The sequence below is a fragment of the Gossypium arboreum genome, chromosome 4 (assembly GCF_025698485.1).
Source record: "Gossypium arboreum isolate Shixiya-1 chromosome 4, ASM2569848v2, whole genome shotgun sequence".
Lineage (NCBI taxonomy): Eukaryota > Viridiplantae > Streptophyta > Magnoliopsida > Malvales > Malvaceae > Gossypium > Gossypium arboreum.
In genome coordinates this window covers 2,377,562-2,449,650 of record NC_069073.1, presented here as the reverse complement: position 1 = coordinate 2,449,650, position 72,089 = coordinate 2,377,562, and the positions used below count along the sequence as shown (strand labels likewise).

General features: G+C 30.8%; 3 protein-coding genes across 3 annotated transcripts; 1 reads left to right on the top strand and 2 right to left on the bottom strand.

Moving 5' to 3' along the window:
* Positions 1–21,020: 21,020 nt before the first annotated feature.
* Positions 21,021–24,091, bottom strand: LOC108457723 (trihelix transcription factor ASIL1). Its single transcript, XM_017756812.2, has 2 exons — positions 22,991–24,091; positions 21,021–21,736 (listed from the first exon to the last, which is right to left on the bottom strand). Exons 1-2 carry the CDS (start codon positions 23,636–23,638, stop codon positions 21,323–21,325), a joined length of 1,062 nt encoding a protein of 353 aa, XP_017612301.1. The 5' UTR covers positions 23,639–24,091; the 3' UTR covers positions 21,021–21,322.
* A 19,243-nt stretch (positions 24,092–43,334) lies between these two features.
* On the bottom strand, positions 43,335–45,548 carry LOC108458090 (aspartyl protease AED3-like). The gene is made up of 3 exons (XM_017757338.2): positions 44,992–45,548; positions 43,957–44,431; positions 43,335–43,874 (listed from the first exon to the last, which is right to left on the bottom strand). Exons 1-3 carry the CDS (start codon positions 45,448–45,450, stop codon positions 43,519–43,521), a joined length of 1,290 nt encoding a protein of 429 aa, XP_017612827.1. The 5' UTR covers positions 45,451–45,548; the 3' UTR covers positions 43,335–43,518.
* A 23,002-nt stretch (positions 45,549–68,550) lies between these two features.
* LOC108459381 (NADPH:quinone oxidoreductase) lies at positions 68,551–69,944 on the top strand. Its single transcript, XM_017758741.2, has 3 exons — positions 68,551–68,812; positions 68,897–69,088; positions 69,453–69,944. Exons 1-3 carry the CDS (start codon positions 68,716–68,718, stop codon positions 69,755–69,757), a joined length of 594 nt encoding a protein of 197 aa, XP_017614230.1. The 5' UTR covers positions 68,551–68,715; the 3' UTR covers positions 69,758–69,944.
* Positions 69,945–72,089: the final 2,145 nt, after the last annotated feature.

The window sequence follows — 72,089 nt, the reverse complement described above, 5'->3', positions numbered from 1 at the left end:
GATCGATGTCCGAAGCGGCACTCTTACGATGGAATTTGATGGGGAGATCGTGAAATTCAATGTTTACGATGCCATTAGCCATCCAAGCGAAATCTTGAGCGTAAACCGCGTCGACCTGATTGACTCATTAGTGGACGAGACTTTTGAGTCAACTTATGAAGATGAATCTAAATATAGATATGATGATTATGAATTTGTAAAGACATTATTGTCCCCATCAGAAACTAAACTTCTACCTTCTGTTGTGCAGGCTCCAGATTTGGAATTGGAACCGCTTCCCGCATATCTCAAGTATGCATTTTTAGGAAAAGGTAATACCTTACCCATTATAATTTCAAATAATCTCTCTAAACCCGATGAGGAAAGTTTGATCTCGGTACTAAAGAGTCATAAGGAGGCGATTGGCTGGACCATTGCTGACTTGAAGGGGATAAGCCCTTTGACATACACCCACAAGATTTACTTGAAGGAGAACACGAAACCAAAGAGAGAGGCACAAAGACGCTTAAACCCGAATATGATGGATGTGGTGAAAAAAGAAATAATTAAGTTACTGGATGCTGACATCATCTTCCCCATTTCTGACAGCAGATGGGTAAGTCCGGTACAAGGCGTGCCCAAGAAAACGGGCGTGACAGTAAAGAAAAATGCTGAGGGCGACTTAGTACCGATCCGAGTGCAGAATGGGTGGCATGTCTGCATCGATTACAGGAAGTTGAACGCTTTTACTAGAAAAGATCATTTCTCTCTTCCTTTTATAGATCAAATGCTTGAACGTTTAGCCGGTAAAACTCACTTTTGTTGTCTTGATGGATATTCAGGTTTCTTCCAGATCCCTGTTGTGTCAGAAGACCAGGAAAAGACCACTTTTACATGTCCGTTCGGCACATTTGCGTACAGGAGGATACCATTTGGACTTTGCAATACACCAGCTACCTTCTAGAGATGCATGATGAGTATATTTTCTGAATATGTAGAAAAAATTATTGAAATTTTTATAGATGATTTTACCGTGTATGGAAACTGTTTTACTGAATGCCTTGAAAACCTTATGATAATTTTGAACAGGTGCATAGAATTTAATCTCGTCTTAAACTATGAAAAGTCTCATTTTATGGTAGACAAATGTTTGATTCTAGGTCATATAGTCTCATCTAAGGGAATTGAGGTTGATAAGGCAAAAATTGACATTATAAATTCTTTGCCATATCCCTCTACTGTTAGAGAGATACGTTCTTTTCTTGGCCATGCAGGATTTTACAGGCGTTTTATAAAAAACTTCTCAAAAATAGCTGAACCATTGTGCGAGCTGTTGCAGAAAGACAAGAAATTTGAGTTTAACCCAAAATGCAAGGAGGCTTTTGATACACTTAAGCAAAAGTTGGTAACCGCGCCTATAGTACAAGCACCAGACTGGAACTATCCCTTTGAAATTATGTGCAATGCAAGCGAACGCAGCGTGGGAGCCGTATTGGGACAAAAGATAGCGAAAGAGCCTTATGTCATCTGTTACGCCTCAAAGACCCTAGATACTGCACAAAGAAACTACACAACCACAGAAAAAGAACTTTTAGCTATTGTGTTTGCTTTAGATAAATTTCGATCATATTTACTGGGATCTAAGGTGATTATTTTTTCTGACCATGCAGCTCTTAGGTACTTGATCGCAAAGAATGAAGCAAAGCCAAGGCTCATTAGGTGGATTTTGCTGCTCCAAGAATTTGACATCGAGATTCGTGACAAAAAAGGGTGTGAAAACCTGGTGGCCGACCACTTGAGTAGGTTAAAAGCTCCGTTTGATGATGATCCCATAAAGGATGAGTTTTCTAACGAAAGCTTATTCTCAACCGAGGCTTACTATCCATGGTATGCAGACATAGTTAATCTCTTAACCACGGGATCATTTCCCACTGAGTTAGCTCCATCCGTAAAAAACAAGCTTAGACGCGAAGCTTGGAATTACATATGAGATGATCCATACTTGTGGAAACATTGCTCAGATAAGATAATACGACGATGTGTTCCAGAAACTGAGGTAACATCTATCCTTACTTTTTGTCACACAGAAGCTTGTGGAGGTCACTTTGGCCCTAAGCGGATAGCTCATAAGGTATTGGAGTGTGGGCTATATTGGCCTACAATCTTTCGCGATGCGTTTAACTTCTGTAAGTCTTACGATAAATGCCAGCATACAGGTAATATCACTAAACGAAATCAAATTCCCCTATCCCCGATTCATGTATGTGAGATTTTTGATGTATGGGGCATTGATTTCATGGGCCCCTTTATTTCTTCGTTTGGAAATGTATATATACTTCTTGCAGTAGACTATATTTCTAAGTGGATAGAAGCAAAGCCTACTCGTAATGATAACACTAAAACTGTTGTGGAGTTTCTAAAACGAACTATTTTTTCTAGGTTTAAAACACCTCGAGCTTTGATCAGTGATCGTGGTACCCACTTTTGCAATAAGGTCATGGAGGCACTATTATCAAAATATCGGGTTCATCATCGTATAGCAACAGCCTACCATCCCCAAACGAACGGCCTAGCAGAGGTTTCAAACAGGGAGATCAAGTCAATTTTGGAAAAAACGGTTCGACCCAACCGTAAGGATTGGAGTCTTCGGCTCAATGACGCGCTTTGGGCCTATCGGACGGCATATAAGGGACCAATTGGCTTGACCCCGTATCGACTTGTTTTTGGAAAAGCATGTCATCTACCAGTAGAATTGGAGCATAAAGCTTATTGGGCTATTCGACAATGTAACATGGAGTTAGAGCCCGCAGGGAAGGCAAGGAAATTAGACATTCAAGAATTGGAGGAAATTCGCAATGATGCCTACGAGAATGCTCGAATTTATAAAGACAAAGCAAAGTTGTTTCATGACAAAAATATAGTTTAGAAGCATTTCTCGGTAGGACAAAGAGTTTTGCTTTATAACTCCGTATTAAAGCTATTCCCAGGTAAGCTTCATCTCGGTGGCAAGGACCTTTTATTGTGACTGAAGTATTTACGCATGGAGCAGTTGAAATAGAGAGTGAAGAATCAGGAAAGCGGTTCACAGTCAATAGTCAACGGTTGAAGCCATTTTACGAGAATTTTCAGGCCCACACGGTCGAGAAAATTCAGTTAGAACCACCATAAAACCGTTCAAGGCGTCAAGCTAGCGACGTTAAACAAGCGCTTGTTGGGAGGCAACCCAATCTTTCTTTTTCTTTTTCTTTTTATTTATTATTTTCCTTTCTTTTTTATTTATTATTTATTATTTATTATTTTATTTTTATTTTTAGTTAAATATTAATAAATTTCTCTTCTTCCATCTAGGTGAAATGGAGCGAAATACGAAGAAAAAAAAGACAGAAAGTGTGCACCAAAACAACCCTATCCATGGTACCAAACAGTTCTATTCCAGCCCTAGAATCCCCAAAATCTGCAGCCAAACACCCTTTTTCAGCAAATAAAACCCCCAAACCTTACATTATTATTATTTTTTTTCCTAAATTTCTCCATAACCGTCGACTCCTCTCTCCTCCACCACCCACCGCGGATTTCTCAGCCACCATGGTGAGAACCCGAAGCCGAACCACCGTTGCACACGTCACCCACCCCGTCTCCACCTTTTGCTGCTTCGCCATCTTCTTCTCCACCGTGTGCGCCAACCGACGGTAACTACATCGAGGATTTGTGTTTTTAAGTAGGGGGAGGAAGTTATTCATTTTGTTTTAACTGCTGAATTTTTGTTATTGCTGCTGGTTTGGTTGTTGCTATTGCTGCTGGCTCTCTATTTTTTTTGGAATATCTTGCCTCTTTTCATGCCCAAGATTTTACCAGGAATTGCCTACTGTTTGACCTACAAGCATGATTCTTACCTTCTAAGGAAGTTATGATTTTTCGCATAATTGATGCCATCTCTACTGTTTTGTTTTTATTAGGCTAAAAATAATTGTGATTAATAAGGTTAATTCTATCTTGCTTTTCGTAAAATTGATCAAGTTTAATATAAAGTGAACACTTAAAATGGTTGCATGCTTAATTAATGTTCATGGCTATTAGGTGATTATTGAAACTTATTTTTGATACTTAAATTTTTTTTTTCCTGAGTTCTCAAGAATTTTAAATATCGTTTAATTTTTAATAAAAGTTTTCCATAGTTATGAGTACAGCTTAGATTGTGACTGACTGAGTAACCGGGGTAGGGTGCTTGGGTTGCCATTCTACTTCGCGTCAAAAGGTTGTGTGACGTGACAAGTAAAACTCCGCTAGCCGAGGTTATGAGTATGGCTCAAATCGTGGATCGATCGAGTAACCGGTAGGGTGCTTGGGTTGTCATTCTACTTCGCGTCAAAAGGTTGTGTGACGTGTTGGGTAAAACTCCGCTAACCGGAAATAAATAATTTTAGGAGTATGTTGGGCTGAGTAACCGGGGTGGGGTGCTTGGGTTGTCATCTCTCTTCGCGTCAAAAGGTTTAATATATTCCTAAGTAAATAAATAATAATAAAATTTTAAAAAAAATCAAAAAAATCAAAAAAAGAAAGAAAAAAAATTACTAATAAAGTTGCACTTCGGGGACTAAAGGAGGAAATAATTAAGGTGTCTTAGTAGGTTTGGTAATTTACCTAAATAGCATAACTCAAGTCGATCTTAATTTTTGTGTGAATTAATTGGAATACTTTTTCTGTTTTACTTAAAGCAAGCTTAGAGGTATCTTTATTTTTCATATGCATTTTTAACTATTTTTTATGAAACTTTGGAGTGGTATTTCTTTTATGGCAGAATCTAACTTTCACAGTGGATAGGAACCATACTTGAGGGCAAGCATGGGCTAAGTAGGGGGAATTTGATAATACTCTAAAATGACGTGTTTTTATATATTAATCATGTGTTTATTTTGAGCTTGAGCCTACTAATTTGAGCTATTTATGTCTTTTTATCTTTTAGGGACTAAATTGGAGGCGAAAAGTAAATTCAAGGGAAAAAGCGTCAATTTGGAGATCAAATGGGCCAACATGCAACGTGGGACAAATATGGTGCCAAAAGTGCGAACATGGAAGGCATAAGGACTAAAAAGCAAATAGAAGAGATTTTATTTTGGAACACTCTATTTTATTTTATTTTATTAGGATAATTAATATTAAGATAATTATTAGGATTATTCAAATTTAGGATTTTATTTTAATTATCTTTAATTATCTTTAATTAAATGTATTTATCTTTTTAGAATTTAAGTTCAATTAGACTATCTCCCTAGCACTATAAATAGGGGGTGAAGTGACTCTATTTGGGGGCATCTTTTTCTGTAAACACTCACCCCCTAAAAGTCTAGGCTTTTGTTTCTTCATATTTTCTTTCAATAAAATTCCCTTTTCCATTTTTATATTTATCTTCTCCACCATTATCATGAGCCACAAAAACCCTTCTAGCCAAAAGTTGTCAATATTTCCCCAAAAGGGTTCTTGAGGCCTATAATCAGATTTAGCCTTCTCGCCAAGTATTCATCGTTTCTCACTTTACTGATTTGGACGCCCGTCCATGGCCCTTAAAGTAAGTTTTTCAGCATATGCAAAGGCGGTCGCTTTGTATGTTTTGGAAGGATTGCATAGTCGGTTCGTTAACTTACTGCGTCAGAGGTTGGCGAGCCAAAGAGACAAAATGGCATGGGATTCACCATTAAGAAGCGTTGATCTAGCATAATTACTGGCTAGAGTCAGGTTCCCTAAAAATCGTAAGTCTAATCTTTGGAGCTAGTGGTCGTAGGCATCCTCTTCCACTATAACTGGCTTACTTGAGTCGAGAAGGATCATCCAAAAGCCAATGATTGAGCCCAAGGTGGAATGAGACAACCGGAGGCTGGAACTTTCCCATAAGAATTTCTTTTCTCTTAAAACTCTCTTTATTATTTTCATTATTTTCGTAATCATAATTTCAGTAAACTTTAAATTCTGTTTTTATTTTGTTTTCGCTTCCAAAATCAATTCTTAAAATTCTATTTTTTTTATTTTTTCCAGGAACACAGGTTTTCTTGGGCACGATTCTGCCCAGGATTTCGAGAAACAAGCATCCGTATAATCTGGTCCTTGAGGATTCGACCCTACTTCCCATTTACTATTTCTTTTTCGTTATTTTACAGGGAATAGGATATTTTTGGTGCTCTCAATGACGCATCATTCTTATTAAACAATGTTGAAAATGGTTGGAATATAGTTGACATGTCATATGATTTGTTTTCTGAAGGAGAAAGATATGATACTTGTGTGCATTTTATTGGCGCTTGTGTGCATTTATATTTAGCATTTGTGTGCATTCTTGAAGTGTTAAGGGAAGCCATGTTTTTGTTCACATTGGTGCATTATGCCCAATTGGAACTTGTGTACATTTTTGAAGTGTTAGGGGGTTAATTCGTGTACCCATTCTTGATCTATAATTGATTAATAGAAGCTAACATTTTTATATGAACCGGTAACACAATGATGAGATTGAATATGAAATGATAATGAGTATGGTATATGGAAAGCATATTGATACCAAGTCAATACTTACATGGTTTCTGTAACACTCGACTCAGACAACAAGATCAAATGTTGAATGCTATATTCGTTGCTGAAACAACTCAATCTAGTAATTGATTTGTCGTAACTTGATATGTCAAATTAGGCTCTCCAAAACACTCAAGGAGGTTATTCTCAAGCAATTTAAGTGTCTTTTCTATATTTTTGTTAATCTTTAGTTTTCACTATTAATAGATGTTTTTGCTTAGTTTTATACCTTTTGAGACCCAAATTGGAAAAATTATGCCATAGAGGACATAACAAGGTGTTTGAGTTGGTGTAGGGAAACAAAACGACTCGACCTTGAGGAAAACAACATTTAACATGGGTGTTTTGACATTGATGCTTTGAAAGTTGTGACACTGAGTCCCTTTGCCTCGAGGATACAAAACTTTAACGAGAAATCAACCTGGAGCCTACTATCGAAAGAGTCGTGACACCAAGCCTCCAAAGTCGTGATATCCCTGAAAATGTTGAAGTGAAGAAATTGTGGCCACCACTAGTGATATTATGACACCGACTAGTGGATGTTGTGTCATTGAGAATCGTCACAACCACTAGTGTATCATTGTCGAGGGTGTCGTGACATCAATGCCCGACGAAGTGAAAAATGCTACAGGGGTAGTCTTTTGTCCAAAATCAGCCTAAGCCAAAACACAACTTTTAAGGGCATTTTTGTCTTAAATATGAAATTGCATCTCAGTTGATAAAAGCACTTTTATTGAAAACTTTAAAAGAACTAACTTTTCTTTCATCTTTTAAGCTTAGTAGCAATTTTATTTATCTTTTAGGGTTTAGTTCATTAACTTTTCGAAGTCTAGTTCGTAGTTTAGTTAGTTTTTATAATACATTTTCTATTATTTGCTTTGGTACTTAAACTTTGCTTTGAATTTTGATTTTCATCCAAATCCCTTAATATATCTCAATTTCATTTGCTTTCCAAAGTATAAAAATAAAAAATTTACTTGTATTTCGCCTCCGTTGTTGTTATCATCATCTTCTCCAAGCAACCACCAAAGAAAATTCTAAGGTTTCTCTCACCTTACTCTTGTGCTTATTTTAATGAATGATTTGAGTATGTGTTGGGATGTTATTTGCATGAAAATCATGTTGGATAACTAAATCTATGATGGTTGGTTGATGGAAATGTTGTTTGGTTAGTTTTGGTACAGGGACTAAATTGTAAAAATTGGACTAAATCAAATAGAATTCAAAATTTAGAATTGATGCCTCTAGGGGAACATTTAGGTAGGTGAAACCAAGAGGAGATCTTATCAAGTATCAATTTGATTGTCTCAAGTTAGTTTAGTGAGGTCTAGAGATAACTCGATCTAAATCGTCTAATTTAGTAAAATAGTGATTGAGCGGTAAAGGTGAGCCAATTGGAAGTTTAAGCCTTTTAGACCCCTAATCCAAATACTAATCAACAACACGAAAGTCAAGCCACAGCATGTGTTTCTTGAATTGTTGATTGCTTAATTTTGATTGTTTTACATTTTGGTCCTCCTTAATGTTATATAGTTAATTTAGTGTAATTACCCCCTCGATTGTGATTTGTCGTAATATGATGCTTAACAAGTAGTTAGTTAGACTTTCTCTTTCTATGCTTTGACTATTAATCACCTTGCCCCCAAACTCTCTTGGGTTTGATCCTTGCAATACTCCAAAGTGTTTCATTATAAGATTAGAAATATTACAACTCGATCTATCACACTTGCGGCATACTGCTAGATTTCTAATTGAAATTGTGTTGATTCATAGCCCCGATGCACGTATATTGGGGCACATTCAGTAGTACATAACGATTGTGAAGTGAAATCTCAAAGATAACAAAGTAATTTCTAGCAATTAAAGGTGAATATGATCAATGAGGCCCACTTACGGATGTCCGAGGTCAAAGGTACTCAAAAATGGGGTCAAGGTATGAGCATTGAGCCAAGCCATCAAGTTGTGCAACCATGTCTTGAGACAATGGAGTCATATTTCGATACATGCCACCTAAAACATGTAATTTAGCTTCGATGTTTGGTTGTGCCAAGATAATTAGTCGATTGTCTGGAGACTATGGTCCTTGTGTCTCAAGATATGGTCACTTGTGTTAAGACCCTAAACCTATTTTTCTTAATTTAGATTTGATGTTTGTATGTCTAGAGACAATGCTTGATGTCTCAAGACATGTAAACCATGTCTTAAGACCACTGCCCAAAAGTGCACCAAATGTTTAAAAGTGTTATTGGTGTCTCGAGACACAAGTGCAGAAATGCATAATTTAACATTTTAAACACATGCAAAAGGTTTCCAAAAAATCCCTAAAAGATTCTAACATGCAAGCAAGCCTCTACACGCAAGTTTCATGTGCTAAAACCATCCCAAAACATGAATTTCCACACCAATTAACTCAAGATATCAAAATATCATATTGCATGTAAATTATTTGCTAAAACCAAATATGCCATCGAGCAATTTATAAACCAGAACTCATCAACGAATAAACATATGACTAATTGAATTCCAAACAAAGCTAAAATGCCTTTAAAAACACATAATTGACCAAAGCATTAGGTTTATGAATGAAGAGCATGCTAGACACCTAGGTACAAGTTATTTATTACATTAACTTAAAGAAATATAATAAAAATCAACAAGCTAAGTTCTGAGATATTCTTGGATGCCATGAACACTCGAATCAACTACAAGTCTACTGAAAGCCTATACACGGTAACAAACAAACTGCACATTGAGTAATGAAACTCAGTGGTACAAACCAAGTTGCATAAAAATATAAATATAACATACACAAACAAACTTAGTAAAATAACAAGTTAAAGATCAAAATAATGTATCATCAGTAATTCAGTTTTATTACATAATAAAATTCAATTAGAGATTAACCCTTATTAATCATGTATGGATACAAGAACGGATACACAAGCGCCATGAGCTTGGAAGCTTGATGCATGTAATCACACATGTCCCCTAACACTCCAGTATAACACACACAATTGTCAATTTAATATGTTTACAAGTGCCCAATAGATGCAAACAAGTGCCAAGCTTCCACGAAATCACACAACACATCTAATGACAAGTCAACTATACCCAAACCTTAATCAAATCAATTTAATAGGGCATTTAAAGGTTGTACATACATCATAAATCAAGATTAACATTTATTATCCAACTTAAACCATTCAATACGTCATGATCTTATTTAATCAAAAGTCTCACCCAATGGGGACTTACCTCAGAACGTTAGCTTATACGAAGTATTCGAAAGCTTTGCAACATAAAGATTCCATGGTTATTAATAATCCAGCCAAAGAATTAAACAACACCAACGAAAGAAGTGGATCTAATTTGCAAAAACCATAAATCGTCAATCACTTAACGATCTTCTCCATCCCTTTCTCCTTCGACGGTTCAACGACTTCTTTGGCTACATTGAATATCCAAACAACGAATTAAATCAAAACACGCATTTGCACAGCAAAAACACCAAGTTTAAATAAAAATATGATATGTGCCTATAAGAACGGAAATTTGCATAACTAGAATTCTACTTGATCAAAATCAAACTTCATATTAGAAATAGTGTCTTCAGACTCTAAATTATTTAACATTCACTAAAACATGAAGCCTAAGTCATCTTCCTCCCCAAGTTCCCAAACACCCAACAATGGCAATATTCTTGATCAAGCCGAATCTCTATCCTAACCCGTTCTTTGATTAACCTGGACTATACCAACCTCAATTCCATTAATATTTAAGTCAAGAAATGATTAAATACGTACAAATCAGAGCCCTAAACCCCTAGAACGAAAATCATGCAAAAATTCAAAGAAATGGAAAATAGTTTCGAAAATCATATTTTGATGATTGGAAATCAAGGTTTGATGTTAGAAGCCACTTACCGTTGTTGAAATATGATATAGTAAATCAAGAGTTTCTTGAAAAATATTTGGGAGAGAGGGGGTTTCCTTGATGTTTTCGTGAAAATAGTCGTTCCCTCCCTTTAGTTTTGTAAAAAAGATTTTTTACTAAGTCGTCATTGGTGGAATTACCACATAAGGACCTTCTTGATAAAAAAAATCATTATTTTTAGAAATCCCACATTAACCACATAACTTTTTCAAGTTTTACAAGTTAGTCATAAAGTCCTAATTACTAATCCTATGAAATTAAACCTTAATTAAAAGAGATATAAATCGTTAATCTAAAGTGCTTTGTGATGGTGCTTTATGAAATTAAACCTTAATGCCTAATAATCTGATAGGGAAGATGTACACTGAATTTTCACGTAACACCTTAAACCCGACCTAGAAGTTTAGACCGAATCCCGGATGTCACATTAATCACCGAAGTGATCGTAGGTAAATTTTTACAAAGCAAGTTGTCACATTGAATCGAAACATTTAATCATTTAAAATTCAAACAGTAAAATTACAGTTAAGTTTAACATATATAACCGGAATGAAAACGAATAAAACTTAAAACAGAACTTGTACCACAGCTTTATAAAACTTTACAGTTCAAAAATCGAACCATAAAATAAAAACTGAAAATAGGGACTAATAACTTTATTTTCACCGAAACTGTCTGAGACCTCCGCGTTCCTAGTCCAGCGTCAGAAACCAGAAAAATACCTGAAAGGGGAAACACTAAGGGGGTGAGCTACACGAGCACAATGTGAGTTCAAACGAAAACCAACGCACTTGCAGAAGAGAACTCCAAACAACAAAACAGTAGCAGAATAAACTTACAGATATATGCAGAAATAGATACAGTATAGAACCAACACCTCAACACACGTAACAGTCAGAGCACACCTAGAATACACAACAAAAGTGTTGTTTAGACAAATAGAGTACAGACAAACAGATGCACATGAATGCAGTCAAATACCGAATCCCACCCATCCAGCCAACACACCCCATAGTCCCCCGATCATACCCCAAGAGCTGTTTAAGCTCATCCAACAAAAACACACCACATAGGACCTCGAAGGTCCATCCAACCCTATACATTATATATGTGGACTAAGCCATTCAGATATTAATATGCAGCAGAGCTAGCTTATATGCAGTGCAGTGCAATACGGTAATCTGTTATACAAAAATATTGCAATTTAAACTGCCAGATCAGATAATAGTACGCAGCAAAGCTGACGCACATGCAGTACAGTGAGATAAATTACTGTACGAATGAGTTGCAGTAGAACTACCAGATCAGATCAGAATCAGTCTTCCTTCTCTTCGCAATCCAACCCAAAACTTTACTTTATGCAAGTGTATGTATGCACACAATCTCATAGGACAGTGACACATTAACAAACAGTCAAATAGAATAGATATGCACACACACACCAAGTTACCCGGGTTCAGAATCAGACATCCGTCACAAACAACACATAAGCAGAGTTCATGGTCACAGATGTCGAGACTTGAACACCCTCACTAAAGCTTAGTCGGAATACACAGACACATTTTCAGATCGAAAACACACATACAAAAACTAGAATTTGGTGTCTTAGGACCACACAGCCGAGTGCTCTGGTCGTGTGGAGATGCCTAGGCCGTGTGGGAGGTCAAACACCCATGTGAAGAGGGGCACATGGCCGTGTAGTTGAAGCACACGCCCGTGTGAAGAAAGGCACACGGCCGTGTGACTGAGGCATACGCCCATGTGGACCAGGGACATAGTCGTGGGAATAGGCCGTGTAACTCTCTGTCCAATTCTACCAAAGTAGGGTAGAAGGCAGACAGGGCCACGTGAGGGTCTCACACGCCTGTGTGCCCACCAGACACGATCGCGTGTCTAAAACACACACCCATGTGGATCCCTAAATCTCTAAATTAGCCACACGACCGTGTGGCCAGGCCGTGTGGCACCAAATCACTCAAACCCTAATTTCCAAACATACACGCCCATGTACCTAGAGGACACGGTCGTGTGGAAATCGACTAATTTCTCCAAAACGGCCATACGACTATGTGGCACCAAATTATGCTCAGAATGACTAATTCCTAATTCCATACGACCGTGTGAACCGACACACGCCCATGTGTCCACGAAAACTCCTGCAACCAACCCTAAAATCGAGCTTTTTCGTTCAATAAATTTACCCCCAATCATAACACACTAAATTTCTAGAGATTACAGACAAAATGAGCCTTATCTGCCCATTTAGCGAAACACACAAAACAATTGTCGAACACCATAGTAAAAACAATAAAACACAAGTATATTGAAAGAGGTTTGAATCCCACACCTAATTTGCGATCTAAGACGTTCAGACTCTGACTTGTCGACGAGGAAACAATTCTCCAAAATCCACGAGCAATCTTGTTTTGAAAAAAAAATAAAGAAAAACTTCCAAAAAAAATCAGAAAAAAAGAAAAGAGAAACGTCTAGCACCAAAATAGAAAATAGAAGTCAAAATAAAAATAAATAATTATTTATATTAACTAAAACAAAACAAAATAAAAAGCTCTCCAAAAATGCGTATCCCAATACTCAAACCCCGAACCTTGAGGTATACTAACACGCGCACAACCACCAAACCAGTAGACCCATTCTGCCATGTAAACGCGCTACTAAACACAATAACATGACCTTCTATCTGACCCTAACCATAGAACCCAAATCTTCTAGCCCCAAAATTCAAGATGTTACAACTCACCCCTCCTTAAAGAAATTTCGTCCCCAAAATTTCTATCTAACAGAACAATGCTATAACACAAGCTACACCATCACGCTCCCACTGCGCACTCTAGCCTGAGCATAACCAATCAAACTTAAGACCTCCTACACACACCCAGAACACTTAATAAGTAAAGCAAATACACAACTGTCCTAACACACACAATTACAATACTCCAATCTAAACGTCGAATCATTCACAATCATACCTATTTCAAAATCATCGAGGACACTCCCGGATCCAACGATTTGTGGACCTGCATCGAAAACATGCTCCGCCTTTTTCCAACAATTTTTTGGATGACACTTCTTGTAGTACTCATAAAATGGAATGCTCGCATCAATACTAACACCTTCCACCAAACCTTTATTGTCGTTCAAACACGTTCTAACACGCTTCGTAGCCTAAGGCTCTAACCTCGACAGACTGCAATCCCTCTTCTTCCCACAGTCTACACATCTAGCTTGAAGCGTTTCACTAGTCCCCCTTATCCTAGCCTCGAACATTTTCTCTAATACTTCCCTTACTACTCGAGTCAATGCCTCGGTACCAAGCTCTGGGTTATCGTTACCCAAAGTTAGTGGAATTACATTGACCCCTGACTTTTGAACAGACTCACGCCCCGAAGAAGTAGACGACTCCTCGCGATCTTGCTTACCTCCAGAATCTATATCAGTCTTGTCACTAACTTAGAATATCTACATTTTTAGAGAACGAACACAATTTAAATACAAAAATCTATATTTCTAATCTTACAGTTTCAAATTTCTACCTAGAATAGCATTGGAGTCTCAAACCATTCATTTCCGTAAAACATTCACAAAACACAATTATTCAACTTACTGTGGTAAAGTTTTTCAAAACTTTCTTTTTAAAACCACCACATGCGCACATGGATACGTAAAAACACAGGTCGAGTTTTTGCAAACCTGGTTTTGATACCACTAAATTTAACACCCTAAACCCGGTCTAGAAGTTTAGACCGAGTCCCAGATATCATATTGATCATTGAAGTGATCGTAGGTAAATTTTTACAAAGCAAGTTGTCACGTCGAATCAAAAAAATTAATCATTTAAAATTCAAACAATAAAATTACAGTTAAGTTTAACATATATAACTAGAATGAAAATGAATAAAACTTAAAACGAAACTTGTACCATAGCTTCATAAAACCTTACAGTTCAAAAACTGAACCAAAAACTAGAAATTGAAAATAGGGACTAATAACTTTACTTTTCACCAAAACTGTCTGAGACCTCCGTGTTGCTATTCCAGCGTCAGAAACCAGAAAAATACCTGAAAGAGGAAGCACTAGGGGGTGAGCTACATGAGTATAGTGCGAATTCAAATGAAAAACAATGTACTTGCAGAAAAGAACTCCAGACGACAAAACAGTAGCAAAATATACTTACAGATATACGCAAAAACAAATACAATATAGAACCAACCTCAACACACGTAACAGACACCCAGAATACAAAACATAAGTGTTGTTTAGACAAATAGAGTATAGACAAACAGATGCACATGAATGCAGTAAAATACTGAATCCCACCCATCCAGCCAAAACACCCCTCCGTCCCCCAATCACACCCCATAAGAGTTGTTTAAGCTCATCTAACCAAAACACACCACATAGGACCTCGAAGGCCCATCCAAAACCCTACACACCATATATTTGGACTAAGTCACTTAGATATTAATACGCAGTAGAGCTAGCATATATGCAGTACAGTGCAATGCGGTTATCTGTTGTACAGACATATTACAATTTAAACTGCCAAATAAGATAATAGTACGCAAAGAAAGTGGCCTTTTACTGATCTGATCGATAATAAATCATTTGCGAATGAGTTCTGATAGAACTACCAGATCAGATCAGAATCAGTCTTCCTTCTCTTCATAATCCAACCCAAAACTTTACTTTATACAAGTGTATGTATGCACACAATCTCATAGAACAGTGACACATTAATAGATAGTCAAACAGAACAGATATACTCACAAACACACACCTAGTTACCCTTGCTCAGAATCAGACATCAGTCACAAACAACACATAAGCAGAATAAATGGTCACAGATATCGAGACTTGAACACCCTCACTAAAGCTTAGCCAAGGGTCGGAATACACAAACACATTTTCAGATAAAAAACACAAACACAAAAATTAGAATTTGGTGTCTTAAGACTACACGACCGAGTGCTCTGGTCGTGTGGAGATGCCTAAGCCGTGTGGGAGGTCAAACACTCGTGTAAAGAGCGGCACACTACCGTGTGGACTAGGGACATGGCCGTGGGAATGGGCCGTGTAACTCTCTGTCCAATTGTACCAAAGTAGGGTACAGGGCAGAATAGCCGTGTGAGGGTCTCATACGCCCGTATGCCCACTAGACATGGTCGTGTGTCCAAAACACACGCCCATGTGGGATCCCTAAATCCCTATATTAGCCACACGACCGTGTGGTACCAAATCACTCAAACCCTAATTTCCAAACACACACGCCTGTATGCCTAGGAGACACGGTCGTGTGGAAATCGACTAAATTTCCCAAATTGGCCATACGACCGTGTGGCACCAAATTATGCCCAGAATGCTTAATTCTTAATTCTACACAGCTGAGTGAACCGGCACACGCTCGTGTGTCCATGAAAACTCTCGCCACCAGCTTAAAAATAAAGCATTTTCGGTCAATAAATTGACCCCCAATTATAACACACTGAATTTTTAGAGATTATAGACAAAGCAAGCCTTATCTTCCCATTTATCGAAATACACAAAATGATTGTCAAACACCATATTAAAAACAACAAAATGCAAGTATATTGAAAGAGGTTTGAATCTCACACCTGATTCGTGATCTAAGACGTTTAGAATCTGACTCGTTGATGAGGAAACAATTCTCTAAAATCCATAAGCAATTTTGTTTTGAAAAAAAAAATAAAGAAGAACTTCCAAAAAAATGAAAAAGAAACCCAGAGAAAAAGAAAAGAGAAACTCCAACCCAAAATAGAAAATCAAAATCAAAATCAAAATAAATAATTATAAATATTAACTAAAACAAAACAAAATAAAACAAAAGGCTTTCCAAAAATACACAACCCAAGACTCGAACCCAGAACCTTGATGTATACTAATACTCACACAACCACCAGACCAGCAAGCCCATTCTATCACTTAAACGCACTAATAAACACAATAGCACACCCTTCTCTCTGACCCTAACCACAGAACCCAAATCTTCTAGCCCCAAAATTCAGGATGTTACATTTCAACTTTTTCGAGATATCTTTTCCTTGCATATTATTCATTCTGTTTACTCGTGATAGACAAAGGCAATGCCACTATTTATTTATCACTGCATCCATGCTCATCTTATTGTTGTATCTTGGGAGATAGCCGATTGACATTTCTCCAGCACCAGAGGAGCGGCCGAATCTATCTTAAGGAAACTGTCTAAACAAGCCTCAACTACCAGTATGATATTTCAATTTCATTTTGTTTTTTGTTTTCTAGTTATATATGTATTAATATTGTTCTTGTTCGATCTTTAAATTAATATAAAAGTTTTATATTACTATTATTTTACTAACACTTATGCAATAGATTTCATATGGTATTTTCATGTGTTATGTTTTGCCATTTACTTGCCTAATGAAATCATGATTTATTGTGTTAGTTTTCTTGAAATTATATGTTGCAGTTTTGATTTAGCTAATCAAGCAGGTTGATTCCCTCTACCTGCAAGATGGGTAAAGCTAGATACAAATGGTTCTTCTAATCCGACATCTCTATGATCTAGTTCAGGAGGACTACTTAGGGTCTGCCATGGAAGGTGGTTATTTGGTTATACAAAGAACTTACTTATCACATCATCGTTGCATACTGAGATATGGGCTATTTCCAATGGCCTCTCATTTTCTTAGAACCAAGGGTTCAAGAATTTATCCTTGAGATAGATAGTTTGTAGGTAACCCAAATACTCGAGATGAAGGACGAGGAAGATAACAGTCTTGTGCTTGTTCGTAGCATTAAGGGATTGTGTGATCAAAAGTGGGAAATTAGCATCAAACATGTACATAAAGAAGGAAATGTCACAGCAGACTACTTGCTCATTTGGGGACTAGCTCTTACTTTGATCTTTGCTTCCTTAGAGAAGCTCTTGTTGACATTATTCTATTTTAGAAATAGAAATAGTTGGTGTAATAAGAAAGTCTACATATCCAAGCTTGCTGCTTCTATGCTAAGCCACTAGCCTCCTTTTAATTACAAAAAAAACCTAATTTCTCACCTCTCTCTACTGACAATCATTAAAATATCTGAAAAACCCATTAAAAACAATATGATCTTCTCCCTTGAGTTACCGTTCATATATATATAATATTTTAATGAGCTCATAAAGATCAATACTGAAACATGTTATCTACAAATGCAAGTAGGCAGCTTAGCTACAAATGTTTTTCTAAAAATACTAGTGGTTTAACCACAATTTTTACAAACCAGTGCAATTTTTTTTTGTAATTACATTGTGTATCCATAACAAGTGGTATAGTGGCGGTTCATCCACAACCCGAAGTGATATAGTAGATGAGCTCTAGGAACTCATAAGTGAAGTGTGTAGCAGAGTTAGATAGGACCTTTCTGATAAATTGATCTTGCATTTCTATACATTAGCATGTGCATTTAGAAAATTAGTTCATGCTAGCAAATAAAAACATCCAAAATACATTATAACCACAAGAAAAAAAGAAACTCATAATAATCTCCAAAGAAATCAAAAGGAAATCTTCAATCTTGATAGAAATCTACTTCATAATCGGCTTTAATGGTGTTTTTCGAGTTGTTTTCTTGAGTATTCTATGATTGCTCACTCCTATCTTCTTGTTTTTGTCATATATAGGTCTCAGAATGCCCAAAAACCCTAAAAATCACATTTTTCTATTGTTCATAATGCAATTATTGAAATTGACCTAGCCTACCACATGGTCGTGTGGCAACCCATGTGGCTTACACGACCGTGTGAAATGGTCTAGCCTATGTGGCTTTTGTAACTCGCTTCGATTTTCAAATTTTCACTCCTTTTGCTCCCAAATGTTCTCCTAAGTATAAAAACATAAAATTAAAGGATTAGGAGCATAAATTCACCATTAACATCGAATAATCACCCAAAAATGCATTAAGAATGATGCTAAAAACATGTTACTTTTAGCACTTATCAAATATCCCAACACTTAAGCGTTTGCTTGTCCTCAAGCAAAATCCTCAACCAACAATCAAGTTAACTTCTCTCAATTTATTATTTTCACCAATAATGTCTTAAGATAATTTACAGGTAATCATGCATTGGAAATTCAAACTAAAATGACACTAAAAAATACGAGCAATCCAAGCAAAAAATCTTTAAGGCATTAAAAAATTAGGCATCTCCTCTATCTCAATAGTTACTTGAAATTCAAACTCAACAAGAAATAACATCCTTACTAAAGATTCACTCAAAACACTCAAACTGTTTAAGGTTTAAGTAATATGCACTCAATAGTTAAACGGGAAATGTCATTACCATAGGCTTACTTGAAAATCAAATCTCCACCACTATATAAATGAGATGACACACCAATCAAGAGGTCTTAACAAGGTTGTAAGGGGCTTAGGTTAAGCGTATGGAAAATGTCAGAAAAGTTGGTTAAAATCAAGAATTGAGTTGATAAGTTGTCAAACTAGAAAAAATCAATTGCTGAATTAAAAGAATTTACATCAACAAAAAATAAATAATAAAAATGCTTTTGAACACAATATGAAGCTAACGATTCAAGCTCAATCAATTTTTTCCAATTATCTTTTTTTATATATATTTTTCTTTTTTTCTTTTTGCAAAAGAAATTCAGCAAAACAAATTATGAAACATAGTCAAACAACTAACCAAGTCACATCTCGACAAAAAAGGAGTCACTGAAGAGGATAATTTTACAATATAGATATGGGTTATGGGTTAACATTGAAGGGTTAGAAGAAAAAAATGTGTTAGCTAGGATCACCGGGTTCACTAAAGGTTAATACAACAGGTAAGCTAATTAAAGGTTGGGTGGGTTAATTCCTATGTGCCTCTATCATTTCAATGTACCAAATCAATAATGTGGTCTCGACATGTATAACTGAAGCAAATTCTAGAATAACAAATCAAGTCGACATACTCACAACCAAAAAATAAAATGAGCATGAAAAAATAAATATGCTCTATAGGCTCAAAAGCTCATAAAAAATATGACTTTGATGTCAAACTTGCAATTTTAAAATTTCAAAATAATTCTTCAGTTCAAGAAGACAACCTAAAATAATAAATGTCTAAAAATAACTTATCAAGCTTGAATTTCTCGTGTCTTAAAGTATAAATCATACAATTCACAAAAAATCCACAAATTATTCCAAAACAAAATCAATACAAACTCCAAATTTAAAAAAAAAATTTAACTTCCATGATAATTGTGAGAAATTAAAAACAAACAAACAATCCAGGGATTTTATCACATAAGCATATAAATAACCTTTCCACATTTAAGATGTACATTGTCCTCAATGTACAAACAATTATAATAACAGAATAAGCACAGCATCATAAGGGAACTGAAACTGCCTTAAATATGGATGATTTCTTTAGAATGGTGAAAATTGGAATCATAGACGATTCTAAATTAAGTATATTTTCTAAGCAAACTAATAAGAAAACAGACAAAAATAAATAAGATAAAGAGATTACAAACTAGAAAAAAAATTGAAAAAATATAACAAAAAATGCATAATAAAATAAATTAAAATATATAAATCTAGAAAATAAAAAAAAAAGGTGGGCAGGAACAAAGGAACAAAAAGACAAAAAAAAAACCTTGTTTTAAAGAGGAAAAAATAAAGTACATGGCCATGTGGCTAGACCATGTGAGCCACTTGACCATGTGGAATCACCTAAATCGTGTGTGATTCAAAAATAGAGAAAAATAAGCCCAGTAACCAAACGGCCTAGGACACGCCTGTATTGAAGTAGAAAATGATTTGATTGGTGTATTGATGGTATTCAATTCCATGTAGAAATTCGCCAAAAGTGTAAGTATCTGCCAATGAATAGTGTCTATGAACAATTGGTCTAGGATAAACAAAGCAAACTATCTGATTAGAGAAGAAGAGGTAGTATTGTCTGGTGAGATCTGAAGTCTACCAATGAATTAAAGATGATTCGTTAAGGATGGTAAGTGGCGCATAGGTATATATAAGTATTATATTTATGTTTCAGGTTATGTTGTATGAATGAATTCGCCAGGAGGGACAAGCTAGAAGTACGCCAAGGAAGCGACGATTTGAAATATTATACATACAGTGGACATTTTTTAAATGATGGCGTATTGTAGGATTACACCCTATAAGACTAGTTATTTAAACAGATTGTAATAAGTTATAATAGATATGATGTATTATTTTTAAATCCATTCCTTGGTCTCTTTAAGAAATGAGATTTTTGATAAAATGATAAGCAATATGTCTCAAGTCAAGCGTACAATAAGGTTGTTTAGAAAATTTTACTAAGTGAAAATTTTACACTCGAGATTTAGACCGGATGAACCGAGTTAGATTTAGGGCGTTACAAATAACATACATAGTTATCCAAATCCAATATAATTTAATAATTATTTAAATTCTACTAAATATTACATTTAAAATGGTAAGTAGACCTTTAATAAATCTAATAGTAGAGTTTGATAAAGAAAGAGATATCTGAACAGTTATGGGTAGAAGTTCATTTGCTTAATACATTAGAAGTTCTTGTACTACACATCAATTTAGTATAATTGTGTAGGTACATATTTTTTCTTTCTACAAATACTACATTTTCTCTAAAAGAGAAGGCTTAGAAATGAGGTAGAAATTGCTATTTACCAACCCCATTTTCTTTATCTAATTAATTAATTAGTCTATTAAGAGTTAACCCTTAATTTTTCACCTGCCCTTGCTCATTGTCAATACACAATATCTATACATGCAGATATAATTAATTAGATTATTCACTAATAACCACCATAAGTTTTCAATTTCTTCCAATCCTTAATGAAGAATCAACTCCTTTATTTGATCCTGCAAAGAGCCTAGCAATTTCCAATTGAGTCTTGGCAATGATCTCAGTTCTTTTGAGGTCCATTTCTCCTCTTTTAGCCTCAGCTTCAACCCTCATTTTTTCAATTTCTTTCATTGTTTCCATCCTTGCTTGTTCTGATTTTAAAACTACTTGTGCTAGCCATTGAATGCTCTCTCCAACTTCACACTCTTCTTTCCTTCTCTTCTTCTTCTTCTTCATCATCGTTGCCATCGTCTCTATTTTCATCTTTGCTTTCTTCGATCTCGGTCTTTCTTTGTCGCTATAAAGAGCAGGGGTACTACTATCTGTCTCCATAGCTATCTTGTCCGATAAATGGCCCGATAATTTTGTTCCGGCTCCATCCTCCTGTTCAAATTGAAACAACTCGAAAACTTTAAGTAAAATCAAGTCTTGGAGAAAAAATACGAAAGAAGAATATCAATTTTTAATTTATCAAAATCTAATCACATTAAAAATATGAATGAATCATTTGGATTGAATCCAAATTCAATTATTAAACGAAACAAATGGTAAGTTTTCATAATTAAAGATGTTAAAATGGCATCTGAAAAGAACAACTTCGTACTTGATTGCAGTGTAGAAGATGTCATGGCAAAAAAAAAAAAATGGAGTTATAATCATAGGAAATGGACAATTTTAGCTTCTTCTTTCTTTCCTTTTTTCTGACTTGCAATTATTTTTCTGAAAAGGAAACTAAACTTTAGAGTTTTACTTTATTAGAACTAAACCATGGTCAAACTTTGAGTCGATATTACCTTCCTTTCTAGTACTATTTTTCTTATGAGGTTCATAGTTCGGTGAATGAATTTTTAAAATTTTGATTATCAGTTAATTCAATTGAAATTGAGTAATTAATCAAATTAATCAATTAATCGAAATAAATAATATATATTATATATAATTATTAACTTTCAAAATTTTTGTAGTGTATCTAATATCTTATTTATTATTTTCACATTCATTTAAAGTTTTTGACTTATTAAAAAATGAACTTTAGCAGTATATTTTTATATGTTTTATACTTATTTTAGTCAAAAGACACAAAACATATACAATTCGATTAATCGACCGAATTAACGAAATATTTCAGTTCAATTAATGTATTTGAAAAAAACTTCAATTAGATTAACGGTTCAAGATTTTTACATTTTGAATAATTCCGTTAATAGTAGTTCAGTTTGGGTATTAACCCACCCAAGCATTTCAACACCCTAAATTTTCTTTATTATATGCTTTCAGAATTAGCTTACACTAATCTTCTAATTAATTAGTTTCTAAAATTATATATTTGATGCAATTAGGTATACAATTTAATATCCCATTAGTGAGCAAGATGATCAAACATTATTAATTGAATAAACAAAATGATGACAAATTATTAAAAGTAATATTTGGTAAATTTTAATTTTAAAATTTTCAATGATGTATTATTATGATTGTACATAAAATTATACATCATCAATTCAACAAACATATATACAACATGTTAGTTTAGGCCTTTGAATTTATAAAAATTAAAACTAATATGAAAATAAAGGTGAGGGTTGAAATCTTAAATTCAAGTCATAGGCTAATAGATATATATATATTCGAACTGACCTTGGGGATCCTATCAATACCATTGGAACCGTGTGAATTTTGCGTAGTTCCAGGAAGCTGAGGAGCCAAATGTGGTGGTGGTGGTGGTGGTGGATGCTGTTGCTGCTGTTGTAGCACAACCATCATGGAGGGCTCTGGTAAAGTCATCAAAGGAGGGTTAGTGGAAATTGGAGTAGCAGCTTGAGGAACCGCTGACGGTTGCAGCTGTGGTGGCAGTAACGGAGGAGGAGGAGGGGCAGTACTGCCACGAAGTAAAAGGTCAAGGCGTGGATACAAAGGCCAAGAAGATCCATCCGCCGTGGCGGACTCCGATCGATACCTTTTCTTCATTGACTCAATCTTGTTCTTGCACTGAGTTTGAGTCTTTGGCGACTTGGTACAATTAGCTCGAGCTGAAACATAGCGAGCCACATCTTCCCAATCATGACCCTTTAGTTTGGCTCTATTTCTAAGCACCCATTTGTTTTCGTAAGCCTCAAGCAAGCTTGAAACAGCTCCTTCACTCCATTCATCACGTTTCAGCCTATCTCCGCCACCAGCCGCAGCGGTGTTTCCAGGGTGTTTTTTAGGGGAGGAGTCTTCTTTAGTGATGGAGATGTTATTATTTGAGAGGAGAGATGGGTTTTCTTGGTTAGTTTCTTTTTCCATCTCTCCCCATGCTAAGCAAAAAACAAACTCTTTGGTTATAGTTTAGCTGTTAACATTATGTATTCACACCCATCAAAGAAGTTGAAGCTCAAAAGAAAGGCTCAGTGGGGGGTTGTAAAGAGAGAAATGAATGAACCACTAGCATTTGAGAAAAAAAGGTAGGGCTTGGACTAGTGGCCAACCAAAGGGAGAGCTGAGAAAGAGAGCCACTAGCATTAGAGAGGGGGGGGGTAGGGAATAGGGAAAGCAAAGGGTTGGGGTTAGGGTTAGTGGGCAACCAAGATAAGTGGTTGCTTTGTCAAATGAGTTGATGATAGTAACTCCTCCTTTAGTTTTTCTTTAAGAAAGAGTGTGTGGGGTGTGTGTTATCTTACATGCAGGTATATTTGGTAATTTAAGGCTCTTGAAGGAATAGGATACCAAAAAGATATTAAAATATGATATAAGATATGCACCAACATCCAAAATTCATATAATATGAAATGTTATTTTGTTATACAAATACAACCTTTTAAGCAAAAATATAACCCCGCAAAAAAAAAAAGAGAAAAATATATAGAAATGGTCATATCTACTTGTTGATGTTGTATTGGTTTAATTGCTGTGGTTGGGTTATTTTGGCTGTTAGCGTCGATATGAAGCCAACCAAGAAATCCACTCCACTGGCCTATTAGAGAATAGAGAAAGGGGCGGTGATAGTGGTGGAGGTGGTGGGTCACTCACATGGTTCTGTCACCCACTCTATTCCATATCTCTTGATTTATATCCGATAAATGATATAATCATATAATACAATAATATATACTTAAAATCTTTCAAAACTTTATGTAAAAATTATTGACAAATAATCAACCAGTTACTTTTTATGTTTTATGTGTATTTTACAATCTATAAAGATTAATTCTTTTGAGAATTTATAGTTGTCTCTTTCTACAATATTATTTTCAATGTTTAAACTCGTTAAGCCCTTGATTAGCACTCAAAAAATCAGAATTTAAACTCCGTTATTGTCATTAGCACTCAAGAAATCAAAATTTAAATTCCGTTATTGTCATACTCTTTCCTCAATTAATAATATGTATTTTAAAAATTATAACAAATCATTTATAATATATATAAAAATAGGGTTTGAAAAAATTGATAAAAAATCCCTTAGTTTTCCATTTTATTATTGAATTGACATATTAAAATATTAAATTACTTAAGTTATAATCATTGTTCTTATCAATTATCATTGATTAAATAATTACTATTTATTTATAACTTAATTTATATTTAATAGTTAACAAATGTTAACGTGAAATATTAGGATAATAATTATAGTTAAAAGAATATTGAAGTAAAGCTAAATTTATAATTTAATAATTTAGATTTAATAATTAAATTTAATTGATAGTTCAATTTTAAAAAATAGGTTTATGTAAATTTGAGTTTGAATTTAATAGAATTCTAAATATAAAAAAGATAGAAAAATTATATACAAATATTACTTAATTGATATTAGAATTATATATCAATTAAAAATTAAGTTTAATTCTATAAATATCATCTAATACTTAGGCATATTTAATCAAGTAGCAACAAAGAACATTTATCAATAAAAAGAAAGGGAGATTGTTAGCAATAATAAGTATTAGAGTTGTGTGACCCGAATTCTTATTAAAGAAAATACGGTGGCAAAACAGGAGATTTGTGTAAGGCTTAACGTCTAGGGCCGAAACTCCTTTTGTATCATTGATTAGAATAAAATTTTTCAACCTTTAAATAGATATAGTCGAAACTCTACTTTTATCATTCAGTTTTCAACATTAGTAAATTTCTCCTTCTCTACTTATAAATTTTTTTTCCGAAAGGGTTTCCATGCAAAATATGTGTTTTATTTTTCCTTTCTTTTTGCTTTGTGATCGTTCTATATTGTCATTATCGACGTTAGTTTTAACAATAATACAGAAATATCTCAAAAAGAATGGAGTATTAAAACAGTGGTTCTTCAAAAAAGCAATATTAAATCATATATGAACGACACTGAAAAGAGATAGAATATTATTTTTAATTGGTTATGAGGTAATAGTTTAATTTGCAACATATCAATTTTTTTATAGTTTTTACAAATGCTTTAATAACAATTAAAAATTCTTTTTATTAGCAGTATATTTGAATTATTAAAATATTTTTATATATGTTAATTATATTAATTATTATTTTTAATAATGTTACTTTTTATTAATTATATGAAGTAAAACTATATTATATATTAATATGTTAAATTACTTAATTATAATTTAATTTTTATTATAATATTTGAATCGTTAAATAAGTTAATTATTTTAATTATATTTAATAATTAGAATAAAAATATTATTTTACAATAATTAAAAATATAGGAATGAAAAATTAAACGTATAAATAATTCTGCTATTATCAAAATTTTTTACTTGAGGTTTGTTTTTATTTCTCCACCATTCAATAGCAGATATGCTTTGGTCATCATGGGGAAATATTTGGCCGTCCCCCACCCTTTTAGGCCCCTCCTTTTAGTGTTCCTTTTGAGCATTGCTTTTCTTTTTTCCTTTTTGTGCCTTTTGCAATACCTTTAGTGGATTCATTTACTGTTAGAGTATAGCATATAAGACTAGAGTTAGGATATAATGACATTTTTTTAAGGCAATTGGTTTGTGGTGACTATGGTTGTATTGGGCATATTTGATTATGGTTGGATTCCCATTTAGAATGTGACACAAGTTGCTTCTATTGCATTCTTCCTTTTGGTCAATTGTTAATACAACTCCTCTCGTTTGGAATTGGTCCTTATATTCTTATCTTCAAAACCTTATAAACTATATGCAAATAAAATTCTTAAACATATTGTTATAATTGAATTGTTAGGTGAGTTATTATCTAAGTTACAATTAAAGAAACAACTAAAAATTGAAAACGTAAATAAAAAACATAATTGATTTGGTTATATAGCTCGGACGCAATCCTACATCCACACGGCCTCATTCAAAGAGTAATACACTATAATTTTGATAATTCAAGAGATGGTTTAAAATTAACTTGAATCACCCTAGTTGCAACCTCACAACCATACAATTATTAAGATTCCAATTCTCCTACTAAATTTCCCCCATAAAACCTTAGTTGTAAACTTCTAAAATAGTTTGTTTACAACATAATTTGCACTCATATAAGTTCCTCAATTGAACAAGTTCTTTTTCTCTCTAAACTCGTATAAAACCTTTAAAAAAGACTTCAATAAATAGACTTTTTTTTTATAATAACAATAAATAGACATTTTAGTCTTTACATGTAATATTCTTAAAACCCTTAGTCGTAAGTAATGTTATTGTTGGAATATATGTGTTAGAATTTTTAGAGTAAATAAAATGTGATTTATCAGTGTTAGTAGAGAAGGAAGTTGGATACCGGAGAACGTTGAAAAGAATGATGTGTTGATAGAAATTAATCTGGATATAGACTAAATCTTAAGATTATGAAAAGTGTTGAGTTCAAAGTGTGAAATTAAATGTATAAAATGATTAAAATGAATTGGAGGAAAAAGTGGAAGGGCTAGAAGTGAAATATTACCAAAAGTGTATAGTGACACCAAGGAGGGATTATAGAAATAGAAAATTTTAAGGGGTAAAATGGCAATTTCAAAATGGATAAAATTGAATTAAAATTTAAAAATTAGGTGAAGTGTTGTCATGAATTTTAGCCATTGATTAAAAATATTAAAGTTAGATTTTGTATTATATTATAATATTTTATTCATTAAATAAATTAGATATTTTAATGGAATTACGGACACCATTTGAAGAAAGGAAAAGTTTCCATTTTCTTTCAAGTTCATCCCTTTTCACCATAGCTATTGAACCTTAGCCAAAAACTATCAAATGTCCATAAAAATACTTAGTGAAATCAAGTTTCCAATAAGTTAGCAAGGTGATTTTCAAGTGAAGAGGTTGTATTTTCATGTTAGAACAAAGAGAAAATCAAGATAAGATGAAATAATAAGGTGACAAGGTGAGAAGTTTAAGTTAAAGTTATCATATTTATTTCAATTAGAAGTATATGAATGTAACACCCCAAACTCGGCCTAGATATTATGGTCAGATCTGGAGATGTTACTGCAGCACATTTGAAAACCCAGAATACGTTTTATTGAAAAGATGTCGTTAGCTCTTGTTATGCTAAAATCCAATTATTAGAAAATATTTATTTCTTAACCAATTTGGCAAAACCATTGATTAATTGTAGTTTTAAAACAACTAGGTTTACAGCGAAGTTCTTATTCCAATTCAATTTTGAAAAAAAATGATTTGTTGTTAGAAAACCACGATTTTGCAAATTCGGTGTGAATCATAAGAAATGCATTAAAGTATTTAAAAGTGGAAAGCAAAACAACAAAATAATATCCAAACTTAAAAACAGTCCAAAACAGTCCAAAAATAGAGTAAACCAAACTAAAATGACATATTTAACAGGAAATGGTCTAATCGAGCTCTCATTGCATCGACCTGCCTAAGTCTGTAGATTACCTGAAAGTAATAAACAAACAAAGAGAGCTTCAAAGCTCAGTGTGTAACATATCATAAGGTTAACATAATTCATTTTAGACATGCTTTTAGATTTCAATCAAACATATCTCAAAAGTAGAAACAGTGCTAGAACATGGCAGATGCATATTTACAATCCTACCCCTATCTGCTACACACCATCTCCAAATATCCCAACACACCAAATAGGATACTAAGTACCCTTCCAGCCCTACACACCACTTAGTGTCAGTATGATATTTTTCAGAATACTTGCAGCTTAGCTGCCAAATCAATAGGCGATTTATCTCCATTTACAGATATACATGTGGTTGTACCACCAGATATGACAAATAATTAAACTGCTCACACTTCCTCCATATTACAAATCTCACACAATGCACATACAAAATTATTAGATATCAGAAATACATGTCATACATATTCACATATCAGATATAGATTATGCTAGCAATAACAAATTATACATATCATATTTAGAGCATACTGAGTGTATAATATAATAATCATGCATACTTAGATTGTACTTAACACATCAGATATCATGATTTATAAGTTAATTTGTATCATACAAACCCTATGGAAGACTTACATTCTACTCATATGACGAATACAGCCCTAGGGGAAATTTTTAGATTTTGGGCCCACATGGCCTCACACATGCCCGTGTGTCTCACATGGTCTAGCACATGGCTTGTCACATGGTCGTGTGTCATGTACGACTTGCCATATAGTCGTGTGGCTTTGATAGTTCAAATTTTTTTTACTTTTGTCGTTCGTTGTTTTCTCAAGTTTCTGTTACACACCTAGTTCGTTTTTGATACGAAATTACTCACAAGAATTCTAAAACCTAAAACACGTCAAATAAATGCCAATTGAGATGATTTATCAAACTAGATTCACAAAAATTAAACATTAATCAAATCTATTTTCAACAATCAATAGCCCCCAAATAATAATAATCACTTACCCTTGAACATAAACAACAACCACCCGATACTTAAATTGCTAGAGGGTCGCCTACTTCCTCTTGTTCTTCTCCTAAAAGTGCATTAAAATCATTAAAACTACCCAATAACAACTTAACCCCAATGCCCAAAACAAATATAACAAACCCATATAATAAAGAACGAATACCCTTCACCCTTAAGATTTGCAGCCAACAGAAGAATGATTAATGCCTCAAATATAAACAATAGTAAGAATGAAGAACGAAAGTACAACAAGAAATGTAAGAGAGAAAAAAATTGAAAGGAAGCCAAAGAAGAAGGAATAACTAATTGCAATAGTAGGGAAACAAAAAAATGGCAACGTGAAACAGAAATGGGAAAAATATTACCATTTTGCTCATGTAGGGATTTAAACATAAGACCAGATAAAGCTAACACCTTACCACTAAATAAACAAGCTCATTCTAATACAAATTGACCGAAAATAATATTTATGCCCAACGAACAAAGATAGACTTAAGAACAAAAATAACTGAATTTTTCCAAAAGAGATATTTAAACCCATAACCTCAAGCACACATCCAAAGCACTTAACCACTAAATCAAACACTCAATCATAGCAAAATTTAACAAATCAGAAATTTAAATTTTGGGGGCATTACAATGAAAGTGATGGTAGATATGTGTATTTATATGTATACTTTGTGTTCTTGATATGTTAAAGAAGAATCGGATAAGGAAATTGATCACAAGATGTTGAAAAAATAAAAAAAATAGTTAAGAAGTGAAGGGAAGCATATTCAAGCAAGAAACAAGTCTTAAAAGAATTCATATTATCATGTAAGGAAATCTAATTAGGAAATATGTTAATATTTAACTATGTTAATTATGAATTAAATGAGTTTATATGTATTCATGAAAGAATGATAATTTACTGTTATGTATGTAAAGTAATCAGGAAAAGTAATAAATTAATAAATTGATAAAAGTAATTTAAGTATTTATGATCGTAATTTTGTCATGACTCGATTTATAGTGGTGTCAAAAATGTGGTTTTAGGATCTAATTTTCGTAAATCAGGTCTGTAAATATAAAATAAGAATATTTATGTAGTTATTATAAAAATATAATAAAGGTCAGTCTAGTAATTTAGTCGAAAAGTAGTTAATTAAAGATTAGGGACTAAATTATAAAAATCCAATCGCTATAGAATTTTAATTAAGAAAATGTTTGAGGACCTAGATAGCATTATCCAAAGGACCAAAATGGTTATTAAACCATTTCTCTTTAAATGTTAGTGGATAATGATGATGATGGTCATTTAAATTAAGCTAATTAAGATTAAAGAATAAAAATAAGTTTAATTAAGTTATAAACATGATTAATTAACAATTAACTTAATCTTAATTATAGTATATATATTAAACTAAGTGGGAAAATATGAGAACATCATCATCTTCCCCATTTCTTCACCGTCCACCATTATTAAAGAAAGGAAGAAACTTCCAACTTTATTAAACTTTCGGCCGACAATTCAAGTAAGTCTTTAAACTATTTTTCTTTGATTTTTATGGGAATTTAATAATGGGAGCTTGATTTAGCTAGCCCATTTATCAATTTGTTTAATTTTCAATCTTTTAGCAAGCTACCATTGTGGAGAAATTGATAAATTAGGCTTGAAATTTATAGTTAATAAGTTTAGATCATGATAAGAACTAAATTGTAAAGCTAATTAAGCTTGTTAGATAACTTTATAATATTATGGACTAAATTGAATAAATGGAAAATACGTCATAAAATTAGGATATGAATAGAAAGTATAGGGTCTCTAATGAAAGAATGTAAAGTCAGACTTTGATCTGATGCTAGATATCGAAAAGTATGCATATCCCGAGTATAGGGACTAAATTGAATAAGATAAAAATTATGTTTGGCTTTGTATTTGAATGTTAGTTAGATGTAAACTAATATTGTTTGTATTATTGAATTACTGAACGTAGCTAAAGACGACATCGGTTCGTCTCGAGAGAAAGGAAAAACGAGAGTCGTTAACGAGTGACGAGAGACATTCAGTTTGTATTTTTATAATTCGAGATCATTATATATATGCATATGCATGTTAACTGCATGAGTAGATATCAAAGTAAACTTATATTTTCGTATGGATTGATTCGTATTAAATGATATTGAATATCAAGAATTTGGATTGAATTGAAAATAGTGGAAACAAGCATATTATAACTTGTTAAATGATTTATAATATGGTTGATGATGGAAATCGATATAGAATTATGATATTGAATATGGAATGATATGTAATTGGATATTGGATACTCTACTAACTGTCTAGAATAGAGTCGAGTTTAGTTGGCATGCCATAGGATCATCAGAAAAGTGAAAACCATTGTTGTCGGGCCACCGAGGATGGTAGAATTTATAGATAGTGAAAGTCATTATTTTCGGGGCACCTGGGATAGTAGAATAAGCAGTTGGTAAAAGCCATCATTGTTGAGCTATTTAGGATGGTAGAACATTCGAATTCTAAAAGTTATTATTGTCGAGCAACTTCAGATAACAAAATAAGGTAAGAATCATGAAATTTTGATATGGTCAATTGGTATGAATTGTAATGGAAATGAACTTATTTTTTATGGCTAAATTTTAGCATGGCATATTTATATTGAGATGATGATTCCAATATAATATGATTGGTATGAATGTATATACATGTTATGTGTAATAGTCCAAATTTGACCGGGCTTTAAAAAGGCAAAACAAAAAATAAATGAATAAATATTTATTTTAAAAGTCCATTCAAAAAGTTCGTGTACAAAGCCCAATGAACCTATGCCCCATAAACCCATTACATTACAAACCCAAATACCAACACTACCCGGTAGACCCAAACCCCACATCAAACCCAAGTCCTAAAACACTACTGGCCCAAAATAGCCCAGACCCGTTATACACACACCCAAACAAACCGGTTACACCCTACCTAGCCCAAAACTAAACCAAACCCAAATAACAGAGGCCCAAAACTTAAAATTATCAGCTAAGGTTTCCAACCCTAGCTCTTTCTCATCGCGCTGTAAATAGAAGATTCCAGAAGCCATCCCAACAGACGCGTTTGCTCACGTGATCCTCCATCAGCGTTGGGACTCTACCTTCGTAATCAGCGTGCAAATCCACACCAGCACATTCGCTGCCAGATTCTTCGTTGATACCTACAAAAGAAGGAAAGAACCACAGCAGCAAACAAGACAAATACGGAAGGAAAGATTTCTTTCCAAAAATATGTAATAACAATAGTGGCTATAAAGCCCGAATGCTTTCATTGTACAAGGGACCGGATTTTTGATAGAATAGAAATATACTTACATATATTCATTCAGAGAAATACAAACAGTTTCTAAAAAAGGTGATTTAATCGTGTATCTTGTTCTTTATTTTTGAACGCATATATATGAATTGTTTTAGCAAAAAAACTGTTGATGTTTAAGAGGAAAAGAGATTACCTGGGTTTTGCTTGAGAGGATGAAGGTTTTAACCTTCAGATCATCGCAAAACAACGGCACGTGAAGCGCGTGCGCGAATGCAACCCGGTGGTCGAAGGCCAGAGCCGGGGTCTCTCTTCCCCTCTGCAGAGTGTTTTAAGTTTTTTTTTAAGACCAGTGTAAAAAATGATTTTAAAGCTTTAAATGTGATTTGTACAGCATAAATGAAACGGCACCGTTTTGGCTTAATCCAATAAGTATAAAATGACGTCGTTTCTAGGCACAGGATCCGCGTGTTGACCCGATTACCCGGGGAGGATCCGCGTGTTTTTGAGGATTGAGTTAATTACTAAATCGGTCCTTCCACTTTTCTTTGTGTTTATAATTACGCTTTATTTTATTTATGATTTGGCCCTATTATTTTGTTTTAGTTTTAATTCAGTCCCTGCAATAGCTGTTTTAAGACCCGGATTAAAACGCTGCCGTTTTGGGAATAGGGCGATTTTCCCAATGAGTCCCTTTCGATTTACGCGTGTTTTAATTAGGACCTTAATTCAGCTTTATTTTTTTTAAATTCGCCCCTGTAATTTTATTGAACTTCAAATCTAACCCTATATATATTTATTTCTATTATTATATATAAATTTTTGATATTGTTATTTGTTTCATTTTTTAACCTTATTTTTATATTATATATTATAATTATTTTATTATATATTATTTATATTATTATTATCTATTGTATATTGTTTTCATAAATTATTATTATTTTACATTATTACTTATATATTATTATTATGTTTTTACTTGTATTATATATTTATTAATTATTTATATATATTATGTATTGTTTTTTTGCATAAATACTTTCATATTATATTGTAATTATTTTATATTATTATGTCATTTCTTATACTATTATTTTTATCTATATGTTATTATCATTAAAAGTTTTAACTTGTATTATACACTTATTTTTATTTATATGTTAATAATTATTTTCTTATATTCTATTATTACATATTTTGAAGATATTATAACATTATAATTTGTATAATACATATATTTCATCATTAATTACTTATTTCATATTATTCTAAACTTATATTTATATATATTATAAAATTATTTTATTATTTTATTATTTTATAAATTCTTTCACATATTTGATATTTTATACATTATTTTTCTAAACCATTATATTTTATATTTTTATATAATTATTATTCTTATAAATATATTTTTATTAATATATTATATTATTAAATATCACATTTTTTATCAATCGTTTTTATTATACATATATTTTTTAAAAAAACTTATGTTTTTATTATTATACAATATTTGCTTTTACTTTAGAATTAATGTATTATTGCTATGTTATGTATTTTATATGTTATGTAATATCTTAGACTTTTTAATTTATTTTCAAATGCATTTATATATATATGTGTGTGTGTGTGTGTGTGTGTAAAATTGTATATCATGCATCATTTATATGATTAAATATATGTTGAATTATATGTTTAGGATTTTACCTTTTCTTCTTAAATATGTATCGCGTTTTATGTATATTTTTCTTATTTAAAAATTGTCATGTTTTATTTCTTATATATGTTGGTTAGTGTATGATATTTATCTTGTTATGCTTTTACTTACCTATTATTATAACACGTTATCTCGTATGTTATGTTAATATGCTCCTTCATGTATCGGTTTTGAAAACGAGACTTCAAAGTTTTCAAAAATAAAAAGGCAATGCTTGGTGTTTGGAAGCTTCGAGAAGAGTAGTGCCCTAACTTATTGGGTTGCAATTTTTTCTCGTTGAGTCGGAATAGTCAAGTACCCTTCTAAGTTTTTTAAGATTTTCAAAATACGAGCAACTGTCTTGGAATTTCAAAGCGTTGTGTCCTAACTTACTGGATGTGGCATTTTGTCGTTTCAAGATAGGGATTTCCAAAAAGGCTAACTTAGTGTCAATATTTTGATACAAGTGAACCCCAATTTTCAAAATCAAAATATTTTAAAAGAGGATTGCATCTAAAAATTTTTAAATTTCTGACCTTTAAGACATTTGATAATTAATTAGGTACCAATTTTTGGGCGTTACGAGGGTGCTAATCCTTCCTCGTACGTAACCGACTCCCGAACCTGTTCTTTTTATTCTGTAGACCAAAACCAATGATTTTAAAACAAAATGTTTTAAAGGTGATCCAATCACACCTAAAAGGATTGGTGGCGACTCCCGTTTTCGTTTTTAAAGTCGATTCTCATTTTCAAAAACCCGATTTAAAAATGGTCTCGACATTATGAAAAGGTTGAAACTTGAATTATGCTTTGATTCCATTCGTATTATGTTAATGTTTTCATTTTTATGACTTGAATTATGAAAGTACCACTGAGCTTTATCGCTCATAAAATGGTTTGTTTATTTCACGCGCAGGTATTAAGGAATCTCAAAGTCTCGAGGAGTGATTCAACATCCAAACTGCAGCTCTTGACTCAGCAAAGTTTGTATACTTCCTTCGCATTTTGAAATATGGCATGTAGCTAAGGTTGAGTCGGTTTGTAGTGTGAATGGTCATGTTAAGACTTAGAATGGTAAATGTGGATTTGAACTTAACTATAAGATTGTAAAGGTATCTCTATAGTTAATATGATGTTAAAGAAGTATGTTATGTAAACTGTAACGACCAAGTTTCTAGTGGTGTCAGAAACTATGATTTTGGGACCTCGTTTTCGTAAATCAAGTCCATAAATATTAAATAGAGATATTTACGGAGTTAATATATTTATGAATTAAAATATTGTTAAGTAATTTAGCCGAAATTGTTGTTAATTAAGGTCTAAAGACTAAATTGTAAAGTCCAATCGCTATAGATTCTTAATTAGGAAATGGCTTAAGGACTTAAATTGCATTTAACCAAAGGTCCAAAATAGCAATTAGACCATGCACAAATAAGAGATAGTTAAGGGTAATGAATCATGTTGATTAATTAATGTAATTAATCTTTAATCTAAGTATATATAAGTAAAATAAGTGGAAAGAGAGATGAAATACCATCTTCTCCAACCGACCAAGCAAAGAAAAAAGAAATGAGGATGCCATTATTAAGGATTTCAAGCTTTTGACCTTTAAATCAAGTAAGTCCTTAGCCTTTTTTTTCTTTCTTTTTTTTTCTCATGGAAATTGATACATGAGAGCTTGATTTAGCTAGCCCGTGTACTAATTTGTAAAATTTTTAAAGTTTTATAACGTTACCATTGTTGAGAATTAGATGAAATTGGTATCAAATTGTTAGAAATTAAGCTTAGATTAAGAAAAGGACTAAATTGTAAAGCTTAATTGTTGATTTTGTACATTAGGACCAAATTGAATAGATTGAAAAAATATCATGAAATTTTGGTAGGACTCGAAAGCAGGAGGTCCCTAATGAATATATGTCAAATTAGATTTCAACCCAAAGCTCTAGATCGAAAGTTATGCTTGTCTCGGGTTTAGAGACTAAATTGAATAAATTGCGAAATATAATTGCCTTTGTAATTGAATGTCATTTGGATGGAATTTAATATTGTATTATTGTTGAATTATTATTCGTAGCTAAAGGCATTGATGAGCCATTGAGAGGGAAAGAAAAAGGCAAAAGCTGACAACGAGTGACGTGAGCTTTCGGTTTGTATTTCTATTATTTAGGATCAATTTAATTGTTGTATATTTATGATTTTTTGCATAGTATGACATTGAGGTGAGCTGTCAATGGTTATTTGAACTGAATTGTTATGATAGAGATTGAATACCGAGACATGGGCTAAATTGAATAGAATAGAAAGCTGTATGACTTACTTGATATGTTATGATTGGTATGAAATCTGTTCAAACATGTTATAAATGTTATGTAATTGTGAAATGTTGGTGAATAAAGAATATTGGTGTAACACACTATACCCAACCCAGTCGTCTGGTCCGAGCTAAAATGTGTCACATTCGTTGTAGGAACAACTACGATCAAATTATATTCGTTATATTAATATAAGTATATGATACGACATATAATCATCATCGGGTCTTATATGAGCTTACAAAAGCTCTAATGCTAACCCAAGATCGAGATATGATAAAATTGTAATGTTGACAAAACTTTAGGTTGGTGTCCTGACATAGGGAGTTCCTCGTCGTGACATGACATGCTATTTTAGCCTCGTCATAGCAACCAAGTTCGGCATCATAGCATGGGATGATAGCTTGATCACATTGCGATGAAACTCGTACAACGTCGCGACGTCATTTATTGTTTCTACAATTTCTAATGAACTTCAAGTTGCAATTTCTCATTTAACCACTATGCACATTCATCCCAATAATCAGCTAACCTATACAATACTTAAACAACAATTACATGAACTACATCACCTTATTCAACCATGAACTAATGTCATAACACCGATAAGTTGATTATCCAACATAATTCGCTTAAGTTCTAAACATACATACCCATTCACCAAAACTAATCACATTTACTACAATTAATACATACCAAACCATTTGATTAAATCATTCATAATTTGCATCCAATTGACTAATTCCATATATCAAACTTTTACTCAAAATTTCACATAGGTAAAATATTATGCCAAAAGTGACTCAACTAGGTACATGTCACACTATTAACAAAACGAAAATATACAAACTTTTTTTAGTTGAGGATCGATTGCTGGATGCTGGATCAACTTCTCAAACTATCGAATAACTTTTATATCTACACATGGAGAAAAAAATCGTACGTTGAGCAAATAAGCTCAGTAGTAATTCTATAATTCAAGATAATATAAACAAAGTTTAAATATGTACATACATTCAATTCAATTTTCAAACTACTTTCATTTCATTCATACCGAAACACTTTCATTTTCATAATGACAAGTACATAACCAATTTTACATACTAATTTATTAGATATGCATGCAAGTTTACCAATTCTCCACAATTTCATATACCATTGAATTCATTTCAAATACCATTTCTAATTACATACATTTTCATTTTTTTTCATTCTTAACATATACACATACATATGTCTCATTTCATACTACATATAATTCATTCTCGAGCCTATTAGCTTATCAATACATGATCGGCCTCTCAAGGCTCGTTTTAGTCATTTTGCATATTGCCACATATTACAATTCAATTTCATTGATCAATTTACAGATCATTTATCATTTCTCATGTTTATAACCCTATTAATCAAACACAGGCTCATAATGTATGCACGAATCCATCACCTCGGATTGCCCAGAAATGATGACTCTATGTATAAAATATACCACCACAAGTTGCCCAACGATGATGGTTTTAATAAGTAATCTGACCCTATGACATGTCAACTATATTCGACTTGGTCTAGCTAATAGGGTAACCAAATTTTTTATTCATTATAAACATCATTCAAGTTATGTTTAATCATGTCCAAATAATCAATCAATTCATCAAATCATCATATAGATAACTTATATCAACTCAATCCCATACCAATTATCACATATCAATAAATTCATACAACTTTATATTCTATTCAATTTAGTCCTTGTCTCGATATTTAATCTAAACCATAGTACTTCAATTAATTAATCCGATAATGAATCACCTCGGTAGTATATGATGCATATAAAATTAATATGCATTAATTAAATTGGTCCGAAATCATAGAACTGCAAACCGAAGTTTCGAGTTATTTGTTGTTGAGTTTCAATTTTCCTTTCTCTCTCGGCAGTTTTATGTCAATGTTAGCTAAATAAAATCATAAAACATTTAACATTACCAATTTCCATTCAAATCAAGACCAATCACAATATCAAGCATATTTTACAATCTATTCAATTTAGTCCCTAAAACCAGGACAAACATAACTTTCAATTAAAATATTTGAACTGAAATCTGATTTCACAATTACTTATTAGGGACCTCTTATTTTTTATTCCTACAAAAATTTCACGTCAATTTTACATTTTATTCAATTTGGTCCGTGATGTACGAAACTAACAATTAAACTTTACAATTTAATCATTTTCTTAATCTAAGCTTAATTTCTATCAATTTAACACCTAATTCTTCAAAAAATAAAAAATGGAAACATTCTAAAACTTCAAAAATTTTACAATTTGATACATGGGCTAGCTAAATCAAGCTCCAATAACCTCAAATCTATAAAAATTATAATAAAATAACTTAATTGCACTTACCAATTATGGTCGAATGTTTCAAAGCTTCAACTAGGTTTTTCTTTCTGTTTCCTATGGTGGATTAGTGAAGAAGATGATGATATTCATCTTTTCTCACTTTCTTTAATATATATACTTTAATTAAGCATAATTAATCTTGTTTTATTTAACTTAATTAAGCTTAAATCACATTAATCTTAATGTTAATCAATCTAAGTGGATTATCACATCATCATATACCAACTATATAAAATCTACGGTTTAATTAGCATTTTGAACCGTTGGTTAATTTCTATTTAAGTTCCTAAGCCATTTCTTAATTAAAAATATATAAAGATTTGAATTTACAATTTAGTCCCTAGGCACTAATGAATCACAATTTTTGCTAAATTAACTATCCAAATTTCAGTCTATCTATTACAAACTTGAATTATAGAAATGAGGTCCCGGAACCGTAATTTTTTATGCCACTGGAAATTAGGTCGTTACAACTGGAATGTAAATTGAACTATATATAATGAATCAGAAATTGGTTATCTTATTAGATGTTCGAACCGAGTCAGATATAGTTGGCATGCCATAGGGTCAAATTATTGATTGAAAATTATTATTGTCGGCCAACCTGCGATGGTAGATTGTACATATAGAGTCACCGTTACTGGGCAACCCGGGGTGACAGAATAATCAGATTTAGAAAACCATCATTATCGGGCAACTCGAGGTGGTAGTATATAATTGTATAGTGTTATCATTGCTGGGCAACTAGGGTAACGGATCCACATATCTGTTCTGAGTCTGTGTATGGTTAATGGGGTTATAAATAAATGAATTGGACAATTTGAAAACGAGCCTTGTGGGCTGAATGAATAAAAGAGCTAATAAGCTCAAAATTATTTAAAATAGATAAAACAAAATTGAGTAGTTATGTATATGATTATTGAATGTATGTGGTTAAGTATATGCTTAAAAATGTGGTTTGTATATGAATAAATACTAAACAACAAATATTGATATGAATTGACTATGTAATAGATAGATTGGATAAGAAATGGCATGATATGTATGAGAAATATCGTAGTGGAAGCTTTTGACATGAAATTTGTATGTGAATTGATTTCAAGTTAAGTTGAATTAGATGTATGCATTAGCTTATACTTGTTTAAATTGACTTGAATCATGAAAATACAACTGAGTGTATTTGCTTAGCGTACGACTTGTTTTCTCTGTGTACGGGTATAGTAGATTCCCGATAGTTCAAGCAGTTGATCTAGCATCCAGCAAGCGATCCCTGACTCAACAAAGTTTGTATAATCCCATTTTTGTTTTAAGTGTGGCATGTACATAACTAGAGTTAGTTTTGGTATAATAATATATTTTTGGTGAAGATTTGAACTAGAAGTTTATATATATATAGAAAGAGAGAGAGAATTGGTCATATGAATGTAGTATGCAATTAATTTAATGTATGGTTGAAATGTATAAAATGTTGATGTGTTCATAGCTTAAATGATTAAGCATATATGTTAAAGATTTGAATGAATTGTACTAGGTAATGTGGCATTGGTACACCATTGAACAGGGTGGTTAAGTTCATGTTTGAATAAAAATGAGTGTATATTTTGGCAAAATATGTGTTGTAGTTGTGTATTTGGGATGATTTAATGCTTGCAAGTTGTTGTCAATTTGGTATCCTCAGAAATAGTATGTTACATCGCGACGTCGAGCTTTAATCAGTGTGACAAGATCAGGTCACCATGCCACGGCGCTACATTGAGCATTGGTCATTGCAACAAGGAGTCAATTCAATATGTTTTGTCGCGACGAGGAACCCTCAACATCGCAACATCAACCTAAAATTTTGTAAACATTACAGTTTAGTCTTAATTGGACATTGTGTTAGCTTCAATGCTTTTGTAAGCTCGTATAAGACTTGGAAATAATTACGTAGTGTTTTATATAATTGTTTTGCTTATAATTAAATGTTTAATATTTTGAATCAGATTATGATTTGATCATAATTGCTCCAACAATGAATGTGGCACCTTGTAGCTCGGACCCGACGATCGGGTCGAGTATGGGGTGTTCATAAATGATCATACAAGTATTGAAAGGTACTGTTTTAGTATGTTGGTGCCATAAGTGACATGTTGTAAGGCTCGTGGCATATATGTTTGTTTGTGTCAAATTGTTATTTGATTTATTATTTGAAGCTTAGGTGTTAATTTGGTTGAAAGCTAAGTTGTGGTTTATTGGATTTTGTCAAATAGATGGTAACGTCGCAACGATAAGATCTCAATGTTGTGATGTGAAATTGTCAATGAGTGGAAACGCAACCTGGAACCCCAAAAGTCGTGACATGAATTTGAAAATTTTGACAATTTTATGTTTAACTAGTCTCGGGTTATTATAAGAGCTTTCATAAGATCGTATAAAGCTTGTATATGATTGTAAATCCTGTTGTAATGATGTTTTGAACTAAATAATATGTATTAGTTGTTAAATTGAATTGAAACTGATTGTAGCCACTCCGACAACAAATATGGCATCCGTAGCTCGAATTTGACGATAGGAGCAGGTATGCGGTGTTACAGATTTAGTGTTGTAAAGTTAGGACTAAATTTTAAAAAATATTAAGTTTAATTATGTCAAGTTATAAGATATTGTTAGTTATATAATAATGTAATTAAATAAGTATGAGCGAAAATAATCATATGTGATTATTGTGAAAAAGAAAAGAAAGAATGATAAAGTGATGAATTAAAGAAAGGGATATAAATGACCTAGTAAGTTATGATACATATGTAGTTATGAGAAAGAAAGAACTTATTTGTAAATGTGATAAAAATGAATAGAAAATATGAAAATTACGAAATAGTGATGTCTTGAATATTATTCTTAAAATCTCGTGTCAGTGAAATGAAAAAGAAGAAGATGATCAACTTTTATTATGAGGCTGTTGGGGTTCTTCTCCAATATAGAAGGACTTACAAACGGGCCTAAGGCCCAAACTCAACTTTTATAGGTTTAATTTTGTCAATTTGTGGCCAATTTTTTAGTATGAGATTTCAACGATCTAAAATAAGTTTGAATATCAAACGTCATATTTAAATATTATTTCTATCATAAAAGTTTCGAGAATTGACCAAATTACCTTTTTACGATAAAATTACCTTTTTGCCATTTCTCACAATTTCATCTCAAAATTTAGTACTTGGACCAATCCAAATTCTTAATTCATATTTAACTCTTAATATAAGTCCTTAAGTGGTGAGAATTACAATTTTGGCCTTCTCTCAGTGAAAATAGGAAAATTACAATTTAATGCATGTACTTGCCAATTATTTCAATTTAGTTCCAAAAGTGATTTCCATCTCACCAAATCATTTTCTAATATATTTCTTATAAAATAATTCATAATGATTCATATTTTCCTCTTTTGAATGATTTCACACATTAGTCTTTATACTTTTCAAAATTTACGATTTGTTCATTTTTGTCATATTTTTACCTTTGCAACTCTTTTCATATAATTCCTTCTTCAATATCAATGTTCTTTCATAAAATTTCTTATTTGAGTCATTCCACAATTTTTTTTCATTATTTTCTTGGTAGTAGAACTCGAAATTATGTCACATGTCATATCGAAATTTTCGGAGTGTTACATAGCTCTTTTTAAATCTCTATAAATTGCCTTTAGTTTTCAGAATGAAAGGCATCTTGTAGTGAAGATCAAGATCATTTTCTTGTTAATGTTTATTTTGTGTTCTTCATTTTCTATTCTTCACTATCTTTGTAAAAATCTTTAGTTATTCATAGTTGATATGTCCTATTCATTTATGTTTGAGTTCTTTAAGTTTATTATGTTCTTCAAGTTTTCCATTTTGAGGTAAAAGGGTGACAACTCTTGGCAAATACAATGTAAATTCTATACTCATCACCGGAGCTAAAATGAATTATTAAGTGATGAGATTTTGTCACGCTCAAGATGTGGTGAAAACAATTATGTAATATATTTCTTTAGAATTGATGTAAATATCAAATGTTATTTTGGTTGAAATGGTAAAATTGGGAGAGTGGATGTTTCGTCTCTTGGATACAAATTCTCCCAATGTATATTTTTAATTTTATATAAAAATACGCTTAAATTAATATTTATTTCTTTGTTAAAATAAAACTCTTTTGATAATTTAACAATTGAATTGGGACTCGATTATGGGTGACACTATCTCAATCAAAATATTTATATATAATATAGATACTTGCAAAGCAGTAATCTTAATCTATTGTCAACAATAGACCACACAATGAATGCATAAATAAATTAACTGTTATTTATTGTATACATATAAAATTCTTAACTCTCTTCCACTAAAGTGAGATATGAAAGTAGTTGGGTTGTAGAATCTAGCTGTTAGCAAATATTAAGATTGAAAACTCTATTAAAATAAATGTTATATTTAAGAATTAACTCTTGTTAATATAAAGGAGATGCATTAAAATTTATTAAAACTGAGATTTCTTGGACAACTTAAAAGATTGGTCTTAACTTTTAAATGTCCCATAACATTAGTAAACTAATCATTAAAACCCAAATATGAAGATAATTCTATTACTGCCTCCAGTCTCCACATTCCCAAAAGTAGGTTTCAGTCTGGTCAGGTGCAGCGCTCACGGGCCACGCCCAACCTCGAATTGGGCACATCGAAAAGCACACGATGGTTCTGTTGCTGCATATTGGCTATCACATTCAGCACTGAGTTCACGTTGTCCGGTGCCGACGCCATTGCCAAGCATGTTATGCTGCCTGCTGTGCTGTGGATTAGTAGGTTCTCTTGTGGCAGTGTTACGTTCATGCCAGTGAACATGAAAGTTATGGTGGGCGCCACGATGGGGACCGTGTAACATGTGTCGAACCCTCCCAGGGATGTCACATTGGCCACCTTAACTCGCCTTCGGAACGCGTTCCGGACTGCTATGTAGGCTGGTTCTACTAGCCGGGTGAAAACAGTACCTAATTTCAATACCAAAGTTTAGTATATTGCTTGAACGCAATCAAATAAGCTTTTATTTATCCAGTAAAAACAGGAGAATACCAGAATCAAAGATGGTCCCAGCACCAGTGGAAGGGTTGAAAGCCAATGCCTTTGGTGGGATATCGACAACCCTCCTTCCAACCCTAATTCCAATCAAATTCACAAAGTAGAGTGAGGGTCTTCTAGGGTTCTTCAACAATTGGGTGTATTTGATCCTAATAGGCTGACCTTTAGGCCCAAGTCTCAATGACCCAGAAAAGTTTGGTGACCTAAAGCTAGGCAAGCAGTATGAGAATGTAGATTTGTACAAATGTTGGGTTTGTGATAGAAGGGACAATGGGCCTCGACCCAACCCCAATAATCCCTGTTGTGGCACTGTCTTCCCCGTTGTCTTTTGGAGACAACCAAAAGTGTAGCTTGGGATAGGGTCTGTGGCTAGGGCCACTGTGTCCCGCGACAGGTTTCCTGCTATTGATGAACTGCCGTACGTCATGTTGAATATGCACGCGCTGCGACCGCAAGTGGGATTTGGTACCTGAAATTATCACATGATATGCAAATATGTTAAATAAATTTACATTTTTGGCTGAGAGTAATCATCTCATATACCCCTCATGCATGTCTATAAGTTGTATCATAATTTTTTTTTCCCTATGTTGGCTACACAACTTTCATTTTAGCTAGAAGGGATAATTTCGAGCCACAATTAACTTACGAAAAGCTTCATTTATGATGTTTTTCTTATCTAAAAGACTTGAGCTTGAGATCCTATTTAAAAAATATTAATTTTTTTACTACTTGACTTAACAAATGTTGGTAGTTAAGAGGTAATTTGGATTTAGAAAAATTTTGAGTTTGGAAATAAAATTGTGGCGAAAGAAGTTGTCATTTTTAGTACTCGAAAAAACTTGTAGGAGTAGAAGGCTTGGTTTCTTCCCTTTTGCTAACTTTATCCGAAAAAAACAACCGTTTAACGTTGCTTTTGGGTTAAAAGCAGCTTTTGACTTCGCATTGCTTACAGCCTTAATCAATGTTTGTGAGGCTCGAGACAAGCGCGTGAGAAGTGTGAATGGTTGGAGAAATGAAAGGGATTACCTGCTTGCATTGAGCTGCATGGCAGCCAAGGGTGTTGAAAGTGGTGGATTTAGCAGTGTTAAAAACCTTAGAAGAGCAGCCAATGCAGCCCTTACAAGGTATCCAAGCAGCATCATTGCTAGTATCCATGGCCATGAGCATGGTTTGAGGTGGGGTTCCTATTTTAACCCTCACAATATAGGTTGGACTTTGCACGATCTGCCTGCCTGAAGCTACTGGCACCACAGATTTCCCAGCCACCAGGCTGGACAAATATTGCAGCCTGGCCTGGTCCTTGGCTAGCATTGACAACATATCCTCTTCCCATGAGAGTGGCTTTGAGGGTTTGAGGGGTGAGCATTGACTGTAAATGTGGAACACTTGGAGGGTTGAGCCATGGTCTTGGATGTCACATTTGGGATTCAGGCCTTTTGCTACCGAAATGAAGAGGAAAACTAGACAAAAAATTTGGGTTTTCATAGTTTAAGCTTTTCTTCAAGGTTTAGGGACAGAGAGTGTGGGGAGTGAGTGTGTGTCTCTCTCTATATATGATATAATGTCAAACAAGATTAAAAAGATGACATATGTTCATGGTGCATTGTAAAAAAAGTTAAATTATTAAAAAATGAAAGATATAAAGTATTTTTAAGTTTTGACGTAAAAATATTATAGAGATCGCTAAATTACATTTTATTTCTTTATTCAAAAAGTGTACTATAATCCATTTGCTTTTTGTAGGCTATACCTCTATCCCTTCTTCAACAATTCTACCTTGAAATAGAATCTACTTTTACTTGTAATCTTTTTCAATAATATTTTATTTCATTCATGATAGTTGCTTAATTTATTTTTAGTTATGTGATTGAGCTTTTATACTTATTTATAGGAGTAGAGTATATTTTATAATTAATTATTTATTTATTTAAAGAATACATATAATGAAGAATTTAGTTACTACTTCTAGTAAAGAATACCCCATTTTGTCCAAAAATAATAATATTTTATATTGAAAGAGAAGAAAGAGATTTTGGAGCATGATCTAGGACATGCTTTATTGGAAAATCTTTAAAGAAATGTAGTGCATTATGGGAGGAAATATATAGTTCATCTTGGGGACTAAACAAATCTCAAAATATGCTCATTGAATACTTCATTTTGGATTTTTCTTAATATTTATATTTCATTTTATAAAATATTGGTGAATTAGATAATATTATTTGTATTTATTTTAAAAAATAAAATTATTAATCTATTAATATTAAATAAATATATTTATTGTAGATGTGTTAAATATGATTTTCTTTTGTGAATTATAATAGGAGAGTAACGCTTTGACAACAAAAAAATTAACATAACTTGAATTTAAATTATGAAAATCCTAACCATTAGACCAACACTAATTCTGAAATTTTTTAATGTAAATAATGAAATAAGATGCAATATTTTTAATAAAATGATTTTATAAATCAAAGTGGATATTAATTATGAGTTACGCTAATTAACTATGGCAGTTTAATAGAAAATTTAAGGGGGGCTGACTGCCACTTTAAAGCAGCAAAAAAGTGGTTTCTGTCACAGTCAGTGATATGATAAAATATATTCAATTTTTAAAAACAATAACAATTGAGTCCCTACTCCTTAGAGAATGATTTGGTTGCAACATTTTTTACAGCTAACTTAAGGGAGGAAACTTAGGCGTAATTGAGGGGGCACAAACAATAAGAAAAATAGAAATATCTTTAGGCAAAATATTTATTACCGTTGTGGTCTTTTTAAACTCTATAAATAGATTGCGGTGATAATGATTATCCTACAATATATAATTGAGCATTAAGTATTGTTATTATTGTAGTAATTAAGAATACGAGTTTAAGTGTATTTAAACGAATTTTTTCTTTAATTTAAAAGTTGAAGGTTTATGAGTAGTAGACATTGTATAAAAAAATTTATAAAAAAAATTCATTAGTATTAATATAATTTATTAATTTAAAGGGTAAACTACTTAGTTGGTCACTCAACTTTTAGGCTACTTTTATTTTAATCACTCAAACGTTAAATCTTTAATGGCAGTTAACTATGCATGCCACATTATGCTTGCACTTTCATTTTAGTCACTCGACTTTTAAGTCGCTTTTGTTTTAGTCACTCAAAAACTATCTTTTTTAAGTATTGGTTGGGGTTAAAAAATCAAAGTTTAAAGTGAAAAAGTGGTAGAAGTTAAAATAATACACAAAAATTGTCAAATTGTATTTGTTTATCTCATTGTTGAAAATTTCAAATTTGGGTTTTGAAATATAAATTTTAAATATTAAAACTCAAAATTATAGTAGCAACTCATTGACATTACCAATGGATAAAAAAATTTCAACAATTTATTTCATTTATTTTGATGTTTTGAAATTATTTTCAAAAACATCATTGAAATTTATTGTCTTTAATAGTTGCCTACAACATGGTAAAGCCAAAAAAAAATTTGAAATTAAGTTATATATTTTTACGAGAGCTAAAATGCAATTTTACAATTTTAATAAATTATATCTTTATAACTATTAAAGGACTAAATCAAAATTTAATCATTTTGAGGGGGCCAAAGTGTAATTTTACCTTTTACAAAATTAAAATTTTGGAAAACTTGAAGGGCCAAAAGTGTAATTTTATATTTTAGGGTGGAGGGGGCGGGTCCCCTGCCAGCCCCCTTGGCTTCGCCCCTAGTCTATGAAACCCAAATTTCTTTTGATTATATGATCTTCAATCTTTCATACTAAGCTAAAAGCAAAGGAAAATCATTACAATTAATTAAATTAATTAATTTTATCTTCCACTCCAAACAAAACTCATAATTTTTTCATCAACGTTTAGCTTACTATGGAAGATTGAGATTATATAATCAAAAGCACTTAAATTTTGTTGACAATTATTAAATATGAGTTGATTTCATTAACGATAATCTAGAAATATAAAATAAAATTTAAAAGGAGATTAAATTAATTAATTTTAATATTATAATAATAAATTGGTTGATATTATCAATAGATAAAAAGTTTCCAACAATTTTTCAATTTAGTTTGATGTTTTGAAATTTAAAATTTCAATATTAAAAATAAAAATTAGAATCTCGAAATGGGCTAAACAAGTACAAGTTGACAATTTTTGTGTATTATTTTGATTTCTATAATTTTTTCACTTTAATTCTTGAATTTTTTATCCCAATCAATATTTAAAAATAATAATTTTTGGGTGATCAAAATGAATGTGTAAACATATTGTGACGTGTTTAATTAACTGTGGAAAGCATCGTAAAAGTTGAGTGACTAAATTCCGAAAATTTCATTTTAGGTAATCAAAATAAAAATACCCTAATAACTAAATGACCAACTAGATAGCTTACCCTACTAGGGGCATTGCAAAAAAAATATCCCAATTGCTAGTTATATCTTTCAATCTTATTGTCTATGCTAATTTTCATCAAAATATCCCAATTTCTATTAACAAATTTAGTAGCTTTCATAAACAACCCCAAAAAAATTCAATCTCTTCTAAGCATAATTTGTTAGACTTTGATTATTACATTTAGGTAATCAAATGATAAATATGCATCCAACAAATCAATGAATTTAAAAAATAATAAGATAGAAGCATAAAAGATGAAGGGTTTGCTATTGTGTCATGGAAGTAGCTCAAGGCAGAAGGTAGACTTGGATAAATTCCTCATTTAGTTTAGTTTAAAGATGGCTATTAGATAAAGAGGAGAGTGATTTAAAATCAAACGACTCTATTGTTTGTAGGGTCCTTTCTCATCATGAGAATTCCTTCTTATTTACTAAGGTTTGTTCATCTTTGATTGAGGTAAGCTTCATCTCAAGATAGGTTTTCTTCATTGAGTCTAAGTCTCAAATAGGAATAAGTTTTCTTATTTTTGGAACACTTAGGTTTTAAATTTTCACTTTCTTGTTTTCTATAATTAGTGAAAGTATAGAAATGTATCTCATTGTTAGTTTTTAGGTAAAGATATATTATTTTGTTTGATTTGGATAGTGTGTTTTGAAGATAATGGAGACAAAATTAGAAGGGAGGGGATTATCAAACTAAAGTAATTTTAGAATTCATAGTAATAAAGAGAATTATCTTAAATCGAGTTCTAAATCGAAAAGAGGGTATTAGTTATTCTAATAGGAATATGGCCAATTGATGCATTGTTGTGTGTTTGATTGATGGGGAAATAATGATGCAATTTCATTTAGATTAGAAAGTGGATGAAAACAACTATATATGAAAGTCCCTAATTGATTATAGGTTTTCTGATCTAATTCTAAAGATGGAGGGGTGATTCAATTCTAACTAAGTTGTATTTTACAACTATCAAATTTTGGAGTCAGATCCATAATCTCCTTATGGATCTAATAAAGATTAAAAATGCACAGATCATTAGTGGACGGTTGGGAAAGTCATTCAAAATGATGGTTTGGTGAATGGTGAAGGATTGGTAGAAGTTGTATGGGACTTTGAATTGATTTAAAGATATTGAAACCTCTTATTAAAGGACTTCGATTTCTAACACCTAACAAAGGGAGAGTATAAGTGACAATCAAGCATGAAAAACTTTATAATTTCTATTACAATTGTAGCTGTTGAAGACATAAAATGAAAACTTGTAGAATCAAATTGAAAGATGGTGTTAAGAGTGAGGTTATTCCAAATTATGGGGCTATAACGAGAGTATTAGGTCAAAAGTGTCGGTACTAAGTTAGAAATAGGAAATGGGGAAATGTAAGGACTAATAGGATGGGTAGGATATGCTAGAATAAGGAATACAAATGAGGATAGGGAGTGGGAAGGTTGACTAAAGTAGTGGAATAAAAAGGATCGGGGGAGAATTTTAAGAGGGATGGGAGGGAGAGTATTGAAGGAAAGGAAATTGAATGATGGGAAATGATGGAGGAGAGTGGAAGTCTCAAATCAATCTTGAATCAACCTTATTTTGAATAGATTCCAAGTTCCTTGATATCTAAAATTGTCTCAAACCAAACATATATTGAACCAAACATATGTCCTTTAGTGTATGGATTTAGTTTGAACAAAATAGATATTCAATTTTTGCCAAATAAATCTTCCAAGATAAATTGTGATTTAGCTTATAATAACATTTTCCCTAAGCTTAAACAAAACCTTAATAAAAACTTTGAGCATATACCTTTTCTACCTAAATTAGTGTCTATCAAAATACAACAAAATCATTCACTGAAATTCCCTCTTGTCAAACTTTGAATCAAACTGAAACCTTTATAAAAATGTTGAACCATCCTCTGAGAATATGAACCTAAACCAACCTAATACCCAAAGGAAAAAGGTAGAGAAAACGTATGAAAAGGAAATTGTTAGTGGAGTTATGAGTCTATAAACTTATCAACATTAGCAAGATGAATTGTTTTAATTGCAATCTAAAATTAATTGCAATCTAAAATTAATCATTTAAACAAACAATCTCGCAAACGACAAGTTGCGAGTTGATAACACATATTTGATTATTTTGTAGATGTATCCACCAAAATCATATAATATCAAAACCATCCATTTGGTGGATGAATGTGCCCACATTCATTTCAGAAATGCAAGACATTAAATCTCAACTTTAACTAATGAGTTGTTAACAATCAATTTTTATTAAGAACAAACAACATATGAGAATTCTTTAAATTAAATAATCTTCTGGTTCTTTAACGAATACCTATATGAATTCTCAATTAATTTTCGAATCATATATGATCCTGAATCATCTAACTAGTCACAACAAGTAGTAAATGTATTTGTATCAGTAAAATTTTAGTTTACTTTAACATGTTTTTCAATTGTACTAATAATGTCAATAAATTATGACAATTGATAATTTTATTGTCATTCTTTTTACTTTGTATCTTTGTATAAGCAGTATTATGACATTTACTTCTTGAAATGTCTAAATCAATGTGAAGTCCATAATGTTCTTAATAATAATGACCTTGTTCTAGTTTATTAAGTCTTAGCTTAATTGATATCGATATTGTTACTAGTGCAGAAAGACATTGATTTGAAGACACTCAAACACGTTTTATCTTCTTATTTAAGAGTTGAAGAAAGATTATAACTAATTTTAAATATTATATAAGAAAATAAACTTTATTCTAAATAACAATACATAATAATCTTTCAAATTTTAAGTTGTGAAACCTACTTAATTCTCATACAATTGAACTCATTTTTAAGAAGCAATCCATCACACATCCAATATCTACATCCAATTTCAATATGGGTAGTCTCTTATCATACTTTAAAACTTTTGTACAATCTCTTCATATGAAAATTTAACATTAAAATAAGTAAAAAAATAAGTAAAAAAATGTGATTTATAGTAATAATTATTATTTCTTATTGGGTAGTAATTTTGGATCTTATAGTGTATCCACATGCAATGAAAATTGCACAATTAAACTATATATTAAGCAATCATGATGAAATGACCCACAACGATTTGGGGGTCTTTTTCATAATATTCTTTGCTTTAGTGTGATATTTTAAAAAAATAATAATAATAAAAGTAAGATCTTGATTTAACCTTTTTTATATTTTAGAAAACAAAGGTACAAATGGGGGAAAATATATTGGAAACATAGATAATGGAAGGGAAAAAAAGGGTGATTCGCCTTTACGGGATATTTGTATCACATGGGGTTCGTATATATACATCTTGCCTTTCACGTCGAGATGTCTCTTTTTTATTTTTATTTTAATAATAAAAAAGTTCAACTAGAAAACAAATTACGAGGTGAGTCAAACTCACGTTTAGCAAAGTCAAACATTTACCATCTCTTTGTCTACATTAGCAAATTCAATTTTGGTTGATTATTTTTAGTATGATACCTTTAATTTCTTTTTTGTTTCATTTTATAATATTATTATAGTATGTAATTTTATTATTATTGTTATTTTTACACTAATTGTAGGTAAACGTATCGCTTATTTAAAGGGACTTTTAGCCGATTGAGTCTTAACTCGATTGGTATAAATATTATTATCAATGCAAGAGGAAATAAGTTTAAGTGCGCTGAAGCGCATTATTCTCCTATTTATGATTTGGGCAGGTTATTGATAGTTTTAGATATTATATCAAAAAAATTAAATTTAATAAAAACCTATAATAAAATTTATTTTTTAAAAAATACTATTATCAATTTGTCACTTTAAGATAATAATGACAATAACAAACTATACATGAATTTAGAATTATTTGGTTATTCAAATATTGAATTTAAGTTATATAATTTATTTGATATATTTCTTAAAATAAATAGGAAATATAATTAAACTGTTTGATAAACGTAATTTTAAAATTTTAAGGGTAAAGTATTTAAAGGACAATGTTAAAATAAATAAATAAAATTGAAAGAATTGAAAAATTCTCTCTTATTATGAATTATCAAATGTGCTTAAAAACTAAATTATTGAAAATATTTTATCTAATCATTTAACACACTTTTTTCATTGAAAAAAAATCTATCATTGCTTTTTATTATAAATTATCAAATATGCTTAAAAATTTGAATCATTGAAAAAATAATTTTTGTTGATTTAATTCTTTTTCAAAAGATTATCAAATAATGCCTCAAGATGTATTTAGTAAACTGAAAAATTAAATGCTAAAAATAAGTACTGAATTTTATAAACACTGAATTTATATTATAGAACTGTTTTGGTATATTAGTAAAAAATAAGCATTGAATATAATATTTTGTTTGATAATAATAAATCTTGATTTTTAAAAATACATTATTTCATAATTTTAATGTTATTAAGATGATATTATTTATTTTATTTTAAACAGTTTAGGATAAAGGTTAAAAGATAAAATTTAAATTTTTAGTAAAAGATTTAATTATATTATTCAATTAAATTAACTTTTAATTCTTATAAAATACAATAATCAAGTTAAAGTGAAAAAAATTATCTCAAATTTCATAAAATAAAAATAAAAATTTGTTTCCAAATGTAGTAGGAGGAATGGACCACCATAAATTGCGGACTGCCAGGCCTACTGCTAGAACATGAAAAGATGTGAACCACTCATCATGTATTGATTTTATTGCAACATGCATTAATGTACACACTTAATTAAGAAAATATTGTTGAATAAAATTTTAGGAAAATATTGCAATAAATCTTGATTTAAAAATTACATCATATTTGATTTATCTTAAGTCTTATAAGAAGTTAGTCTGACACTTGATCACTAAAATTTAAATGAAATATTATAAATAAATATTAATAATATTATTTAAATATAATTAAATATTAATTTTAAGAAGAAAAAAATCAATTTAATTAGGTAAATATGTAGTTTTAAAATAAAATGAGGGTTTTAAGTTTTTTTTTCGAAATTTAGATAAATAGGTTGTTTTTGAAGAGAGAAATTGAATACACATATTGGGAAAAATGCTTTTTGAAAAATAATTTTTACAAAAACACGTTTTCTTTTGATACATTAGCTCATTTGGTTAGACGATCAAATAATAGTGATTTCATTCTTGAGTTCTAGGTTTAATTCCTCTTCTAAGCACAATTGTATTTTTTTTTATTTCATGTTGTTTTAAATTTTTTTTAATTATGAACCCTATGTTATGGCCTGATAGTTAATGGTGTTTATTGTGTTAAGTGTGGCCTGAGTTTGAGTTGTGCTAGTTACGTTTGTTATTAGGGTTTTGCTTTGTTATTGTAATTCACCAAAAATGTTTTTAATTAATAAATATATTATTTTCTATTTTATTTTAATTCATCTATTTAATTAATAACTCTTTTATTTATATAAGTAAAATAATAAATTTGTAATTATACAATAAAAATATATTATATATATGATTATGTTAAAAATATTTTTAATTAATAACTCTTTTATTTATATAAATAAATTAATAATTACATAATTATATAATAAAAATATTTTTTATATTTATCATTATGTTAAATATATTTTATTTTTAAAAATATAAACTAATTTTTATATATTTTTCTTTATGTATAATAATTATATGTCAAATATTTATTTCTCTATTTACATTGTGGGTATGGTGATTTTAAATATTATAAAATCAAATAATTATTTCAAGTATCATTATTATTTTATATGTAAAATATTTCAATTGTTTAGTTTTTGAAAATATTTTCTGTTTTCTATTTTAAAAATTAAAAAAGCATTTGATAAATAAAAATTTATTTTAATAATTTAAATATGAAAATATTTTGGTACTCTATTTTTTTATAATAGAAATATAAGTAATAAAATAAAGTAATTACAACATTTATATGGATCCCTGATAAGAGATTTTGATATTTAAATATAATTGAAAAACTATTTATTGTATTTAAATTTTTACAGAAATTTTTAAAATTTCAGCTTCTTAATGAAAACTAAAATAGAGTTTATTTCCTAAATCAAACAGCCTAAATTAAAATATAATTATGTTAACCAACTAAAGTAAACACCACTGTTTCATATTAACCTTATTATTACATTTATTATTACTGTTATAATAAGCGTGATGGTAGAATGATCGTAAAGAAAAAAGAAAATAAAAATAAAAAAATACATAGATTTTATATGAAAATCTTTTTAGGAAAAAATTACGGGTAAATGAGAAGAAATTCACTAATGTTGAAAAACAAACGATACAATAGGAGTTTTAACTACATCTATTTAAGAGTTAAAAAATCATATTCTAATCAAAGTAAGATAGAAAAAGAATAGTTTTATATGGATTCAACTCTGCCTACAGTCCTCGGTGCCCCCACAGATCCCTTATTTTGTCACTATATTTATTTTTTCAGCAAGTAACGAGATTGTGAAACACACCATCTCTAATTATTATTATTATTATTATTTTTATTTTGATTACAATATATACAATCCAAAATAGATGAGTCTCTAGAGTAAAAGTGTAAATACAAAAAAAAAAAAATTCTGCAGTTTTGGGCCCATTTAATCAGAAAAATTAAATTACTTGGAAGTTTCCCATAATGGACTTCAATGTCATCAACAACTATGTATATGGCTTGAAAGAAGTCAAGGAAGTCAAAGAAATAAAATATCTATATATATCACGAGTCAATCCAATATAAATTCTGTTTAAAATTGTTCATTTTATAAAATAAGTTTTATTATTATGGAATTTTATCTCCTTATATTTTACCTAATACATACTTACAGCGTAATTAAAAATTTTAATGTAACAAATTTATAAATAAATAAATAAAATTATGACTTGGTTAAAATGATAAATTTGAAATAATTAAAATTTTGATGTTTTAAATTTAAATATCGGGATTCTCATTTTATATATTTATTTTTTAAATTTATGAAAATATAAAAAGACATAAATACTTTCAAGATAACATTTGTTATTTTATAAAATAAAGAGTATTTTGATAATTTGATAATTAAGTTGGGATCCGATTAATAAGTGACACAAATTTGATCGGATACTTAATATATAGTATGAATAAACCTATAAAAATCACACATAAAATGGAAAAATTTTAGTTTTGACTCTTTATTATACTTAAATTTTAGATTTAATCTCTATACTTTAACTTTTAACATAATTTGGTCACTCTATTTTTATAATGTAATTAATTAGTCCAAATAGTTAATACATTTAACTTTTCAATTACATTATTACGTGGTTATATATAATTTGAATGTTTTAATACTGACATGTGGCTTCCTATTTTTTAGGTTTGCATTGTAATTTTTTTTCTTTTTTTTTACATTATAAGACAATGGTCAAATTTCAAATTTGGCCACTAAACTAAGTTGAAACCGAGATTTAATCTATATACTTTATTTCTACACATAATTTGGTCTCTCTATTTTTATAATATTATTAGGTAGTCTAAATATTTATTATTGTTAATTATTTCAATCAAAATGCTTACGCCAAAATTTTTCTTAAGAACACTATTCCAATAAAAATTATTTTATCATGACGAGTTAGAATGAACATTCCTAAGAAAAATCCTAATAAATATTTTTAATGTTATTTAAGTGCCATGTGAATATTTTCTTTTAAGTTCAAAATGTCATACCATATCGAGAGAATATAATAAAAGAATTTTAATAATGGTAACAGTGAACATAATTTTTAAATTCAAAAAGTACATTTACTAAATTCTAAGTGTATAAAGATTTAGACTATATTTTAACTTAACTATAAAAATAAGATTATTAATATCACGTTAAAATTGTTCTTAAATCCGTATTGATATTACCAATAAATGTTAAGTGTCTTGGTAAGTTACATTCTACTCCTAAAAAAAATACAAATTTTAAACCTTGGAGATAATATTATTGGAAGACAACTATAAATCCGAACATGAACAGTATAATGAACATAAAAGATATGTAAAAATAAAAATAAAAATAAAAATTGCGTCACTGTTATTACTATTATATACTTAAAAAGTTAAGTTATTTTTAAAATATATAAAAATTATAAATCCCAAACGTAAAATAAATATAAAAATATATAAACAACATCTACGAAATATATGATCCACATTTTCTAAATCCGTTTTACAGAGACAACAATTAAACTCTATATCAAGTCCCTTTCCATACAAAACGCGGGATGTGCTCAAGCAATTGAAAAGCAGAAGCTAAAAAAAGAAATGAGTTCGTTCAGGCACCGGAAGTTTCCAAACCCATCAACATCTGTCCTTCCAAACATTACTACTGGCATAAAAATAAAAATACACCCTATTTTCATTAATGATGATGATGATGATGGGATATAACGTGAGCACATTAAATGAGCGGTGAGGGAATGTGAGGTTCCCACTTCATTTTGCTTTGGCCGACACTTTGTCGCCTGCTGGCATGCATCAGAATTGAAGCTTTAAAAGATTATCATATCACTTCCATGGCTTTCTTTTCTTTTCTTTTTTACATGCTTATTCAAATTAATCACGAGCTGATTTATATGCATTAGTTTTAAGTCCTTAGGGAAAAAATTATTTTATTGAGCCTCTTAATCATCCTCTAAAAAATCAATTAGTCATTTTATTAATGGAAATCATTAATTAATTAATTTGACTGTTATTTTTGTTGACGTGATAAATGATATAGATGTAATATGTTGACAAATGATGTAGATGTGACCTGTTGATATGTAATGTTATGTCGGTAAAAATTTTAAAATTATATGTTGATGTGTATATATCCAAAATGAATCTGGACAACTATTTGTTTAGATTCATTTGAATCTTATAAAATTATTAATTTTTTAAAATGAGTATAAAACTATTAATTTTTTAAAAATTATAAAAATATTAAAAATTTAAAAATGTTATAGAAATTTGAATATTTAAAATTATAAAAATAAAAATATATTAATAATTTATAAAATTATAACAAATTGATAAAAAAAGTGCCATGAAAGAAATCAAAATTATGAAAGGTTGTAAAAATTGAACAGAAGTCATGATAGAATTCAAAATGAAAAAGGTGCTATGCAGTCTTCCTTATAAAGAGAGGTGAGAGAGAAAGATAAGCCAAAGAAAAGGAAAAGAACAACGAAAATATAAAGTATACATAAGGAAATTAACTATTGATATTTTTATAAATTATAATTTTTAATTATTTTTTATAATTTTTTACATATTTAAATTTTATTTTTTTTATAATTTCTTTTTAAATTATAGTTTTACACTCATCTTGAATGAATTTGATCAAATGGTTATCCAGATTAGAGGTGTGCATGGGTCGGGCTGGATCACGCCCAACTGAAAATTTAGGCCCATTTACTAGGTTCGGGCCCAGCCCGGCCCAACAAATGGGCCTAAATTTTGCCCAAACCCTACTCGAATAAAAATATTAAAATCCGGGCTCGACCCGGCCCGCCATATTAATTTTTATATTATTTTATATAATTTTAAAATATATATAAGCCACCAAAATACTAAAACATCAAATAAATATTTCTCAACAAATTGAAAATAAATTTTAAAAAATATGTATACTTAAATAACACTAAAATATATGCAACTTAACAAGTAAATGTTTCTAAAATAATAATAAAATGAACAAATATATTTAAAGTAAGAAAAAATTAACAATAAAATAAGTTTTATACAATATCCAAACAATAACAACAAAAATAGTAGCAACATAATAGTAAAATAGTAGCAAAATAGGGAGAAAACAATAAGAAAATAATATTTTAAAAAAATTGTCATGTAGTGAATTCGGGCCGGAGCCGGGCAAAAAATGCTTTACCCGAGGCCTAGCCCGTTTTTTAAACGGGCCTTTTTTTTTGCCCAAGCCCATTTTTCAGGCCTATATTTTTGCCCACACCCTCCTACATTTCGGACGGGCCTTCGGACCAGGCCGGGTGGCCCGACCCATGCACACTTCTAATCCAGATTCATCAAATAGCTGTCCAGGTTCTTTCTAGATATATATATTAATTTAAAAATAATTTTTAAATTTTTTACTAATGTGGCATGCTACATTAGCACAGTTTGACATGTCAACGTGCCGTGTTAGCATTGTTTGTCACGTCAACAAAGTTAATAGTCAATTTAGTTAATTGATAATTTTTGTTAATAAAATGATTTAGTTAATTTTTTGGAGAGTCAGAAAAATTGAATAGAATTAATTTTTTCTCTAAAAGCTTAATTGCATTTTAAACTTTTACTGAAAACCTTTTTAACATGAAGTCTTAATTTTAAATATTTACTTACATTGAAACTCGTATATTGACATAATAATTAAGATGTTTACCATTTCAAATATAATCTAAATTTAAATAATGTCAGATTAAGGATTGATTCTTTTATTATAATTCATAAAAAAAATCCACTTACATTAAGCTTTTTAAGAAATGATTTATATATTTATTTGATTTTCCTATTATTTTCATATTTTATTTAACTTTGGATTGTCTTGAACGAAATCATATCAACTGGAAATATTGTATGGGCAGAAAAATTTGATGGAAGAACAGAGAAATCTAAGTTAAAAGCACAGGCGCTTTTCCATTATTATCTTTTTAGTCTTTTTGTGAAGTGGTCTGTTTTGTCTTTTGCGACAAAATTTCCAAAGTTCCAAGAAAAAAACATAAGAAATTTTTATTTGAGATTTGGAGTCTATTAGGTTTAAGTAATTTCCATTGAGGTGCTCATCAAACGCTTCCGATTGAAAGATATAGAGTCTCCGGAGGGCCAGCTCGCAAAGCTTCAGCACCTCTCTGCTGTGAGTGAATACAGATCCCGTTTTGAGGCCATCACCAATCACACCATGTATTAAAACAACAGTGTTGATTCATAAGCCCACCGAGTTGGAGGTTGCCATCGGCTTGGCCCAATTGCATGAGAAGGGGTCTCTTAAGCCTTCCATGGGCAATTAGCAAACCGCTTTTGCCTACCCCAAAATCCCTACCATCCCCTTCTCTTCTTTTTCGACTACACCAGTGGCTGCGCAAAACCTAATATTATTTTTGATGATTTGTAAATATACTTAAAGAAAAATTTCTTTCAAATATTATTATTTTAATAAATAACAATTGTTGTAGGCCAATTTTAGCCCATTTACATCAAAACCCAATTTAATCTTACCTAACCCACCAAAATTAAACCCAAAACCCAAAATATTAACTACCCAAAGCCCAATTTTCATCAAAACCCCAATGGCTCAAACCCTAAGCCCAAATCAAAATAAAAAAACCCTAGCCCATAATCTAAACTTTTCTCAACTAAATCTTAGCCTTTCCACCACCAACTCCACTAGCCACTCTTTTTCCACCATCAACTCCACTAGCCACACCTTTTCCACCACCAAATCCACTAGCAACACTTGCTCCATTACCTACTCCACTAACCACACTTGCTCCACCACCACTTGTACCTACAAATGAAGACATAAACAATAAAAAAAATATTTTGTAAATGGCTATATAAGCCTTCTCATATTTTGTATATGGGGGGATGTTTTTTGGGAGAGTTTTTGGGAGAGAAAGTTATTGTAAAGGATTTTTGGAAAGGTTTCTTTTTAAAGTAATCAAGGAGAAGAGTTATTGTAAAGGCTAGTTTTTGGTGAAGCTAGTTTTTTTTTTGGAGATTAATCAAAGATCAAAGCAAAAGAGGTTTCTTTGTCTATTCTCGTTTTAAGTTCTTTGTTTGCTTATCGTTTTTTCTTTCAATCTTATTTTGTTTCTTTTATCCGAAAGTAAAAATAAAGGAGGAAGCTTATCCATTTTACCAAAAAGTTTTTTGAGGTCCCATTGCAGTGTATGGTATGGTGTAGGCAATTTTACGCATGACGATCCGTGACCAGGACGGTGGTTGGCCTTGTGGTAAAATCACCCACCTCTCCCTCTCTCTCCTTTTTGTTATTATTATATTTCTTAATATTATATTATATATTCTTTTAATATATTAGGTATATTTTAAATTCTATATTACGTATATATATTATACTATTTAATGTATATATCTTTAATATTATATTATTTATATATATATTTTTTTACATGTTATCTTATGTATATATCTTAACTATATTATGTATGTATTTTTAACACTATATTATGTACATATTTTTAATATTATCACGTATTTATTTTTATATATGTACATATTTATGTAGTATTATTAATAGTATTATTTTTTAAACATCATTATTATTTCTAATATATATATATTATGTACATTTTTATTTCTATTTTATTTTTATTTGTCAATATTAATTATTATTATTCTAATATTTTGATATTTTAATATTTTATATATTATATATTTTATTATTCACATCATTATTAGCATTTTTTACAATAATATTCTTGGATTTTTTTACTATCATTTTAAAAACTTTTTACATTTTAATTTTAAGAATAAGGCAATGTACCGATTTTAACATTAAGTCATCGATTTCATCGCTATGTTGGGTGAAATTAATCGGCTCGTGTTAAAAACGGGACGTCCTTCTAAAAAACAAAAAAACTTGCAACTTCTCATTTCCTTCAATCGGATCATACTTAAATGTCAAATTGAATTCGTATTTTTGAAAATCAAGACAACATGTGTTTAATAAGATACCAATTTTGGGCGTCGCGAGGGTGCTAATACCTTCCTCGCGCGTAACCGACTCCCGAACCCTAAATTTTCTCTGGATTTTAACGTAGACCTAAACTCAGCCTTTTATTTGTTTTAATAAGAGATCTAATAGGTGTCCGATCACACTTAGGAAAAAGGATCGGTGGCGACTCCCTGTTTATTTCAAAAATCAAACGTCAAATTTCAAACTTTTTTTCAATAAATCGCCACAATTAGCGACCAAGCTAAGCTAAAATTTTTACGTCGCTACAACAATAATTTAATTTATAAATATTTCAAAATTAATAAATTAAGTTAGAAATTTTATATAATGAAATAAATACCGAAACTAAAACCTACATATACCAAAAATAAATATATTTTTATAAAGTAACTATTTTATTAATTATAATATTATATAATTAACTTATTATTGTTAAAAATTAAAGTATAAGATTATTAATTTTTATTCAAATTATTCAAATTAAATATGAATTACAAATTTCAACAAAAAGAAATCTAATTTTAGTGGTGAAATTGAATATAGAGTTAAAATATAGTGGTAAATTTACAAACTATGGTAGCTACATGCAAATTTGCACATTAACCCCAAAATACTTGTGCAAAAAATAATTATATATTTGAATAGTTTTAAATTATATATAAAAATTCCAATAAAATTTAACACTAATTTATATATGCAAAATTTGAATATAAAAATAATTAATTTGAATTTTTAAAATCGAATATATAAAAATTAGATATATGAAAAATCATTTTATTTTTTTTATAATTTTTCAATTCTTTTAGAATTTTAAAATTATTTACAATTTTTTACAATTAATATATGTGACACGTGTCATCTCCTAATGGGTGTCGTCAACTAAGTAGTCAAATCAATTAACTAATGATTTACATTAATGAAGGATTTAGTTGACTTTTTTTTTTGCATTAATGACTTAATAGGGTGAATTTTTTTAAGGGCTCAATTAAAATTTTTTCATTTTTCCTAACAGCTTTTTGACTCTTAAACCTAAAAATTATGAAAATCATAAAATATATATTAAAATGACGTAAAAATCTAAAAAATCATTTAAAAATAATAAAATTAAAAATATGAAAAATTTTGTCAAAATAGTAGATTACACATATAATAGGATCAAAATATCATACGTTATTTAAGCTAAAATGAAATATGATAAAAATATATATATGTAATAATATTTGATACACTATCGGGGTAATTTTAGACTCCACAAGCAAGTTAGGAAGTTGACAAGTGTCCTATAATCTTCAACTTTTAAATGGAAGGATAAAGGCACTTTAACACGCTCGATCTCACATCATCTTGTGTTGGTAACAATACGATGTCAACCGAGCTAAGACTCAATCAACAAAAATAGTTTCAAAAAATTTATAACAAGACAAAATGTAAATATAAAGACACATGGACAAAATCTAATAAAACATAGAATATTAAAAAAACTAAAAAACTATTTCTTTTCCAAAATTGAACTTAGAAAAAAATGTGAAATTTATTAGAAAAATTCATATTCAAAATCAACTTGGAAAAATGCACATCCAAGTTTACTCCATCAAAATTCAAAAAATTAAAAATTTATTTTTAAATTATTATCTTTAAAATTAAATATATAAAATTATTTAAAATTCTAGTCTAAAATGAATTTGGAGAAATAGATGCCTATATTCATAAAATAGATGCCTATATTCATAAAAACTTAGGTATTCATTTGTCCAATTTCATTATGGATTAGAGCTGATCATGAACTAGGCGGCCCGGCCCGACCCGAAAGCCCGCCCGAAAAACGGGAGGGTTTGGGTAAAAATATAAGCCCGAAAAATGGGCTTGGGCAAAAAAAGAGGCCCGTTTAGAAAAGCGGGCGGCTTCAAAGAGTTTTTTTCGGCCACCCCTACCAATTATATATTAATATATTTTTATTTTATTTTAATCATTTTAAATTTTAATATAACCATTTTTTATTATATTGTCAATTTGTGTATTGTTTTAAGAATTGTTTTAGTATCATTTTATTTGTTTTAATATTTGTTTTATGTTTTTAAATATATTTGATTTATTATATTTTTAAATTTTTTATTTAATGAAATAAGCAAAAAAATTAATATGGGTTGAGGCGGTTTGGGCTTAGCAATTTTATTTTGAGCCGGGCTAGGATAAATTTTTAGACCCATATTTGGGCCGGGCCCCGACCCGACCCATGATCACCTCTATTATGAATGCACATTTTTTTACTAATTTTATAATTCCATAATTTTTTATAAATTTTATAATTCTTTATAATGTTATAAATTTCTTTATTTTATAAATTTTTAATATTTTATTGTTTTTATACAATTAAATTATTTGACAAAATCCAAGCTTAAAAACTAATATGTACTAAGAAAAAGTACATAAACTCAGTTGAGAGGTTTCCAAAGTCAATAACTAAATATTACTTTATTTTGGGTTAAATATAAAATTGATATTTGAATTTGTTTATTTCTCCCATGTTAGTACTTAAGGATTTTTTGTCCTTAGATTGATATCTGAATTTTTTCTCCGTCAATTAGTTTAATACTTTTTTTTAACGTCGTTAAATTTGAAATAGGTGGTAGAATAAAATTTTGACATGTGACACAATGACATCATCATAATGTCATAATTTTAAAAATATATTAAAATTAATAAAATATTTTTAAAAATTATTTTCATTATTTTCTTATTTCTTTCCTTTTTCCCTATTGTTTTTTCTTCTTCTTCCTTCTTCCTCTTGTCACTTTGCCTTTTTCTCTTATGGGTTCTTTCAGCATTTTTGGATTGCTTTGAAAAGAAATTTAAGAACATTTCTAGGTTCATTTATTCTCTTATTCCTTCTTTTTTTTCGATAATTCATTTCTTACTTTGCCTTTTTCTTTTATGGGTTCTTTCAACATTTCTGAATTGCTTAGAAAAGAAATTTAAGAACATTTTTAGATTCATTTTTTTCTTCTTCCTTCTTCCTCTCATCACTTTTTTTTTTTCTTTTTGTTTTCTGGGTTCATTCAACAGTTCTAGGCCATAACATTAAAACAATAAAAAATTGTTGGGTTCATTCAACATTTCTGTACTGAAAAGAAAAATTACAAAACTCATCAATCCATTAAAACACAAAATCTAGAACACCCATCAACTCATTAAAAAAATCCAGAAAAGTAACACCAGTAACAAAACCCATTAAAAAATTAACATAACAAACAAAATTCCAAATGCTGAGAAACAAAAAAAAATGATGAGAAACAAATCAAAACCAAGACTCATTTCAAGTTTTTGGGTTTTTAAGATTTAAGCCACAGTCAATAAATTCAAATAGTCAAGAAGTTGGACGCGGTGAGGAGAAGCCATGATCAAAGTTCCATGATTATTCAATGGTGGTGGCTCAGTTTGACGTTAAAGAGTAGCGGCAGTGAAGTGACGACTAGAGACTTTAAAAACAAAATTAAAGTAGAAAAAATAGGAGTAGAAGCAGTAGAAAGAAAGGAAAATTGTTCTGTACTTCTCCGATCGATGAGGAAACTGAAACAAGCGATGATGGCATCGGAGCAAGGTGATCGGTGGAGGACAATCCCAATGGATAAAACTAGTTGAATTAAATTTATCGATAGAACTAGTTGGATTAGCTGAAAATAGGTGGTTGATCTCGTTAATAAAGATTTTTGTTTTGACTTAATGCATATTTTAGCTCTTAAAAGTATATTGTTTTTTACACTTTAGTCCTTAAATTCATATTTTATAAGGTTGTGTTTTAAATTTTTATATATATATTTTATTATTTATTAGAATTTTGGAATTTTTAATAAGTTTTATAATATTTATAATTTTTTACCATTTTCTTATAGTTTTATAAATTTTTCTAAACATTTTTAATGATTTTATTAAAAATTAAAAATTAAATCAAGGATTACCGCGTGACACCATCTAATGAAGATGTCAATTGATTTATGTGGTTAAAGATGAAATGAGAGACTTATTTTTTTTTAATTAATGAAAAGGGCTGAATTGAAATTGAAATAAGTCGAAAAACTTAATTAGGATATAAGCTTAATAAATATATAAAAAATCTTACTCTTTCCCTGTCATTTTACTCACTTCTTCCATATATTCCAGATAGGAAACTCATCCTACCAAAACCGCTTTGGTTCAAAAGCTCAAACTGCGCAGCAGTCTTTTATGAATAAACTGGTCAAGAGTTTTAGCCTAAAACATTGGTTCAAAAGGCTAATCTGTTAAAAGTAAGGCAGTCAAAGTAAAATGACATCCATGGTCAACATTAAATAATACGTGGTAATTTATGATTTTCTTTTTGGGTATCATTTAAATCTATTTTATAATTCATATTCAAGTTTATGATTATTTTTCTTAATAATGTCATTTTAAAATTTAAATTTAAATCTCTTCTTAATAATGTAATGTATTTTACTATTATACCTAACACTTGATGATAGCTAAAAAATATTATTAGCAAGGAAGGCGGCTCCCGGAGATAAGCCACCAATCACCGACACTAATAGAATATAGTTGCTCAGCAATATATATTATATCTGAATAAATGAGTATGAAACTTGGCTTCTAGCTTTTGGGGTTAAGTTGGAGTAAGTAAACAAATAAAGGGAACCAAATTATAAATAATAAAAAGATGTTTCCCCATTATAAGATGTATGAGAATGATGATGGGGGTTCACTGTTTTGATATATAATCATGTATATGGCAGCCAGTAGCCACCTTCATGGCGGCTTTCTAATAATTTCCTTTTCATTTTCTAAACAAAATTGTATCCTGGACATGACTTTTATAGAGGACGGCTTTGTATTATTAATGAAATGAAAACATTCCAAAATGAGGGCAAGAGCTGTTTGACACCCACTCACACATTTCATTTCCTGATCTCATTATATGGTCGAAATAAACAGAACCTATAGCAGCAGTTTGCCAACAACAGCGGAAGCATCCCTATGTAGTTTGGGACAAGTCTCTTAACATTCGAATGGCTTTTAAGCAATTTCACTCCGGTATGACATTTTGCCATCCTTTGCCATTAATCAACATGGAACCTAACCTAATCCCTAGGGTTTTACGCCTTATTTAGTGTTGTTTAAAAAAAATATACTTTTGAAAGGGAGAAATTAACTTTTCTCTATTAAAAGTGTTTAATTATTTTCACCCTTTTAACAACACGATATTTTTCTTTTTTTCTTGATGTTTAATTATAAATATGTTAAAATTATTAATTAAAAATAAAAATATTTTTAAAATAATACAAATGTGTTAATATCTAATTATAAATATTTAATGTTTATATTTAATTATTTAAAATATAGTTTATATATATTCTAATTAAATTTTATAAACAATTAATATTTATTGCTTAAAAATATTTAAAATTTATATTTTATATATTAAAATATTAACAAATTATAATAAATTATTTTTATATTCTTACTAAAATATAATAATATTAACTAATTTGAATATTATTTAAATATAAGTCTAAAATTGATATTTTATTTCTCAAAATACTTTTTGACACAATACTAAACACTCAAATTTTAAATCAAGAATTTTTAAAATACTTTTCAATAACACTTTTTCACGTCACTTTTTAAAGTATTTTTTAAAAGCAATACCAAATTAACCTTTAGTCACACTTGTGCATTCGATGACCATGCTTGCACATTTATTCTATAGGTTAAATTTCAAAAGTAGAAAAAGGATAGAGACTAGGAGCAGAATTAAACCTACCATCTATCATCTCTATATGACTATTATAGTTTCAAAGTGAATTCCGATTGCCGAACTCAAAGCTAAATTAAATACTTTGCTTTTCAACTGTAAATTATATTAATGAGTTACTTTTTTGACTATTTATAAAAAGTTACAAAATAATCACTTAACTATCTAATTATGGAAAGTTGACGTGGTAACTTTTAAAATAAGTATAATAACAATTTTAACCCTTAACATGTATACATTATATTAAATTACTCTTGATTCTTACTATATCCCAACCCCAACAACGACACATGGCAGGACATGGTACAACATGTTAAGGATCCCCCGTCGGATGCAACTCATTAATAATCCTCCAATTAGTACCCTTTAAGGTGATCCTCCGTTTAGGACCATCTATAACTAACCTTTCGTGGATCTTCTTGAGCCATCTTAGAAACCATCCATTATAAACCTTCTATAGGGACTATTGAGAGACCACTAAAGTGTAACAACCTCGTATAATCTTTGTTAGGAGAATGTCAAAGTAAGATCACATAGTACCACACATGGTGACAACTAACTTGTAACGACCTTGCTACCTAGTCAATCACACAAGTAGGCCTACCATTCGTATTGTCGATTACATGGCACAAGCATATAAGGGGTAACCCGTTTATATAACCCAAAGCACGAGGGACAAGGGATCCATCTTTATCCACAAGAGAAACCTAGGTATTTTTCTAGTTATCTCCTTCTTCCCCAAGAAAAACCCAAGTATCCTCATTACTTCTTTTTTCTCTCTCCTCACTCACAACTTCCTATTCCAACTCTTCGTTTGTCACAAGAGAACCGGCCCTCTAGTCACCACCACTTTCTCCTCCTTATCTCCTTCTTGTTACACACCTATATCAACTATTCTAAAAACATCGAATCCTCAATGTTTACAAATTGTTAATTTGATCCTTTTATAGTTTTACTTTTCTTTATGACCCTTTCCAATATTATCCTTCCATTTGGTTTGGTGAAAACAGTAGCAACAACAAGAAGAAGAAACAATATGACCCAAAATTTAAAAAATAACCAATTCAATTGCTTGAAAATAAAAGGTACTCCCTTCGTTAATTCAATCCAATTGCAAGTTGAACAGCTTAAAGAAAAATTAATTTTTTTTTGAGCTTTGATTTGCTTCACAATGACTAGTAGCTTAAGCTAACAAAAAATGAATTAATTACCATTGAGAGACTTTAGTCATGTGAAGTATAAGAAAAGCAATGTATTTGAGGATTGTATAGTTTAATGATAAACAATTTTTTAGCAAAATATATTTCTAATTTACACATTGTATATTAAATTATATTTTCATGTAAATAATACGATAAAATTAGGCAATGTATAAACATCGAGAACTATTTCTTTAAAAAATTAACAATAAATGATACAATGTATAAACGTTAAAGACTAAATTTTTTATCACGCCAACTTTAAAAACTACCACCCATCTTCCTATTAAGCATTTAACTAAAAAAAAAGTTAAATAATTAATTTTATAATTTTTTATAGTTTGAATGTGAAAAAACTCCTACCGGCTATCAAGATAGTTTAACAAGAAAAATGCCTTGCTTAGTTTAGGGAAAAAAAAGCATTTACTGATTATTCTATTCCCGTGGTCCAAATCTCACCATTAATCAAATCAAATTATCGAAACTAAAAAAGGAAAACCCACCAACTTCAATCGTCATCGATGAATCATTTCCCAAACCATTTCATCAATTTCCCCTGCCAAATCTCATCCTTCCACCCTCCTATATAACCCACATAACTAAGTTAACCTGAGGGAGACGAGAAAGTTGTAAGATATAAGAGCAAAATGGAAGCTGTTGTAGCATCGAAACCAGTGATTAAAGTTGCTGCCATTTGTGGGTCTTTAAGGAAAGCCTCTTACAACAGAGGCTTAATTCGAACCGGTAAATATTTTTTCAGTTTGGGTTTTGGATTTTGTTTTTCTGGGGAATATTGATTTGTTTAATTTCTTTTTCTTTTTTTTTCAGCTTTGGAGCTTACCAAGGAGTCCATTGCTGGGCTTCAAATGGAATACATAGACATTTCACCACTTCCAATGCTGGATACAGATCTGGAAGTTGATGGCAAGTTTCCCCCTGCGGTTGAGGCTTTCAGGCAGAAGATTTTGGAGGCTGATAGCATCCTTATTGCTTCCCCTGAATACAACTATTCTCTTACTGGTATCTTCATCCCCTTCCCCCAATGCTTTCCTACTTTTTATTTATTTATTTTTACTCTATCTATGGAACAGTGTCTTTAATTTTCATTTCATTAACAACTTTATATCTGCATTTGATGTATAAATCTATAACTTCTCAAATGAATCAGTCATTTATAATATAATCACAAAGTATAGGTTTATTAATTATATATGCACTCCCATCATCTCAAATATAAATCCATCCTTTATATATATATCTATATATGAAGTTGTATGGTTTGGATACTAGACAGTTTACTAGGATAGGATTTATCATTTTTAGGATTCCTTGTATACATCAAAACAGTCCATTTCACATTACTTCATTATATGCACCATTCCAGCGCCTCTGAAGAATGCACTTGACTGGGCTTCAAGACCACCAAATGTATGGGCAGATAAAGCGGCTGCCATCGTAAGCGCCGGAGGAGGCTTTGGTGGTGCGCGATCACATTATCATCTTCGCCAAGTTGGGGTTTTCCTTGATCTACATTTCATCAATAAACCCGAGTTTTACTTGAATGCGTTTCAGCCTCCGGCAAAGTTCGATAGTGATGGCAACCTTATTGACGAGGATTCCAAGGAGAGAATGAAGCAAGTTCTTCTTTCCTTGCAAGCATTTACCCTCCGACTCCAACCTAAAAACTGAGTAAACTAATCAAGTGTTTCAGTCTTTTCCCAATTCTTCCATTGTTATTGTGATGGATTACAATTTGCTGTCATTTTTAGAGTTTCTTTTGAAATGGTGTTCTTATGTACTAATAATAACAAATGCTATTTGTAAGCGTAAATAACGGTTTAAAGGTTATAGTGCAACGGAAAAGATTGAACATAAATACCTCTAGTTATTGTCTGAACCAAATGCCAAAATTCAAATGTTGTTACACCACTGTTGAGCACATCAAACCATCGATGAAGTCGTCAAATTTAGTCGTACGAAAAATTGAAAACCGTCATAGGCTTCAAGCATTCGTAAACTTCAATAGATGGAATATTTTCAGAAATTTAATTTTGGTGCTTAAGGGCCTTTAAGCTAGTTTGTATTTATAGTGGTGGTTTTCCATAAAAAACCATCAATCCCACTATCACACAAACATCCACTACCCCAAAAACAAGTAGCGGGCAACAAAAGGGGGGGGGGGGGAGGGGGGAGTGGGGCATGGGAAACGTAGGAATGACCTCACGAACCATAAGGAGTTTCAACATTTTCCCATTTGGTTCTTATTGTCTATAAAACTTAAAGCCGAAACATAATGCACGAATCATGACAAAATTCTCTCTTAGAATTTGAGTAGTATCTTTTATGTACCACAATATATTATGTCTCAACGCTTTAGCCCAAATTTCTTAATAAATAAACCCAATATTTATTCCAGGTCCAAACTTTAGTGACATTTCTCGAAATAATCAAATTAATGTGCGCACAAAATATGAGAAACATCAAACTTAACAGAGGTTCTTTATAATCGTTCTTACAACAAAAATTTACAAGGTGGGAAACGTTTCATGGTGATAACATGATCTTTAATTTTGTGTGGTGGCATGCCTTTAGTCAAACGATCAACTAACATCTGCTCAATGTTAATGTGCTCAATGATCACTTTCACTTTCTTTTCTTTAACACGTTCCCTTATGGCTAGATATTAATGTAGATATGTTTACTTTGACTTTGACTTTTGTTGTTCTTAGCCATAAATATAGCAGTTGAATTGTCACAATATATAATCAATGATCTAGAAATCAAATCCACAAGTTTAAGCCCAGAAATGAAACTCTTCAATTATATTCCTTTTGAGGTAGCCTCAAAACATGAAACAAACTCAGCCTCCATAGTGGAAGTAGTAGTTAAAGTCTTCTTGATGGTCCTCCAAGATATAGATCTGCTAGCAAACATAAATATGTAACCTAATGTTGATTTACGTGAATCAACACAACCGACAAAGTTTGAATCAGAGTAGCCAATCACCTCCAAATTGTTTGATCGTTTGTACATAAGCATGTAGTCCTTTGTCCCTTTAAGATATCTCAAAACTTTCTTTGCAATTTTCCAGTGGTCAATATCTAGATTACTCTGATATCTTCTCCACATTCCAATTGCAAATGCAATGTCAGGTCTTGTGCAAACTTGAGCAAACAACATGCTTTTAACAATAGAAGCATTGGAATATTTTTCATTTGCTCCCTCTCAAATTTGTTCTTCGAGTATTGGTTCAAATTGAACTTATCACCCTTCACGATAGGAGCAACACTTGATGAACAATCTTTCACTAGATGAACAATCTTTCATCCAAAATCTTTCTAAAACTTTGTTGATGTAGGTTTCTTGAGATAGACCTAAGATATTACGATGTCAATCATTATAAATCTTAATGCCAATGGCATACGACGCATCATCCATATCTTTCATATCAAATTTTTTAGAAAGAAATTGTTTCACCTCATGTAGCATACCCCTGTAATTTGTTGCAAGTAAAATGTCGTCCACATATAGAATAAGAAAACAAATTTTACTCCCACTGACCTTCTAGTATATGCATTGATCCATGATATTCTCAACAAAACCAAATAAAGAGATAAATTCATGAAATTTTAAATACTATTAATGAGGGGCTTATTTCAATCCATATATGGACTTCTTTAGCTTGAATACCAAGTGTTCACCATCACTAGAGGAGAATCCTTTAGGTTGTCTCATATATATCTTTTCCTCTAGGTCACGATTGAGAAATGTAGTTTTCACATCCATTTGTTGCAACTCAAGGTCAAAATGAGCTACTAATGCTAACCCAATGCAAAAAGAATCTTTCTATATTTTTCAAATTCACTTTGAAAAATCACCATAAATTGTAGGAATCGAATGAGATATAATGAATTTTGTGAGACAAGGTCAAAATGAATTTGAGTTCCCCTGTTCTGACTTTGAAAAATCATAAAAAATTGAATAAAAATAATTAGGGGCTTAAATTTATAATTCTAGAGTC

What these genes read in the sequence shown, in the direction of transcription:
- LOC108457723 (XM_017756812.2), bottom strand. Translation starts at nt 23,638, where the DNA reads ATGGAAAAAGAAACTAACCAAGAAAACCCATCTCTCCTCTCAAATAAT. An exon ending in GTATTGATAGGATCCCCAAG is followed by an intron (nt 21,737 to 22,990) that starts GTCAGTTCGAAT and finishes CAATTTGAACAG; the next exon opens with GAGGATGGAGCCGGAACAAA.
- LOC108458090 (XM_017757338.2), bottom strand. Translation starts at nt 45,450, where the DNA reads ATGAAAACCCAAATTTTTTGTCTAGTTTTCCTCTTCATTTCGGTAGCA. An exon ending in ATGCAGCTCAATGCAAGCAG is followed by an intron (nt 44,432 to 44,991) that starts GTAATCCCTTTC and finishes TGATAATTTCAG; the next exon opens with GTACCAAATCCCACTTGCGG. An exon ending in TGGGACCATCTTTGATTCTG is followed by an intron (nt 43,875 to 43,956) that starts GTATTCTCCTGT and finishes TATTGAAATTAG; the next exon opens with GTACTGTTTTCACCCGGCTA.
- LOC108459381 (XM_017758741.2), top strand. Translation starts at nt 68,716, where the DNA reads ATGGAAGCTGTTGTAGCATCGAAACCAGTGATTAAAGTTGCTGCCATT. An exon ending in CAGAGGCTTAATTCGAACCG is followed by an intron (nt 68,813 to 68,896) that starts GTAAATATTTTT and finishes TTTTTTTTTCAG; the next exon opens with CTTTGGAGCTTACCAAGGAG. An exon ending in ATACAACTATTCTCTTACTG is followed by an intron (nt 69,089 to 69,452) that starts GTATCTTCATCC and finishes GCACCATTCCAG; the next exon opens with CGCCTCTGAAGAATGCACTT.